The 72,089-nt window shown below is 37.8% G+C and overlaps 1 long non-coding RNA gene across 2 annotated transcripts; it reads left to right on the top strand.

Moving 5' to 3' along the window:
* Positions 1 to 12,919: 12,919 nt before the first annotated feature.
* On the top strand, positions 12,920 to 44,373 carry LOC123387674. 2 transcript variants are annotated; one of them, XR_006602186.1, is made up of 3 exons: positions 12,920 to 13,604; positions 25,500 to 25,598; positions 44,177 to 44,373. It is a non-coding gene; the product is annotated as an uncharacterized LOC123387674 (long non-coding RNA). The 2 variants fall into 2 exon arrangements; XR_006602187.1 differs by having other exon boundaries at positions 44,173 to 44,373.
* Positions 44,374 to 72,089: the final 27,716 nt, after the last annotated feature.

Below are 72,089 nucleotides of genomic sequence, written 5' to 3'. Positions count from 1 at the left end.
ATAAATAAAACAAAAAAAAAACAAAACACAATACCATTTACATTAGCATCCTCAAACCAGAATACTTAGGTATAAATCTAACAAAATATATATAAGATCATACAAGGAAAACTATAAAACTCTGATGAACAAAAACCAAAGACCTAATGTATGGAAAAATATCCCATATTCCTGGATAAGAAGTCTCAATATTGTCAAGATGTTACTTCTTCCTGACTTAAACTAACATGTGATTTTATGGAATTAACAAACTGATTCTAAAGCTTACATGAAGAAGCAAAAGACCCAGAACAGTGAACACAATATTGAAGGAGAAGAAAAAGGTTAGAGGACTGGCACTACTTGAATCCAGAATTACTATAAAAGTACAATAATCAAGACAGTTGGATAGTGATGAAAGAATAGATAAACAGATCAATGGAAGAGAATATAAAGCCCAGAAATGGAGCCAGATACATAACATTCCTTTGATCTTTGAAAAAGGAGCAAAGGCAATACACTGGAGCAAAATTATCTTTTAAACAAATGGTGCTATGTGGAATACGCAATAAAGTTTACACCTTTCACAAAAACTAATCCAAAATGGATTACAAACTTAAAAGTAAAATGCAAAACCACAGAACTCCAAGAAGATAACATGGGAGGAAACCCAAATATTCTGGGTATAGCAATGCCTTTTGAGAGAAACACCAAAGGCATACCCCATGAAAGAAATAATTGATAAGCTTGACTTTACTAAATTAATTGACTTTATCAATTCAATTAGTTGACTTTATTAAAATGAAACATTTCTGTCTTATAAAAGATACTGTCAAGAAAATGAAAATACAACCACAGACTTGGAGAAAATACTTATAATCTCATAGAAGACTGTTATCAGAACTCTTAAATAATATAAGAACTCCTAATACATAAGTTCTTATGTATTACATAATACATAAGTTCTAATACATAAGTTCTTATAAGAACTCTTAAAACTCAAAAATAAGAAAATGAACAACTTGATTAAGAAAAAGGGCCCAAAGCTTTAATAGACACCTCACCAAAGAAGATAAACAGATGGCAAATAAGCATATGAAGAAATGGTTCATAACCTGTCATCAATGAATTGCAAATTAATATAACAATGAATTATCACATCACATCGATTAGAATGGCCCAAATCCAGAACACTAACAACAGATGACATCAAATGCTGGAAAGGATGACATTTATTGTCAGTGGTAATGCAAGATGGTACAGAGACTCTGGAAGATAATTTAGCAGCACCTTAAAAAACTAAATATATACTGACTATATGATCTAGCAGTCAAGCTCCTTGGTGAGAGGAGTTGAACACTTGTGACTACATAAAAACCTAAACATATAAACTAATGTTTATAACAGCTTTATTTAGAATTTCCAGAACTTGAAGAAACCAAGATGACTTCCCATAGGTAACTGGACAAATAAACGGCAGTACATCCAGACAATGGAATGTTATGTACTAAAATGAGATATCAGGGCACCTGGGTGGCTCAGTGGGTTAAGCCTCTGCCTTCAGCTTAGGTCATGACCTCAGGGTCCTAGGATGGAGGCCAACATTGGGCTTTCTGCTCAGCAGGGAGCCTGCTTCTCCCTCTCTCTGCCTACCTCTCTGCCTACCTGTGATCTCTGTCAAATAAATAAATAAAAATCTTTTAAAAAATATAAATTTGTAGGTCTAGTGTGCTGAAGCTGAGTTAAATAAATCTAATAATGATGATAAAATTCAAATGATGAAAACTGATTATGACATGTAACTTTTAGTAAACAATCTGCAGATGATATAGGAGTGTCTTAGATCAAAATCTATATATTAAGGACAAAAGAATAAAATCAAAGAAAGAATCCTAATAAATCCACGGGAAACTGTTCATAAATTAGCCTCAGGGTTTAGGACAGCCATGAGCAAGAGTCCTGGTGGCAGGATTCACACCTGTATTTAGATGCTAGTGCCCTATGTCCTCAGGGAACATTATTGCAGTTGTGAGCAAGTGTAAAAATAATGTCCATAAACACAAATTGTGGGCTGAGGGCAGGCTTTGGGATAGAGGGGACCTTGCATGGCTCCTGGGAGGCAGTCAAACTTGAGTAGTAAGTATGACTTTCTCTATTCACTGTTTTGGGCCAAGAGACAAACCATGTTAGTTTAACTGAGTGGCCTTACTTTATTTTGGGAACATAAATGAGCAATTAATTAGTTCCATGCGGGGATACTGTGCAATTATTGTCCTTGTAGACTTGCTCTCTCTAAAGTCTTGTGTTACTCATCTATTTTTGTTGCTTGCTTTTCAATATTTGTTGCCTTGAAATATTATACACTTAGGGTGTACAAAATACAAACGTAAAGATAAGCAGTTTACAGCACAACAAACATCCAGTTAACCATCATCAAAGTCAAAAACAGACTTGAAATGGTCCTCATACACTCAAAACCCTCCTAGTGCTCCATTCGAGACACTTACCGTTCTCTTTCCGGAGAATGCACACTCTATCCTGATCTTTATGGTTTTTTTCCATTTCCAGGATTGTTAAATTAAAATATAATGTAATATTTGCTTCAGGGGTACAGGTGTGTGAATCATCAGTCTTACACAATTCATAGCACTCACCATAGCAAACTCTCACTTTCTTTCTTCCAATGTCCATCTCCCAGCTACCCTATCTCCCCCTCAACCCCCAGCAACCTTCAGTTTGTTTCCTGAGATTAAGAGTCTCTTATTTTTTAGAGTATTTTTAGGTTCACAAGAAAATTGAGCCAAGGCATAGAGAATTCCCATATATCCTCTGATTCCACTCATGCATAGTCACTCTCATTACCAAGAACCTCTGCCAATGTGATACATTTGTTACAATTGACGAACCGCATTGCCACATCATTATTACCTAAAGTCCATGGCTTATATTGGGGTTTGCTCTTTATGTTTTATACCCTGTGTGATTGGAAAATGTATGATGACAGGTATCATTTGCCATTATAGTTTTATGTATAATAGTTTCCTTGTCCTAAAAATCCTTTGTGATCTACCTATTCATCTCTCCCAACCTCCTAAACTCCAGCAACTACTGATCTTTTTTTTTTAAGACTTTATTTATTTATTTATTTATTTATATTTTATTTATTTACTTATTTATTTGACACAGCAAGAGAGGGAACACAAGCAGGGTGATCGGAAGAGGGAGAAGCAGGCTTCTTACTGAGCAGGGAGCGTGATGCAGGGCTTGATCCCAGGACTCTGGGATCATGACCTGAGCCAAGATAGAGGCTTACCGACTGAGCCATCCAGGAGCCTCACTACTGATCTTTTTACTATATCCACACTTTAACCTTTTCCAGAAAGTCATATTGTTGGAATCATATAATATGTAAACTTTTCAGATTGTTTCTTTCACTTAGTGGTATGTACTGAAGTTCCTTCCTGTCCTTTCATGGCTTGATATCTCATTTTAAAGGTTTTATTTATTTATTTGACTTGGGGACTTGATCCCAGGACCCTGGGATCATGACCTGAGCCGAAGGCAGAGGCTTTAACCCACTGAGCCACCCAGGTGCCCCTACAAATTTATATTTTAAACTTGTTTTTGGACAGAATTGGTCCTGTCTGAAATGATAGCAAACATAAATTGAGTCAGGTGGTTACACATAGGAAGGTTAAAGCACTAGGTGAAATACCAGACTTCCTGCACCAAACAAAACAAAACAAAACACTAAACCATAAAGCAAACGTTAAAAAAAAAAAAGGCACAGTGCTTCAAATTATCTGTTTATTTAGTGTTGATTCATCCAGAAGTCTTAAAATAATATTCAGAAAGTTGAAACCTCTGTTTACTACAAGTAATGATTACTTTAGACCAAAGGTTGACTTTTTTTAATGATGTACCATTATGATGTGAATGATGTAAGAAAGTTTTAAGTCACTTGAAACATTATTAAAAGCTAGGTAATGATGTAACAAAGTATTGCCATGAAAAGTCTTTCTCATTTCATGTGCAAGAAGGAAAGCGTTTCTTGTGACTCTCCTTTCATTCTTCAGTAGATACTAACTTATAGTCAGTCTTCTGCGTTGGCCCAGGTCTAGAAGGACAGTGATTTTCCACCATTCTTGCCTGGTGGTAGAATAGTAATCCATACAAGAACCAGAAGGCTAGCCTCTACATGGTCCCAAGTTATCTTACATAAGAATGATGTCTTATATATCTTGCTTGATTTAGAAAGCAAATCCCAATATTTTTTTAAAACTCTAAGAAAAGTGTTAATAATACCCAGTAAAGGTAAGTGTGTGGTAAAGCATTTCTGTCCAGCAAAAATAAATAGATATAAGCTATCCAGGAAAAAAGTCCAATATGTGCTTGAAAAAAAACTAGACTAATATTCTTTGACCCATTAATTCTAATTCTAAGAATACTATGTAACATGAATGTGTACACAGAGATGTTCATGTTTATAATAGCAAGCCAGTGGAAATAAATATCCAAACATAATGGAATTATAGTTTTAAAGTATTAGTATTAAAATACAAATGATATATACCAAAAAAGCATTGATTTGGACCAGTATCTGCCAAAATGTTAACAAGCACTGTTTTTGGATTTCAGATGTGTAAAGGTGAGTCTTTAGAGAAAAGAATAATACTGAGAATCTCTTGTCCTTGAAATTCAAGCGTGCCCTTCCTTCACTGTTGTGTCCCTATAGATTTAAGAAGCATAAGTTTTCAACCCCACATGCAGTGCCAGTGTAAACTTATGCTTAATATTTCAACTGCACTAATCCTAACGTGCACTTGGGCCATCCCATGAAGCCAGAACTGTCTGAAATTTGCAACATGTTTATCTGAGAACGCGTTTTTCCTTGCTTTCACACATGTATCCTTAGGTGACTCAATTAGCTTTTTTACTTTAATATGCAGCAACCAGGACACAACATGATTGAATTTTCAGCTCTCCTTGCCCCATTATTGAGGTAAAGGTGTTTAACAACTGAACAACTGAACTCCAGATGACAACAGTGATTGATGGAAAGTTAAACACACAAATTGACAGTTATTTGGGGGTTTAATTGTTCTATAAACATATCTAGTATTTTAAGACAATACGTTGATATGAGACAGGAATTCTCTGAACCAATGATTCATTTAAAAAAAAAATCTGGGTCTTGGGGTGCCTGGGTGGCTCAGTGGGTTAAGCATCTGACTCGATTTCAGCTCAGGTCATGATATAAGGACTGTGAGATCAAGTCCTGTCCAACTCTGCACTCAGTGTGGAGTCAGCTTAAAGCTCTCTCTCCCTCACCTTTTGTCCCTTCCTGTTTCACACATACTCTCTCTAAAATAAATAATCTTTAAAAAAAAAATCCAGGACAATAGTATGCAATTTATATTCAAACAGAAAGGATCTATTATTTACATTTGAACTTTAGTATATTTGGAAAATTCTGCCGTTTTCACACTTCAACATATGTGAAAAATAGAACAAGTGCCAGAGAGTTTATAGAAGGCAAGAACTCTGAGTTAAAAAAAACCAAAAACAGGGGTTCTTTTGTGGCTTAGTGGGTTAAGCCTCTGCCTTCGGCTCAAGTCATTATCTCAGGATTCTGGGACGAAGCCCCACATCGGGCTCTCTGCTCAGCAGGAAGCCTGCTTCCCCCTCTCACTCTGCCTGCTTCTCTGCCTACTTGTGATTTCTTTCTCTCTGTCAAATAAATAAATAAAATCTTTAAAAAAAATAAACATAAAATGAACATTGACAACACTGGTGAGAACCTGCTGAGAGCAGTAATGTAATTCCTGGTGTTGATAGTACCATTACATTAAGCAAAGCAGTTGGACAGAGAAAAAATGCTTTGTTTTCAGTGACCCAGCCTTAGAGACATCATGTATGATGTCACGGGCTACCATGAAGGTAGCCCGACTTTTGCCTTTCACCTAGTGGACAAGCACTAAGAAATAAGGATTTGGTCAGGATATGGGGCTGCCTTGGCACACAGACTCTCTGCTTGGATGGTGCTTTGTGGTTCAACCCAACTCTCCTGAGATAAGCAACTCACTTTGGGAAATAAGCATTTTTTAAGCCATTTTTCCAAGAGGAGTCATGCAATTGTCATCGATCCTCAGCCACCTCCACCCTGAAGGACAGTGCTGGCGCCATGATATTACAATGCCTGCTGTGGGTTCAAGAGTTACAGACACTAGAGAACAGATTTTCTCTATGTCCTCTATTTATTTACATTTATTCACTCCAATAAATAAGATTATTTTTAGGAGACTGGTTCTAAGTGCTTAATTCTCAAGGCCTATGTTGACATAAATTGAATAAGCTATACCCATTATCTATTATTCTTCTATTCTACATTACTCAATAGATAGCCCAAATAGCCTCTATTAATTATCATTTAATGATTAAAATAAGCCTAAATGATGGGAATAAGCATTAAATCCTTACAATGATAGTATTAGGGGAAGAAACTAGAATGCAGGAGAGTCAAATATCAAAGCGAGGGATTGAACACAGGCTCATTAGACGTCAGGGCCTTGTTTTAATTACTATTCATCTGAATTCCCCCTTTCCTATTCTTACATGCAACTTCTCATATATCTAGAATGATAAAATGAATTCTCCATACTTGCTAAAAACAACTAAAACTTACAGCATGAAATAAATATGTAATATATCAATAATTTTTATTTGTTAAAGTTTATATATGGTTCTACATAGAGTTGGTTTATGTTTTGTATGTAATAAGACAGAGATAAAATGAAACAATTATTTTTATTTCATTATATTTATATATTTTATATATAGATTAAAAAATCTGTGGAATAAATAGACAATATTGAATGTATCAAACTCTCCCTAATAACGTGGGGTCAATTGTCATGTAACCTGGCTTATTCCTACAGGAACTGAATTGGATCCTATGCTTTATAAGATTCTTCTACTTCCTTTTTTATTGGTTTATCGTCAGGCTATTAAGCTATTTGTTGCTATTCTCAATAAATAGCACGTAAGTCACCCCTTCTCAATTTTTTCTTTCTAATTGCCTACAGTCTGAGATCTTGTATAATCTAGATTGTTAGACTTCTTTGCAAACTCAGATAAGACAATATATGTAAAGATCTGAGAGGTTAGTGTAATAGAAGCAAGTTCTATTTTTCATGAGAGTTTGTATTATTGACTTGAGGTCTATTTTGGCTTCTTCCAGATATTTAAGTTTGTTAGTGACATAGGGAAGTAACAGAGAGTTGAAAGAAATGAAAGTAAACTGCAAAAGAGAGAATAGAAAACTGTTAGCCTTCAAAAAATCCATTAAGAATACAAACACTCAGATATTTGTGCAATTTAAAAATCTCCAGAAGCTATCTCCCATTAATGAGAGAAGTACCCTATACAAAATGCCAAGACTTGACTATATTTCTTTGGTTCTGTGGGAGGAATACCAGTTTCCCTTTGAATACCAGTTTAATCTGGTAGTCAGTGTTTGTTTCTGCAGGAGCAATGGGGAGGCTCTCTATTCCAGAAAGAGGTCTTGCCTGCCTCTGCAACTCCCCACTCCGCCATTCCCTCGAGATGACTAAAGCATTAATCTATTATTTCAGACTATAGAAGAGTATGTAAGGGCATATACAGCCATATGTAGAAACCATCTGAATTTACTAGCTTCCTTGCAAGATACGACCACCTACTGTTTACCTTTATATAATGAGAAGACCCAAGAAGGACTTAACATAAAAACCATGCTCTCTTTCTTGTCCTCTCCTACAGGAAATAGAGAGATAAAAACGGGCCCCAGCCTACCATCCTCAGATATTTTGGGCTGTATTTTTCCCCGTTTGAACACTTACATATGCTGGCAATTCCTTCAGGTTCCAAGATTATGCAGGTAACCAGAGGATTATATTTTCTCAAAATTGAGATTTAAACCTTAAGGGAGATAATGGCCCCTGCAGGCCTCCAACATAAAGCATGTGCCTCAAGCTGCTCACGAGAATTTGGTATCTACCCAGCCAGCAATAAAATGACATGCTCATTCTCACTTGCTCTTAGCTTTTTTATTCAGTTCCCTTGAGGATTTCATTATAAGAGAGATGATTGGCAGGACAGGACTGGGGAACCCACTCATTTGTTAAACAAATACCATCAGATATAACATATTCAAACCCCAACCTGGCTTCAAAATCCTCTAAACATATATATATATATATATATATCAGATATTTTATTGAGTATCTACCACTGTGCTATTGAAAATGATGAGTGTGGATAGATTCAGAGTAAGAAATGATGAATAAAGGAGATTTTTACATTTGTCATTTGTCATCTCATTTAGAGAAATGGTAACATTTTATGAATCTCCACTTTAAGGATACAGGAAAGGAACCCATAAACTAAACTCTGAATGAGATACACTACACCTTCTAATAGAATTCGCTCAGTCCCTCTGCTTGTTCAATTTTCCTTGATTTGTTATGAAAAATAACATTTTCATCAACCTATTTCACAGTAAGTTGGAATACCTTCTGGCATAATATGTTTTCAGTTAAATAATAGCATTCATTAAAATTCATGTTCCCAGAAGGCAGAAACTTTGTATTCTATTTGGTCTATATTACACTTAATGTGTTTGTCTTTCCAGCACCAATGATTATGATGATAACACACGGTGTCCAACAGTAAAATAGCACATGTCCCAGTGAGGTTGTTTGGAAACTCACAGTTGTAAGATTGTAAGAGTTGCCTGTTGGCAAGGATATACTTCCAACGTGAGATAAAAATGAATCACATATGTCTTCCCCACAGTGATGGGCTTACCACAGGAAAGAGTAAGGAATGTTTTACAGTCCAGTCACAACTTGACAAAAGAGAATCTAAAGATGGGTCCTTACATGTTGTGAAAGCACAAGGATTCCAAAAGGGGACTTCTCTCCAAGAGAAAAATAAGTTATTGTATAGAATCTTGGTGTCCTCTAAAATCAAAAACTGTTGCTCTAACTACAGCCGGAGGTGGTGAGAAGATGCCAGAGCACAGACACCAGACACGGAACCAGGTGTTCTCCCTCCAAGCAGCTGCTGCATAGTGAGTCACAGTTTGCAAAAGTAAATTTCTCAGCAGCAGAGACGCCTGAGTTCACCCACCGCCAAGAAGCAATCTATTTCATTTGAACAATTCTATGAGTGGGGAAACAGAGAAGTGTCTTTTCCAATCCAAAAGGCGACAGGGACAAACCAAATATATATGACATGGCAGAAGAGACCCGACAAGGAAATTAGCTACTCCTGGGACTCCTGCAAACTGGTTAACACACGTCGTTTCAGTTCTCCACAGCTCAGTTCCCCAATACATAACATTAGAGGATTAAATAAATCATCCCAGCTTTTAGACTTTACAATTCTAAGCAACATAGTATAAATAAACACCCAAAAATCTTTAATATTTAATAAAATATATTCTTTCATGCAATGTCCATGTAATAAACAAGGGGACTGATATATTCAAAGTACTTGGACAAATAGATAATGACAAGAAAGGAGACAACCTCTCCAAATCCAAGAGTTACACTTTTGAAGATCATTAACAAAATTTGTTCACTGGGAAAACTAAAATTACTAAAAGGAAAAATGTAAGTAGGGAAACAAAGCGAAAACAAACCGTAGTGCCAAGTCTCCATGGAAACTCCGGAGAGTGAGCATGTATGCCACAATCATGCTGAGAAAAAAAGTGTTACAGGCATACTTTTTGCTAAAATTAAAAAAAAATTAAAGATCCCAGCCACTCTATGCTAAATAGTAGTACTCTCTAAATATTTGATTGTTCCATCAGCATTATTATTTGATGACATTGCCTGTTGTTTCATCGAGATCCTGATGATTCCTGAGCATCCTACAGTCCTAGAAATGGAAAGACATATAATGGCATGTAGTCCACTCCACCTGATACCTAGCATCCCTACCAACGGGACTTTATTGTCTCCTCTGTTCTTAATTGTATAGAATGCATGATACTCATGTATGACCAAAGTATAAGGTAAGGATTTACCTGACTCAGGAAGCAATGGTTAAAATAAAGAAATGGGAGCTTACAAAAAATTCTCATATTTGTAATGACTTTTTATAAGAATGTGATATGGAAATTCCCCAAGTCAAGAAAAGTCATTTAAGCCATGTCTCTCACCAAAAAAGGAAACTCCCAAGAAGATCATTTCACTTCACATGAGACCTCCATGTCCCAGTGAAGAGCCCTTGGGAGAGGGGTCCTCAGTGAAGAGCCCTTGGGAGAGGGGTCCTCAGTGAAGAGCCCTTGGGAGAGGGGTCCTCAGTGAAGAGCCCTTGGGAGAGGGGTCCTCAGCAGGTCAGCAAAGAACCAGTGTGAGAAAGCTATCTCACTGCATGCTAGAGACAATTTTTTTTAAATTATTTTAAAATGAGAAGAAACACTTTAACCCCAAAGTAGATTAAAGTTAACAGAGTAAATGAAAGACCTATGCTAACCAATTTAATGTGCTATCAGACAGGAAAAAGGAGATGGACGTCAATGAAAAACATGTGTTGCACAAACACGAAGCAACTCATTTGTCTTGGTTCACAAGCCATGCTCTCTATCAGTTCAAAATGTGGTCTGTTTTCCGTGCTACCCTACATCAATTTTAAGGGAATTGGAATTATTTATATTTATTTATTTATCAATTATTTTTCAAGCATAATAATTTGCTCTATTTTTCTTTCATGGAGTAGTTTCTCATATCCATTTAGGTTTCATAGTAATGAGTTTCAGGTATTTTTCTTCCTTGTGTTTTATCTTTTCAAATTTCTTTTTTTTTGATATCCTTTCCCTCACATGATGAATAATAATTTAAAATAACAATGTGTCATCACAGTACTAGATACTAGGTAAATAAATATAAATAAGATACTGTCCCTGTCTCAGTTTTATAGTGGCAGAGCAAATGTAAATAAAACATTCTGTGAATTGTTAAAGATACAAAAATAAAAGTATAATACTGTAAACTTAAGAAATGCAAAAGAATGAGCAGGCATTGATAGGTATGGGAGGAGTGGGGGTAAAAAAATCCACTGGAGGTATTTAAGCCCTTAAGCTGTATATTGAGCAAGAAATTAGATGTGGTAGTAAACTACTCTAAGCAGGCAACATTATTAGTTCTAATACCAGTCCAAAGACATACACATTACCTAGCTTGATACTGTCGCACAGCTGAAACTATTGTCTTTTTAGGTTTTCTTTACATGCTTTAATTTGAATAACCTATCTATATTGGCTTTCATTTCTTGGATTCTTTAACCTGTTATATCCAAGTTGCTGTTTAATTTCATCAGATGGATTCTACAGTTCAGTAATGTCCATTTGGTACATTCTTTTAAGACCGTAAAATATCTAAATATAGCAGAACATAGGCAAAGGACTAGAAAACAGAGTTAGAAACTTTCTGAGAAGTCAAGTATTGATGTTTTTGTTATTTTCTTTGAAAGGATACATTGTCTGGTATAATTTCTAATGTCAACTTGGCTTTATCTAATACTTTTCCTCTTTTGAAGGAGAACTATGAACACAAAAATTGGAGATTTACAAGTATCCAACACCAGGTTTCACATTTCTATTTTTTTAAGATTTTTTTTTTTTTAATTTATTTCAGAGAGAAAGCACAACCGGGTAAAGTGGCAGTGGGACAAACAGACTTCTCGCTGAGCAGGGAGCACAACGTGGGGCTCCGTATCAGCCGCCCAGGATCATGACCTGAGTTGAAGGCGGACACAAGCAACTGAGCTACCTAGGCGCCCCCACATTTCGAATTTCTGATGTGACCCGGACACTAGAGGCGCTGCTGCTTTTAGAACGGTATACTAGTAAGACCAGTGAACTATGTGTAGTCCCCAGTATAAGTGTCCATTATCCCTTACACACGTCTTTTTCATGGCTCTTCCTCATCTCCAAAATGAGAGCAAGAAAGGTAGGATATGAAAGGCGGCATTTAGTTTTTCCATGAAGTACTATTTTTAAAAGAGATTAACCCAGGAATTCATGGTTTTCTGTGGTTGCAGATTAGAAAATAAAATAGCCCTCATGACACAAACACCTTCCTTATTAACCAATCTACATCAATCATGAAATTACTCACACTGTAAGCCTCGAGCGAGCTCCATTCCCTGTTGCTCTGATGCAGGCAGGCAACAGAGTGAAGTTCGACGGTGTTAAGAGCCAAACTTCTGCACATCTTAAGAATGAATAATGGAGAACTTCAAACAGCCAGAAGGATTTCCATCACAGCAGAAGCCATTTTATATAGTGTAGCTCCTTTTTCCCATTTTAACTGATGAAAGTCATTCTTAAGAATATGTTGTCCCACAGATAAAACCTCTCAGGATTTGTTACTTGTCTGTGATTCACTCTGACTCCGCCCCAGTTGTCATTCAATACCCTACAATGGCATTTGCTCTGAGGCCTGAGTCCGGGATGCTTGTTCCAGGGTCAAAAACTAATAAAGAAAATAAATCTTGAGTCATTCCAACTCCTGGTCACACGTGACCTCCAGTGCATCTAGGCTACAAAGGCAAAGGGCTTCTATGCCTTTTAGCAAAACCCAGTCCTTCTTGTCCATGAACCAGTTCTGTTACCTTCAGCAGCAGCAAGTCGTGCTTGAGAAGCCCGCTTCTGTCTCTCCTGACATCATGTGCTCCGTCTCTGGAAGGGACAGAAAGGTGAGGAGCTTCGGGGACCCTTCCACCGACTCATCTTGCCGCCCAGGAAAGAATCGACAGAGCTCAAATGGAATGTGTTCGGGTCTACGCAGCCAAACTGGCCGCATACTCCACCAGACTTGCTCCAGTGGTATTCGTGGGACACAGGTTCCTGTCACGCACGTGTGGACGCACTTGCACGACGTCGCCCAGCTCATCAGAGGCACCAGCCGGTCTGCAGGCAGGGCCCGCGCCGCACTATGCCCGCGCCACAGTGGTTGCCCACTGTCGCCGGGAGGCCACCCGCCGGTGGTCCTGGGCCCGGGCCGTGTCGTCCAGCACCACGAGGCAGCCTCAAGTCGGCCCCTCCGGGAAGAGCCGCTGGTCATTAGCCGCCCCCGGGTTTTCAGCCCCCGACGACAGCAGGCGCGCGGCTCCCATCTCGGCTCCTTGGTTTGCAGCTCAGGTCCCAGGAGCAAGGGGGCGCCTCCCCACCAGGGCGCTCGCTTCGTGGCAGGCTCGGGGGTAGTGAACCAGGCCGAGCGGCGCCGCCAGAGGCCGCAGCTGAAGCCCGGCCGACGTTCTGAAGCCTCTGCGGACCGTCTGAGGAGACGCCAGGCCCGCCACCGTCGGGGAGCTCCGGGAGCGCCATCTTCATTCCCGTCTCGGCCTAGGACTCCTTGAACTCTTGAGTCTTCCGCGCCCCCAGCAACCGTGAGCGCCCGAGTGGCACCACGCAGCCCCAAGGGCAAGACCTCTGCGGGCCCTGGGGTGCCAGAGCTCCGGCCTGCCCGGAAGAGCAGTGACGGGGGCGCCGCCATCTTGGTGGCAGCACAGAAGGAACGCCGGGACCGTCGTCGCCCCCCAGACCGCTCAGAGCCTGCCTCCTACGCGACCTGGTACGTGCACAACACGGTTATAGTCAAGTATGTGTGCAGTATTAAAGTTTTCGGAACGTATATACATCCTGTATAAAACTGTCCCCACATCCAAGACACGAAACATTTCTGTCACCTTCAAAATGTGTCTCCCTTCATATCCCTTCCACTGATAGATGCCCGGATAGGCTTTCTGTCACCACAGATTAGTCTTCATTTCCAGGAATTATCTGCAGATGGAATCCGTTACTGTAGGCTCCCCCACCCCGTCTTTCAATCAGAATAACCATTTTGAGATGCGTCTGTGGTTACCCCGAGTTTGCCACTCGCACCCTCCCCCCTTGCCTTTTGGCGTTTACGGTTAAGTGCACCGCAGTGCACGGATTCGTCTGAGGGCCAACGCTTTCCAGTTTGGGGCTTCTGGAAATGAAGGTGGTATGACTTCGCTGTAAACATCTTTATACACTTTTTTTTTAAATTTCTCTTGAGTAAGTACCAAAGAGTCACTAGTATGTGTATGCTTCCCTTTGTAAAAAGATAGGAGGCATTTTCCAACGTGGTTGTCCCACTTGAACATTTCCACCCACAGTCTGTGAGAGTTCAAGTGGCTCCACATCCTTGAGGACAAAGATCATGGTAAGAGTTTTTCAAGTTAATTTTTAGTAACTATAATTGGTTGGTGGTTCTGTGTCATTAAGATTTTAATTTGGCCGTTTCCTTCATATGTAATAATATCGTGCTTTTTTTTTTCATGTGTTTATTGAACACTTGCATATTTTATGAAGTGCCTGAGGTTTTATCACTGTTTTTCTTAAAGATTTATCTATTTATTTTAGAGAAAAAGAGAGTGCAGGTGCACACTAGTGGGGGAAGGACAGAGGGAAAGATTCCCAAGCAAACTCACTCTCTGAGAGCAGGGGGGTGGTGTATGAGGGTGTGGCTGGGTCTCTGGACCCATGTGATCATGACCTGAGCCCAAAGTGCCAGTCAGACTCTTAACCAACTAAGCCACCCAACCAACTACCAACTGCGCCACGCAGGTGCGTAGGTTTTATCAATGTATTAATATTGAATTGTAAGAGATCTCTATATATTCTGCATGTAGCCTGTCTGATAAATGTCATATCAGTACTTTTCTCCCAGCCTAATTATGGCCTTTTTATTTTCATAAGTGTCTTTCAGAAAGAAAACGTTTCATTTTCATGAAGTCAAGTTTATAGATACAGATGTAGATATGTGATTCTGACCTAGTTCTAAAGATATATATTAGCATTTCCATTATTTGTGTTCTGAGAAAACATTACCTACCCCAAATTTTTAATGAATTTATTCTAAGAAATTTAGGATTTCTGATTAAACCTTTAGATCTGTAATCCATTTTAATATTTGAGTCCATTAAGATTTTAATTTGGCCGTTTAAATATTTTAATATTTGAGTATGGTATGAATTAATAGTCAACTTTAAAAAGTATATGACAACCAGTTGACCTCATAGAATTTTTTTAAAAGTATTTCCCACTGGGGCTTCTGGGTGGCTTGGTGGGTTAAAGCCTCTGCCTTCGGCTCAGGTCATGATCCCAGGGTGCTGGGATTGAGCCCCACATTGGGCTCTCTGCTCACAGGGAGCCTGCTTCCTCCTCTCTCTCTGCTTGCATCTTTGCCTACTTGTGATCTCTGTCAAATAAATAAATAAAATCTTTAAAAAAAAAAAGTTTTCCCATTGAATTCCTTAAAGCCTCTATCAACAATTCCAGACTAATGATGTGCTGAATTACAAGAAGCATTGTCCCTGCTTTGAGTAGAAGAAACTGCAGATTAACAATTTTTTCTAAACCATCAGAGGGATTGGTACAGAAGAAATTGATTAATGAAAAAGAAGCTACACAGGGGAATTTCTAAGGTTATGGAATTGTTCTGTACAAAACTTAGTGTGGCATATAGTGTTGGTATTTGTCAAAACCCATAGAGAGTTAACTTCATGGAATACAAAATTTAAAATAACAACCATAATGTCAAGGGATCCTAACCTGGAGTACAGAAGGTGACATACAAATCTAAATGTATTACAAATATACAATCTGACTTCAATGAAGAAAGTGAAGGTAAAAAGGAACTGACCTGAGTAGCTGGGAAACAATGTTTCTACTGAATATTTCTAAGGCTGCAGACAAAAAGAACCATATATAAAGATTGTAGTCTATTTATTAAATTGATTTCCCATGAGTATGGGTTACCAAATCTGAAACTACTTTACATGTATGCCACAGTGAAAGCAGCAAGTAAATAAATTATAGTTAATGATAACCAGTTTCTTCACTGTCAAATAAAAAAGTTAAAAATAAACAAGAGAGGGAGTCTAGAAAGGAAGTCTAGAATGTCCTGTCGTACTGGATTAGCACTGGAAACACTTCACATGTGCGCATATGCATAGCTTTGTGTACACACACATATTTCTTAGCACTGTCCACTGACAGGACCTACAAACAATGACATATCTGTAGAAGTGAGCTCACCAAGAACTCAGCTCTTGCTTCCCAAAGACAATTCCCCAGTAAGTTTAACCAAGGTCTTTGGAAAAATGACTGATTCTTGGGGCTTAGAAAATATGACAAGAGTATTTGGGAGACCCTAAAGTGCCAGAAAGGAAGTTTAATGAAAGCAAAGCAAAGCTGGGGGTGTGTAAAAAGGGCACAGGAGCCCATTAAAAGAATTCCCAATGGCCACACCTAGAAAAATTTGAGCAGCAAAATAAATGATAATACGGTATTACAACCCAGAATACAAAATAAGTCTATATTCATCAATATTGATATAAAGAAAAGGTTAAATGAATAAATGGGGAAGAATGTGTCAGTCAGTATTCTCCAGAAAATAGTAACATTAATAGATAGATAGATGGGTTGGAAAGTAGATACATGGACAGTAGACAGTAGATAGATATGGTGCTACAAAGATACAGATATTTTTTAAAGGAATTGGCTCAGATGATGGAACTGGCAGTCTAAAACTTGTAGGGCAATGGAAACTCAGGCAGGGTTTGATTCTGTACCTTTAAGGCAGAATTCCTTCTTTTCCAAGAAATCTGTTGTTGCTCTTAAAGTTTTAAAATGTTGGATGACATCCACCCATATTTTTAGAATAATCTCCTTAATGTCAGTTGATTATAAATATTAATCACATGTACAAAATGGCTTCACAACACCACCTAAATTAGTATTTGATTAAAAAAAAAAACTGGGAGGGGCACCTGGGTGGCTCAGTGGGTTAAAGCCTCTGCCTTGGGTTCAGGTTATGATCTCAGAGTCCTGGGATCGAGCCCCGCATCAGGCTTTCTGCTCAGCGGGGAGCCTGCTTTCTCCTCTCCCTCTCTCTCTCTCTCTCTCTCTCTCTGCCTGCCTCTGCCTACTTGTGATCTCTCTCTGTCAAATAAATAAATAAAATCATTAAAAAAAAAAAAAAAACTGGGAGGGACACCTGGGTGGCTCAGTTGATTAAGCAACTGCCTTAGGCTCAGATCATGATCCTGGAGTCCCGAAATCGAGTCCCACCTCAGGCTCCTGGCTCTGCGGGGAGTCTGCTTCACCCGCTGACCTTCTCCTCGCTTATGCTCTCTCTCACTGTCTCTCTCTCAAATAAATAAATAAAATCTTATAGAAACAAACAAACAGGGGCACCTGGGTGGCTCAGTGGGTTAAGCCTCTGCCTTTGGCTCAGGTCATGGTCCCAGGGTCCAAGGATCGAGCCCCACATTGGGCTCTCTGCTGAGCAGGAAGCCTGCTTCCCCCTCTCTCTCTCTGCTGCCTCTCCGCCTACTTGTGATCTCTGTCTGTTAAATAAATAAAAAATAATAAAAAACAAACAAACTGGGAATTATAGCCCAGCCAAGTTGACTTATAAGACTAACCATAGTAGAAGTATACCTCACTTTTGTGGTCTTTTTCCCCCACACCCATGATAATCTTAGTGTAATCATGAGAAAACATCCAGCAAACACAAACTGAAGACCTTTCTACAACACATCTGACTGGTAGTCTCTGAAAGTTTCCGTCATGAAAAGCACAACAGAGAAATTATCATAGGCTGAAGTGGACTAAAAAGTCAGAATAACAAATGGAATGGTGTATCCCGGATTAGATTCTGGAACAGAAAAAGGACATTATTGGGAAAACCAGTGAAGTCTAAATGAAGTCGATAATTTAGGTAATATATTGTACTGGAGGGAAATTCTTGTTTTTTTCAGATGTACCATAGTTATTTAAGATGTTAACATTGGCGGGGGGGTGCCTGGGTGGCTCAGTGGGTTAAAGCCTCTGCCTTCTGCTCAGGTCATGATCCCAGGGTCCTGGGATCAAGCCCCACATCAGGCTCTCTGATCAGCAGGGAGCCTGCTTCCTCCTCTCTCTCTCTGCCTGCTGCTCTGCCTACTTGTGATCTCTATCTGTCAAATAAATAAATAACATCTTTAAAAAAAAAAAGGATGTTAACATTAGGGAAAATTAGAGGGTATACAAGAGCGCTGTTTACTATGCATGTAATGTTACAAGAAATTAAAGTTATTCTAAAAAGTTACTTAAAAATAAAGCAAGAGATAATTGGAAATATTTTAATATGGTATAGGCAAAATCAATATTAATATTATATATAAAAACAGATAAATGTAATTTGAAAAATAGGTAAATGAAAAATAATCAATTACCTAAAGACAAACATTTAAATCCACTTGTAATAAAAGTGACTTTAAAAACCTGAGATAATGTTAAATGTTTATCAAATTTCCAAATATTTTCCTATTTATTGCTCCCCAGATAAAGGTGAAGAGATCTGTTGTAGATACTGTTCAGCCATATGTATTGGTACAATATTTCTAGAGGAATATTTGATATTCCACATAAAAACTTAAAAGGTAGCTATCATGTGATCTAGCAAGTAAAGAGTTAGACTTTTAATTTAAAGGAAATGATTAAAATAGTTTATGTACACCTATATAAAGATGTGAGAAACAAGGCATATCCAAAAACAAGGAATTTGTTAAATACATGACAATAAACTCATACAGTGAAAAATTATATGGGCATTGCATTTGAATTATTTGGTTGAGATACTGCTATGGAAAAATGTTTGAAATATGTTGACATTTGAGGGGTGTGTGGTTGGCTCAGTGGGTAGAATATGCTACTCTTGATCTTGGGGTCCTGAGTTCTAGCCCCACATTGGGGTAGAGATTATTAAATAATAATGATAATGATAATAATAATAACAAATAAATTTTAAAATAAAATATATTAGCATTTCAGAAACAGTGTTACTTTTATGAAGATATACACAACAGGTTAAAATATGCATATTGGATATGCAGTGAGGTCTCTTTAGCCAGTACACCCAAGTCAGGTCAGGACCCCTCTGTTAACTGTTACCAAAAAAGTTAAGCTTTCTAATTCTTGGAAACAGAGCCCTGCCCCGCCCATGCAATCTCAGTCTCTTTGTGATTATTGTCATTTTAAGTTTCTTCACCTCCTTTTCTCCCTAGGATTAATCTGAATTTCCACAAGAGCTTAAGTGTCTGGGTCCCTTTAGGGAGGGTCATCTGGTCTGATTGCTGTCCTCCATTCTAGTAGGTAGCTCATTGCTTCTGCTTTTTTGTTTTTCACTTAGTTCTACTGATGGCTCCCAACAGGGTTTCTAATCCTACAGAACACACTTCTGTTCCTAATCCCGGGTTTATCTAGATATGCAAATTTAACCTCAAGCACTTCTAGAGATATTCATGGTAAACTTTTTACCCATTACAGAGTATGTGTAGAACTGAGAAACAAGGGGTTTTACCTGTCTTTCAGTTATTGCTACTCTACTTTTTTAAATACCATACTCGCAAAAGAGTTTCTCTATGAGGATAACATTCACCTAGCTCTGTGGTAGGGAAGGAAAGAAAAACACTCAAACCTCCTCAAAATAGTATCCCTTTAGAGTTAGTGACAACCCTTTCAGATGAGAAAAAAATATATATATATACGAATAAAAAGAACAAATGGTTATATACCCAAATGCCCACAAAAATGACTCATAGATACCAAATATTAAAGACGCTATCTACTTTTATGTGTATCAGTGTTTTCTAGTTTGACTAAAAAATATTTATTTTTTTAAATATTTTTCCCTCAGTGAAACAATTCCTTGGTCCTTTCCTTCAAAATTATAGTCTATTATTTTCAGAGAATTTTTTCAGCCAGGACAACTCAAAAGATCTTTCCCAGAGCTGTGGTGCAAGCTATGTAATTGTTTTAGAATTGATTGCTATACAAAATAGGTTTATGTGTTCTGACAGTGTGTTAATACAATAAAAGGAATTTTTAGTAGCAAAGGAGTTACAATTTTCCATTTGTTGTAATAAGTTTTTCTTTTTTTTTTTTCTTTTCATTGCTGTCTCTTTGTAGATAAAATGGGATTTCATAAGTTCTTGTTTTTCAACATCAGTTTCTAGGAAATTTTTTCATCAGGATGCCTTGTTCAAGGCTAAATAAGGCTCAGAGAAAAATACATCCAAAAAAGCCTTAAAAAGATTTATTGTGTTGTGCTTAATGGGAAATATTGTTACCTTAAAAGTACATTGTAAGTTGTAACCTTGAATGTTTGTTTACCAGTATACTTGAAAGTAAATTTAACAGTCTTATTTTCCAAAATAGATAAGCTGCTTTTCCTCTGGTATCTATACAATAGTTTCAAAACAGTTTCCTAGTAATTAAGTACCTGTTTTAGCATTAGTCAAGTATTTTAAATTTATATTTATCATTCAAGTGTAAGCTATGTAGTTTGGAATATTCACCCTCTAGTACTAGAAATGTTTTTATTCGTTTTATGTGAACCATGCAGTTCCCACCCTTCCTGACTGGCTGCCAAGTGTTTCTTTCCCACTTTTAATTTTATTTTAAGTACGAAATTTTCTATTTGCGAAATTTCATAGATATACAAACATGTACACCAGAGGGAACTAGTAACAACCAACCTCTGGCAAAAGCAAATAACTGGCTTATCTAGTGCCCCCTTGTGCTCATGAACTTGGATGTAGGAACAAACTTATAAGACATATATTAGACAATATTTGAAATGAAAACTTTCTATATACAACACTTTACAAATGGAAACTGACATAGAAACAGGAAGCTTTGGGTGGCATTGAAAACCTTGTAAATATTTAATAGTTGGTGAGATAAAACCTGACATAGGCAGACCAAGAGAAGATAAATTTCTCCAGCTTACTACCCCACTTCACACCTGCTCATTAGGTGACCTGAGCAAGATAGAGCCCTCTGTAAGCCTCTGCTTCCTGGTCTAGCCCCAGATACTGGTTAGCTCAAGGTTCACCCAGGGCAGTGGAGAGAAGGCTATCAGGACTGTCTCATTCATCAGTAATTGTCGTGCCAGTCAGAATCATAGGCACTGGGTATATATTTAGAACAAAATCACGTATGGCCCTTTTCTAATTGATTATACAGTCTAGTGAGGGCAATCATTAATAAACAATAGCTAATATGTGTTAATTAGCAAGTAGTAATACAATCACTATTAATAATCCTATAATTAATATTTAAATTAATCATCTTTACTTTACATATTCAGTCTGTAGTATTTTCCAGAGAAGTTTCAAGGCTTTATTCAATTCTCACATAAACCAGTGTGGAAAATACCATCACTACCTTCTCCTCACAGAGAATGTGGGGCACAATGCAATTCCAGTAACACTGCCAATTTCCAATAGCTGATGATTGATTCTAAAAAGGAATCTGATACACTGAAAAGGAACTACAGGGTTAGGATGTTTGGTATATATGTAGTTAGTTAACCCAAAGAATCCCCTGTGAACTCTGAAGACTGAGAAGGAAGAGCGAAATGAAGAACAGAGAGATGGTTGCTTAAGGCAGAAGTAATAGCAGAAGAAAAGATTCAGAGGCGGGTGGGGAAAATGCCTGTGAAAGTAATTGAAATGAGGCATTTGGCTTTGAGAAAATATTCATGAGAAAGAACAATTAGATTGAGTCCAAATTGGGCAGGCATTCAGGTCCTGGGACCAATTTCCTTTACGCTCACCAAAACCCCTCCAAACTACACTGAAAATTCATTAGGTGTGCTGTATTGATGGAAGTGCATTTGAATCATGTGGAAGAAAAATAAAATTTGAGTCCACTTCACTGCTGCAATAATTCCTAAGGCTATTTCAAACCCTAGAATGTTTTCAAGATAATTTACTGACTCTATGCATCTTCTAGGAAAGTATAATCATATCTCACATCAAATTGTTACCCATACTCATAGCCTGTTTTGCCTTTAGGCAATTCTGGTTCCCCTAAATACACCTAGCTTATTCCCAAATCCATACTTTTGAGTATGCTTTCATTCATCCAGATATACTTATTAGTGCCTGCCTTGGGCCAAACACTGTACAAGTCCTGGGGATACAAAGATTATCAAGATAGGTGTGGTTGCTACTCTATTGCAGTTTGTAAGTTAATGGGTTAACAGTCAATTAAATACATAACTGAAATAAAATGTAATAGGAAAAATAAAGTTTTGGAAACACATGCAAAGAAACAAAGGCAAGTAATATCTAAGTTGAGATCTAAAGAAAAAGAAGTTAGGGAAATCTTCTGGGAAGAATAATGATTCAGGCTATAAAGGAAATCTGGCCCTTTACTCTGTTTTACTTCTTTAAACAAGCTTGTATTGAGATACATGCATGACCATTCATTTTCATTTTGCCCGTGAGTGCTTTCATGCTACCATGGCAGAACTGAGAATTTGCAACAGTGACCGTGTGAGTCAAACAAAACCTAAAATAGTTACTGTCTGGTCCTTTACAAAGAAAGTTTTCTGGACCCAGCTCTAAATCAATGAGAAGGTGTAGAGATAAATGAAAATGAAGAGAATATGGAAAGGTAAATGCTGATAGCCTGAACTAGAGCTAATAAGGATGAAGATCTTCAACAACCACCCCCCAACCAAAAAAAGAAAAGGAAAGATGTTAGAATACAAAAGCGTTTTTGAAGTAGATGCAACAAGACTTAGTGATTCAGTGAATCAAGGCGGCATAAATAAGAGCTGTAGACCATGGTGGGCATTCCAGTTATAAAGCCAATAAGGAGTTCCATTTGTAGATGTTGATTACAGGAGAAAAATATTGGCTTGAAGATATCGTTTTGTGATGTATATAGATGATAATTGAAACCATGGAAATGAATGTGATTTGTTCATTCATGTCTGGGGAGATCGTGTGTACATGAGGATCTAGGATGAATCCTAATATAGAAAACAATTAAAAGTTAGGTGAAGGAAGGGACACCTGGGTGATGCAGTTGGTTAAGCTTCCAATTCTTGATTTTGGCTAATATCATAATCTCAGGGTGGTGAGATCCAGCCCCACATTGGGCTCTGTGCTGGATGTGAAGCCTGTTAAGAGTCTCTCTCTCTCCGTTTGCCCTCCCGAATCGCTTTTTCCCCTCCCTCTTTTTCAAAGAAAGAAAGAAAGAAGAGACAAGAAAAGAAGAGAAGAGAAGAAAAAAGCAAAAAGAAAAGAAAGAAAAGAAAAAGCTAGGTGAAAGAGAAGAGACTGTGAAGACAATCAGGGGATGTATTGGCTTCAAAGACAAGGGGACAGACTGTTTCAAAAGTTATGGCTGACAATGTTAAATGTTTTATGCAGGGTGCTCATTAAGGGAAACTAATGGAATCTAACTTTGGAAAAGAGGGGAAGGGACCATTATTAGAAAGAAAAAGAAGGAAAACTAAGTAGCAGGTTTAATGACAGCCTTGAGTCATCCCATAGGGAGCCCTGGAGCTAGAATGCCCCATCAGATTGTCCAGGGTCTGTATAGTCCTACTATGATCAGTCCCTGAGCTTGGTGTCTTGGTAAAGGTGGGAACTTGGCAGAGAGGGTCTCTGCAGCTGCGACCGACCCTGATGAGATTTCAGCTGCAGAATGTCTGGGAACAGCACACCCAGCAGCTTAAGCATCAGTTCCTTCCTCAAAGGGGAATATGGGAATCATTGTGCATACATTTAAGTTTATAGGGATGTGGAGAGAAAATTCAGGGATCTTTTTATTTATCAGCTTTGATCTTATTTTTCCTGCAAAGGAGTGGGTAAAGGCAGCTTTCTTATATGGACATCAAAAGAAGTGGTAGATTTGTGGAGAATGGAATTTAAATGATCTTTCTTTAAACTTCTGATGATAACATCAACTGTTTCAAAGCATGGCTTGGAAGAAACTTTTCCACAAACCTCTCCTCTTTACTCCCTCTGTGCAGTTCAAACCACGTCTTTAATTTATATCTTCCCCATACTCAGAATGCCTACTTTTTCTACAATCATATGTCCATACATTATATGTTCCTTTAAATGTTTTTCAAGCCATCCACAAGTATAAATTTTTTCCTCCCAGATAAGTTTAATTCCATAAGGATAACAATAATCTTTCCCTTTGCTTACTTACAAATTGAAAACTGAATATTATAATCCCCCCATAAAACCATCTACTGAATATCCCACATTCCACACAGATAATGTTGAATTTCCCAGTAAATAATGAAAGTAACCATGTTAGTATGAGCTCTATGTTCATGGATATAGCTACAAACACTCTCAGTAGTGTGGATCTGGGTGGAGTAGAGTTATCTAATTTCTTTAAGATAATCAACAGCTTAACCTAACTTCTAATATTTTTAAGGAGACAATTAATTAGTTATATTCTTTTCTTTCTTTTAAGGTTAAAAATGATATTTAAATACAAAAATGCATTTCTTATTATGTTCTTCCTTATTTCCTTGACCATCTATGAAATAGAGCTTTTTATCAGATCAAGACATATAAAGGAAAAATACTAATTGTAAAATCCTGTTTTTATTTTCTCCTTAATTTTTTAAAATTTAGAGCTGGGGCGCCTGGGTGGCTTAGTGGGTTAAAGCCTCTGCTTTCTGCTGAGGTCATGATCCCAGTATTCTGGGACCGAGCCCCACATTGGGCTCTCTGCTCAGCAGGGAGCCTGCTTCCCCCTCTCTCTCTGCCTGCCTCTCTGTCTACTTGTGATCTCTGTCAAATAAATAAATAAAATCTTTAAAAATAAAATAAAAAAATTTAGAGCTAATCTGACACTATGTTAAACAGTGTGAGGAATAATTAACCAAATGCATGATACTGTAAGTAGAAATTCAGTGTTTTTGTTTGTATCAATATCCAGATAACAAACATAAAGGACAAGAAAAGGGAAAAACTGGAAATTTGATGGAAGGAAGTTTTACTGCATTACTAAAGGGATGTAGGTTACTGACATGGTCTTACAGAGTCAATTAATACATTTAATTTACTCAAGTAGATTTATGTGTTTCATTATGACATAGCTTAATCTAACAGCAAGATGAAAATTTAGCAACTAGCAGAAGCAAATAAAAGATCAGTAACTTTATTTCTTCTGAGAATTATGAACTTATTACAATTAGCATAATTCTTTTTTTAAAGATTGTATTTATTTATTAGACAGAGAGAGACATCACAAGAGAGAGAAAGTGGGGAAAGCAGGCTCCCTTCTGAGCAGAAAACCCACTGCGGGGCTTGATCCCAGGACCCTGAGATCATCACCTGAGCCAAAGGCAGAGAGAGACTTAACCCACTGAGCCACCCAGGAGCCCCTACATTTAGCATAATTCTTAAAGCTAGAATCATTCTAACTCACTCGCCTTTAACACAAGGACAACAGTTGGAAGTACTCACACAAAGATAGCAGTCAGTCTTTCTTTCTCTGTAATCAGGATCACCAGCAGGTGAGTCCTGAATTTGAAGCCTGGATTTGAAGTCCTGAATTTGAAGTCCTGAATTTGAAGCCTCTATTTAACCACATAATCTTAGCCCTAGTTCTCTCATCTATCCAATAGGGACACAGCAGTGCCCATCTTGAAATGCTGTAATGAAGACAGAATGAGTTAATGTATGTGAAGAACCGAAAACAGTTCCTGGCATGCAATAAATACTCAGTAAGTGTTATTATGCCTATTCTTATTCTTACTCATTGTCATTATTCATCACTCCATATGATGTTGTAATTAATGGAATCCCAGTATTAATAGTGCCCTCTTTATTGTCAGAGACTGTGGCACTTGACATATGACTCAGGCTGCATCTCATTTAATCCGCACAATACTCGCTATGGGAAAACCACATTTATATTCATTTTAAAGAGGAGAAAACTGAGCCTCCAAGGAATTGAGCTGGCTCAGAAAGTGTAGCTGGATGCAGGATCTCAGAGTCTTACTAGATCAAAAGTATCTAAATATCTAAATCCACTAACATCAACAAAATTACAAAATGCCTCCTCCTTTCTCTTCCTAAGACAATTTGTTTCACAAAAAAAACAAATCGCCTTTTATTTTCCTGTGAAAAAGTAAAGCAATGAACTGAAACCAACTTTCTAAATGAATGATAGGACAGCTCTTGTGTTGATGAACCAAAGTATCATGGCTTTGCATGACATTGAAGTTGTACTACCTTCCCTTCCACAGAAATAAATTAAACAATGAGTATATGTAATATATAGTTATTAGGAACCCTTCTGGAAGATCCCTGCTCACAGGCACTGTTCTCAGTGTTTGGGAAACTATGATAGAGGAGACATAGCCCCCCACCTCCGCAACAATGCAATAGTTTAGGTGAAAGAAGAAAAGAATTGTCTTAGAAAAAGAGGAGGAAATACTGTTGTAAGTACAACATGAAAACCACATAGAAAATATAGAGGAACAAGGTTGCAGAAATTAACTTACTTTAGATGATGATCTGGGTCAAATTCCCTGGGTAAATTAGAACCAAAGTAAGCAGTACTCACTGTTACCTGCATTCTGGTGAATGATGGCTTTAGAACTAGCTTGCTTGATCTCATGTGGGTTTGCAGTACTCAGACTCTATTTGCGGGAAATGTGTTGTGTTCTCTTGAGAATTTTCCTCCAGAGGAGTTTGTGTTTCCTGCCAGTCACATTGCTCAAACCCCAGGAATCAGTGGAGGGAAAATTGTAGTAACCAAATCATGAGTACATGCATTTCAGTATTGTACCTGATAGTGAAAAATTCTGATATTCTCACACTAAGGGTTACAAAGGAGATGTTAAAAAAAAAGAAGTTAAAAATACTGAGACTCTATGTACTAACATGGAAATACTTTTAAATATTTACGTTTTAAGGGTATATTTTTAGTAGGAAAAAAAAAACAACTCCTGGGAAAACTAAACCAAATAAAACATAATTTATTTAATGATTTTGTTTATATATGCAGATGTATATAAAATCTGGTATAAATGTGAATGAATACAAATGCTGTTTATGCGATAGTAAAATCACAGAATATATACCAAATATTTATGACTGGTTCCTTTGGAGCGCGACTTCAAAAGACACAGGAAGAGAAAGGATACTAAAATATTTTATATCCTTTTAATTTTTTGAAAATAATATGTAGTTAAAATATGATTTACATATTAATAGTAAATCATTTTTAAAATATGTATTATATTTTATAAATTCCTGGTACATAGGTATTCAGCAAATATTTAGTAGATGATCTTAAAAAAGTTTTATTTTATATAAATATATATACACATACACACACACACCTTGCTTGCTTGCTTCTTAGAGTTATCAGGTCAAATTGAATCTGGTAGAATTTTATTGAACACTATTAGGGTAAGGGAAAGTTTAAGAAACAATTTAATACCTCTAAACAGCTATTCTGCTTTTTTCTTTGTTTTTAAAGCATGATGCTAGTAAACTTCATAATATGAGAAAAATAATTTCACAAAATGTAGAATAGTGTTTAATAGATACTGTTTGATCCATATAATGAAATTTGGTAGAACTTTGATTCTATTCCATCACAGAGGAAAGCAAATTATTGTTCCTATAAGCAGGCTTTATTTGTTAATGTCATCTATAATGTTAATGGAATGGTTGTTGAAAGCACTACCTTAAAAGAAGACAAATTTTCAAATGTTTCATCTCAATTGTATTTCATCTCTTCAATTATAAATATTTAATAAATTCAATGGAAATATGTATAATTATGAATGATAGGAGTTAAAATTAAACTCATAAATTTAGAAAATTCAAAAGCTAAAATCTAAGAAACAAGGCCAATTCTGAACATGCAATAAAATAGTACATATAAGTTTTAAAGGTTGATATACCCTAAAATATGTTTAAGCCTATGAAATAATACAGTAGATCCCCACAGTAAAGAATATGTCTGAGCTAATTCAAAGACTTTTCTTAATTATTAAATATCAGTTCAAAGAAATCCAGACTTGAAATATTTTCTCTACTCCTCATTACCAGAAATAAATACAGATTTTTATAGCAGGACATGTCAAATGATTAACTCATTTTGTTTCCAAACAAAGGGAAAACCTGCTACTGGGGAAAACATTAAAGCATATAGGTCAAATACAGAAGACACAGAAACCCAAAATGGTTTTATAAATTCAAGTACAAAAAAAAACAATGTTACTTGGTCAAGGGTAGGGAGGCAGGTAGTGTCATGGGATTTATATTCCTACTCTGCTGGTTTGAAGGCTATGAAGTGATGTCTATGTATCATTGTTCACTATGTATCCATAATTTCCTAGAAACATTTTTGAAAAATTTCTGGTCATTATCCTCTAACATTTTTGGCAAATATTTAAGTTTCTATCTCCTTCAAGCATTTAATACTGCAAATGCAGGTCTTACTTATGAATCAAAAGTAAGGCAGCAAAAGACATTTCTAGACCAATATCCAATTGTAAAGTGGTGGTAGCTTAGTTTATGATTCCTTGTAAATAATATTTGGTCCTGAGACTTTAGTTTCTATAAGAAGTGAAGGAATAATATGCCTAGATGCAATTTATTTTTTATTAAAACAAAAATATTAATTTCATATTTGTTAGGCATAAAGTAAATAGCTTTATGTGTAGCGCCATCTGTAATACTTAAAATGGGCAAACTAGGAATATTAAGAGTTTATATTCCCACATATTGTATATCTGCATACAAAATGTTTGTTACAGATGTTTATACTCAAAAATTATACAAAGGGAATTATTAATGCAGAAAACATTCTCCAATAGTAAAAAATGCAAAAATAAGCTGTAAGCATGTAGAAAGTTTTATTACCATTCTTTCTTCAGGTTTCTAAAAATGTAAATTAAATATTTTAATATACCAATGCTGACCTTTCCTCCACTAATTCTTCTAGTGGATAACTTGTATTTCTGTAACCTACTTTTGACTATTACAGATATTTTGCAATACTGATAAATTTTAGAATCAGCTTGTCATTTTCTACCCCTTCCTAAATAAATAAAAATTTTTAAAGATTTTATTTGTTTATTTGACAGAGAGATCACAAGTAGACAGAGAGACAGGCAGAGAGAGAGAGGGAGAAGCGGGCTCCCTGCTGAGCAGAGAGCCCGATGTGGGGCTCAATTCCAAGACCCTGAGGTCATGACCTGAGCTGAAAGCAGAGGCTTAACCCACTGAGCCACCCAGGCACCCCCTAAGTAAATAAATTTAACTTTGAAAGCCTGCTAGCATTTTGAATGGAATCCCCTTGGGTCAGCTGATCTGTTTGGAGAAAACAGTCATCTTAAAAACACTGACACTTTCAATCCAAGAATAGGGTATATCTCTTCATTTACGTAGGTCCTCTTTTATTTATCTCAACAATATTGTGTAGTTTTCATTGTACAGGTTTTCCACATGTAGTTTTGACTTACCTCTAATCATTTCATGTTATTTTTAAGCTATTATAAGTGCTACTTTTTGATCATCTATTTTCCAAATCCTCAATGCTGGTATAAAGAGAAGTACAGTTGATTTTTGTACATTGACCTTGTGCTTATAAATGGTATTTTCCAAGAATGGTCATACAAATAGAGGTCCCATCCTGCGTGCTCTTCTTATAATGTAACATTGACGTTATGCATGGGATTTATTAAATATCTTAGATCTAATAGTTAAAAATTTTCACCAGATTTTGAAAAATATGACCCTTATTTATTTCATTTTATTTCTGGGCACCCTACTTTCTGGGACTCACATTCCATCTCCCTTGATATATCATCAGATCTGTCTCAAAATTTCTGTTTATACATTTTAGCCTTTTTTTTCTCTCAATTTGGATAGTTTCTTTGTCAATATATTCATTTTCAGTGATCTTTTACACTGTTTTAAAGTTTTGTCTTTGGGGCGCCTGGGTGGCTCAGTGGGTTAAGCCTCTGCCTTCGACTCAGGTCATGATCTCAGGATCCTGGGATCCAACCCCCTCATGGGGCTCTCTGCTCAGCAGGGAGCCTGCTTCCCCCTCTCTCTCTGCCTGCCTCTCTGCCTACATATGATGTCTCTCTCTGTATCAAATAAATAAATAAAATCTTTTAAAAAAATAAAATAAAAATAAAGTTTTGTCTTCACCAATTCCACTACACTGTCAATTCTGAATCTCTCTCTTTTTCTTTCTCTTTTTTCTTTCCGTTTTGGTGGGTTTCCTTTTCATTTATATTCAATTTATTAACATATAGTGTATTGTTAGTTTCAGAGGTAGCGTTCAGTGATTCATCAGTTGCATATAATACCCAGTGCTCATTCCATCAAGTGCCCCCCCCAATGTACACCCCCCAGGTGAACCATCCTCCTACCCACCTCCCCTCCAGCAACCCCCCCCCGTTTGTTTTCTATGATTAAGAGTCTCTGATGGTTTGTCTCCCTCTCTGATTGCATCCTGTTTTATATTTCCTGGGTTTGTTTCTTTTAGTAATTAGCCTCATGCTGTGTGTATTGTCCTTTGATGTGCGTGTTGGAGATGTGAGCAGCCTAGCACACTCCTTAATCTATGATATATTCCACAGAATTCGTGTCACTGTCTGGGAGGCTTCTTTCTGCTGTTATAATTATGCCCACTTTTCTGCACAAACTTGAGCACAGGGGCTAAAATTTGAGGGGAAGAGTGTCAGTTTGAGTCCTCATCAATCTGTGGTGAAGGCATGTTGACTTGGCACCGAGTAGGTGGCAGGCTGTGGCAGGTTCACTCGGGCAGGAGGGCAGCTGGTTTGTGAATTTGGGACCCAAAGGCCGATGGGTGATAGGGACGTGGCTGGTTTTGCTTTTAACTTTTGTTTTTCTGAGAAACTCTACCTCTCTTTTCTATTCTAAATGAAAGCCTTGCTGGATAGAGTATTCTTGGCTCTAGATGTTTTTCCTTTTAGTTGTTGGAATTTATCATGCCGCTTTCTCTTGGTCTGCAGAGTTTCTGCTGAAAAAGCCACTGACAACCATATGGGGTTTCTCATGTATGTCACTGCTTTCCTTTCTCTTGAGGCTTTTACAATTCTCCATTTATCACTACTTTTGGCCATCTTACTGACTTTGTGTCTTGGTGCAGACCTCTTTGGATTGGTTTTGTTGGGGGCTCTCTGTGCCTCCTGGATCTGGATTTCTCATTCTTTCCCCAGATTCAAGAAGTTCTTAGCTATTTTTCCTTCAAACAAATCTGCCCCATTTTCTTGCTCTTTCCTTCTGGGATCCCTGTCATGCAACTGTTATGCTTGACAGTGTTCCTGAGTTCCCTAGATCTATTCTCATTTTGTGTATTTTTTTCCCTCTCTCATCTGCTCAGCTTGATTACTTTCCAAGACCCTGTCCTCCAGGTGGCTGATCTGTTCTTCCACTTCCTCTTGTTTGCTATTTATTCCAGGTGGTCTATTTTTATTTCCATTTGGTAGGTCCATTAGCTCTAATTCATTCTTTAAGGCTGCTCTCTCTTGGTGGAGGGTCTCATGGAAGTTTTGCATTCCTTTCTCAATTCCAGTGAGGATCTTTATGAATGTCATTTTAAATTCAGTATCAGACATATTTCTTATCTCCATTTCACTTAGGTATGTTGCTGTGATTTGTTTCTGTTCTTTCATCTGGGACATATTCCTCTGTATCCTCATTCTGTCTATTGCTGTGTCTGTTTTTCTGTGTTAGGAAAATCAGCGACGTCTCCCACACTTGGAAGTGTGAGACTTCCCACACTGCAATGTCCCGTTCCCTAAAACCTGCCATTTCAGGGGTGTCTCCTACATGTTGTTACCCCAGGGGTGTCCCTACCATTGTGGTAGAGCTGTATTTGCCTTCACTCCTGCCTGCAATGACTCTCTACCTGCTGTGGGCAGAGTCTGGTCACCGTGGTGTTAGTGGGCCAGTCGGGGGCTGCCCTGGGCTTGAGTTGAGTCAGACCAGGCATCTACCAGAGACGAAGTAGTCCCAAACTGCAGGAACTTTTCCTGTGTTGTCCCCTAAGAAGCTTTTGGTGGTGGGCAGGGCCTGCAGGCAGGCTGGTGTGTGGCTGTCTTCCACTCTCCCAGGGTAGGACTCTCTGGAGGGGTGCTGGCCCTCGTCTGGGCTGCTCACAAACTGTCAGGCTTGGGGCAGTGCTTTGAAGGATCTTGCTGAGAGCAATTGGAGAGGGTGGATCTGCTTCGCAGTGGCCTCTTGTCTATGTCAGGCTGCCAGAAGTCCATTCTCCCAGCTATCTGGTTGCTCTCCAAGTTATTTATGCCAGTGGGGCATAAATAAACCCCAGATTTGTTTGAAGCGACCCCAGTGGTCGCTTTCTAGGTGACCACGTGGCAAGAGCTGAGCCCGGGGTCCTCCTACTCTGCCATCTCCCTAGGAGCCTTTGCTCCCCTGATCTGCATTTCTTTATAATTTTTCTCTAAATTACACTGAGATTTCACTGTTTCCTCACATATCTTGATTTTTTTATAGGATGTTGAACATTGTGATAATTACATTATCAAGAGTCTAAGTTTTGCATTCTTACTTTAAAAAGGTAAAATAGAGCTGTCTTTTATTAGGCAGTGGAGTTTATTTGTTGGTAGGCTTATTAATTTTAGACTTTGTCAGAATTTATCTACATAGTCTTTATTCCAGGGCTATTTTACCCTTTACAGTAAAGTATGTCCGCTCTGGTCTCTCTAATTATTGCCAGTGTTTAACAAAGTGTCTCCATTATTGCTTTGTTGGCACTTGAATGTCTCTAAGCACTTTTGAGAGCTGGGAACAGTTTATCTTACAGCTTCCTGATTATTGCTCTATGCTAGTTTTCCTAGAACTAGCTTGCTTCTAGAATAGAGCCAGGTTGAATAGAATCTTCTAGGACCAGTGTTTGCACAGCTTAGTATTCAGCAGGACTCCAGGTGATCCCAGTAAATATTCATTGATCTCTTTCTCTACATGTAGAGCTCCATTCTCTGTGCCACTGTGCCTCACAGTTACTTGCCACTTTGGTCTCCCCAGTGTCTGATCTCTAGCTTTTCAAGGCAACAAATTTCTGTGATCTCCTTGAGTTCTCCCTTCCTATACTAAAGCCCAGAAAGCAAATTCACAGTGAAAGCCAAGGCCAATCAGAAGACTCACTTTGTTTCCCTCCACTCAGAGTCAGAGCCTGGTTCTGTTATTCAGTATCTGAAAGCAATTATTTCTATATTTCATTCTGTTTTCTAGTTGTTACTGTGGGATAGAAATTCCAGCATCCATTACTCCTCATTAGGTTTTGAAAGTGATGAGACTCAAAAAAGTTGGAAGATAATTTCAGAAGAAATCCATTTCCAAAATGAAAAAAAAAAGAAAGAAAGAAAAGAAAAGTCAATATTGGAGGTGATAAGGATGAGGTATATAGGAATAATATTATTGAGGCTGAATTTCACTTTTTTAAATTTCCTGTATATAGTCACATTTCCGTCTTAAGAAAACCTTTCTTAATGAGGCTGTAAGATGGTAAGTTCTCATGTGCCACTGAAGAATAACAAAGTAAATGGAATCAGCAAATATTGAGAACCATAAAGGAAATGCTCAAAGGAAAAGGAAATGTAATAACATAATGCCACAATTATTTTTGGCTTTTTAATATAGAAAAAGCAGGTAAAATTATAGTGAATAAGGTCTATATAATGGTTGGAAGTATAAGAAGAAAAGAAATTTGAAAGTATCTTTGATTTAGGAGACACAAATCAAATGTAATTGAAAATCAAAATTTCTGAGTGTAATCTTTATAGAGCTATAAGATTCAGTTTAATTAGATTGTTTTCTGTGTAGGGGAAGAGGCATGCAATAACTTGTTGGAGAATCCAGGTAACTTCTGCCACATCCTTCCACATAACTCCCTGTAACTGTTGTTTTATTTAATGTGTTGTAGTAGTGCCCTTTGCTTTAAAAATTCTTAAGCACAAGAAAACTAAAAGGTACGAGCAATTAAAATATTTAAATACACAATATGAAACACAATATGAAAATTATAAAAGATATGAAACTCAGCAGATGGCGCTCCTTTTGTGGAGAACATTTTCTCCAGCACTTAGGGAGGTGTTGATCCATGACAACGGTCTTTGTTGCAACAGCAAGATGCAAAGCCAAAGCAAAGTCCTTGAAATGTGGCTCCTACAGCTCAAGATTCTTAGCTCCTCCAACCCCTTCCGTGTCTTAGGAGTTCACTACTATCTCTGAAAATAAGCACTGCCAAAAGCTGAACATGAAGAAATAATTTCATAAAACATGTTTTTGATTCTCACTCATTATCACCTTGAAAAGACATCATTCGTGAAACACTCACTTTAAAATCATGCACATCATCTTTTCCTTTCTCTCCAATAGTTTAATGTCTAGTATGGCACTTATAAGATATATGAACAAACAAAAATCTGTTAAGAACCAAAGAACAGAATCTGAAAAAGGAAATTTCCAGTGGGGAAGACTGACAGAGGAAAGCACGCAGACTGAACTAGTGAGTAGAGTTTTTAAAAATTGAAAGTGAAAAAAAAAAAAAAAAGAGGGCAGAGAAAATAAAAGCCTGCTAACAAATAAGGAGGGACATAAAAATCAATGAGCCATTGATAATGGGTTTTATATGGCTCTATTTTTTAAAGAGAAAAATGAAGAAAAGAAATTTGGGAAATTGGTAAATAATGACAGCCTGGTTAAAGTTGTTATTGATGAATTGTAGGTAAGTGGATGCTGGTCACGGGGACTGAATAAATAGCTCACCATACAGTTGGAGAGGAGTGTCTAATGAGGTACTATTAGGATAGATCATCATCCTTTTCCAATTCAGCATTATTCTTAATGACATAGAAGGAGGAACTAATACATGACGGAGGACTGCATAAGAGTTGAGTCAGTTGCTGCTGGAAATATTGCAAACAGAAAAGAACCATAAGCCCAATGGATTTAATAAAAGCAAGTGTAAGTATATAAGCCAAAATTATCTCTACCAAACAAATAAAAAAGACAGCCAAGAAAATTAACAGAAGAAGAAGGAAAACAAATATAACCCCACTGATATTCACATATAATGTGTTAACTAGTTGTGTACACATCTCCTTTGTCCTTAGACTCCACAGAATAGACCCTGTACAAACACTGAATGTGTATCCACTGATATGAGAATAGTGATATCCCTGCAGATAGGGCATCTGCTCCAGACAAATGCAGGTCCAGCCCTCAGCTCTAGATAGTTCTGGATCATACACTTAGCTGTTATTAAATAAAGTATCTAATTAATCGAGGGAACCCTAGAGCTCTGTAAGATTCTTTAAGTAGTACAAATTGGAAGAGAAATTACCTAAGGAAAACCACCCAGAGATGAAGAAAGTTAAGAGAAAGTGGTGGCAAGAAAGTAAGTAGATGACAGTTTCAAGAAGGAGGTGGTAACTTGTGCCAGGTGATACAGAAAGGTCAAATAAGATAGGAAAGAAATGTTGGTATTGAATTTGGCAATTAGGACGTCATCTATGAGAATTGACAGATAGCTTTTGTTCATGGCTGGAGCAGAGTCTGGATAGCTGTGATGGATGAGTGCTTGGTTGTTAGGAAAATAGAGCAGACTATTTTTTCAAGAAGGTGAGCCCTGATGAGAAAAAAAGTGGAATAGGATGGCAACAGAAGAAAGACATAAAGGATAAAAAATGATGTTTTAAAATCAAAGCTTTTGTCAAAAGTTAAGAGTTAGTAGACAGGGAAGAAAGAGTTTATTAAACTCCTGTTAATTTTTCCTGACTCAGATCAAAAGCCAGCCCCTTTGTCAATTTTTCTGATGGCTCCCAACTCCACCCCCAGCTAATGGAGGGTCTTCTCCTTTTGCTGTGCCTTCTCTGCGGTGGCATATCACTTTGTCCAAACCTCAGTCCTAACACTCTCCGTAGTGTATCCTAGTTCTTTTATCTACTCCACCAGATTGAATGTCTTCAGGGCAGGCAAGACTGCAATCTCCTTTTCTATCAAAGTGGATGTACATTATGTTTGAGTAATAAAGTTGTCATAATAAATGAAAAAAATTTAAAAAGAGTCAGTACTATTTTCTAGACCATACAGAACTTTTGGTTAAAAAGTCAACTCAAAACAAGGATGTGGAGTCTGGCAAAGCAATAACAAGAAACAAGCTGAAGAATCAGTAGGGCTTAAGATTGGAAACATAAAACTGAAAATGTGAATCCAAGATTAAGAAGGGAGCCACAGTGATGAGTAGACTAAAGCAAACCACCAAAAACATTATCGTATAAAACACTGAATCAAGGATCTGGAGGATAGACGCTAAATCATAAAGAGAACTTTTAAAATTCTGGACCTTCATTTCCTTCTCACATCAAAACTCCCTAAATATATAAGGGAATGGTTCACAGGTCAACAATTGATATAATTCCATTTCCAGTCGAAAGAGCTAAAAGAAATTTGCTTCTTTAAATATTGATATAACTTGAAAGAGAAGTGGTGATTTACTGAGAACCTCTTTCCAGTGGTTTAAAAGGGGAGAGTTAAAGTCATATGGAGCACATAAATGGAGAAGATTTTATTTGAAAAGACAAAGTTGGTAATGCTAGGAACAAAAAAAGACATCTGCAAAGTGGTTAAGATCAAGATGTTTAAGAGTGGGCTTAATGTAAGACCTTGGGATCTTTTCCATCCTGTATCATGTGAAGTAGTGGGCAATGAAGGATTTAAGATCTCTGCTAGCATGAGAATGCTTGACAGACTGTAGTGTCGTCAACATGAGATGTTTATGACCCTGAAGTCATATGCGGTCTGACTTCAAGTTCCTTAGGCTTTTATCATCCTTATGGTGCAATAGACATGATTTGAAAATTAATGGTGCCAAAGTACAGATCAGCCATACCACCAACTGAGCTGATGATCAAAATCAACCACAGTTAGGGGTTGTATACAGTCCACTTACGAATGAGTTCCCCTAACATGCTACTTGAACTATTACCAAAAAAAGTGAGATCGTAAATCTTGTTGGCCACTCTGGCTAACGTGAAAAATAATCTGACAAAAAATTGTAGATGTGTGGTATAAAGGAACAAAGACCTTGAAACTTCAACTTTTAACTCTATTTTACAATGTGTAACAAGCTAAGTGTCTTAGTGCAGGCTGCTATAACAAATTACTGGGTGGCTCAAAAGCAACAGAAATTGATTTCTCGGGGCGCCTGGGTGGCTCAGTGGGTTAAGCCTCTGCCTTCGGCTCAGGTCATGATCCCAGGGTCCTGGGATCGAGCCCCGTATCGGGCTTTCTGCTCAGCAGGGAGCCTGCTTCCCCCTCTCTCTCTGCCTGCCTCTCTGCCTACTTGTGATCTCTGTCTGTCAAATAAATAAATAAAAATTAAAAAAAAAAAAAAAAAAAAAAAAAAGAAATTTCTGGAGGGTAGAAACCTGAGGACAAGGTTTTGGTGAGGGCTTCCTCCAGTCTGCAGACTGCTGACTTCTTAGAGCCTTTCATGGAGGAAAGGAGAGCTCTCTGGGGTCTCTTTTATAAGGGCACTAATCTCATTCATGAGGGCTCTACCCTTAGGACCTGATGTCCCCCAAATGGCCCTACTCCCTCCTACTGTATGTTGTTTTGTTTTTTTATGGATAAAGACACAGGACAGTATTCTGAAGGGTCCCATGGTCTAGTCTCCTATCATCAGGGAATGTTTGCCTCCTACAGGTGTTACATGATGTGAATTTAAGGAAAGAAGATTCTGTTAGCGATAAGGCTTACAAAGGATCCTGCCACATTCTCAAAAATCTCATGCCACATGGAAACTTATTACATTTTTTTCATCATGTAGGTTCAGTAATTTCAGGATGATATTTAAAAATGTGGGCAAACATAGTAAGCAGCATGTCACGGTTGAAAGTTAATTGTTAATGAAACATAAGGATTAACTTTGTTTTTGTTAAATTATAGGGAAAGAAAAAAAAAGAATCTTATTCATTGTCAGAACAGCAAAGTTGTAATCATTTTAACAAGTGAAATTTTCTCTTGGATTTTTTATTACTTACTAGTCAAACAAATTTTCATCTGAGTATTCCTTGATGTAGAGGTTGCTTAGTGTTACAGATGGAATGTTTGCATTCCCCTGAAATGCATATGTTGAATCTTAACCCACAATGTGATGGTAGGAGCTAGATTTTCCTGGAGTTTGCTGTACTGATTGTGGGAAAACTGGCAAATAGCATTGCATTAGGATTGGTTTCCTGGTATCAGTAATTGTACCGTGGTAACATAAGATGCTCAGATTAGGAGAAGCTGGATGAATGATCTATAAAAATGGCAACTCTCTAGTAAGCCCAAAATATTTAAAAATAAACTGTTAAAATGAGTGTTACACACACAAAATTACTCATGCAGTTACTCATATGTTAGAAGCATGACAACAGCATAGCCCGTGTGCCTGTCTAGAGGGAAACAGGTGAGAGGGACATCTCCAGTGACGTAACAGGTGCTGTTCCCTGAGCCAGCACCCAAAGCCACCAGGTTAGAATTCGGGGAGGCATGGCTTTGGCAGGCAAGCTAATTTATATATTTTTTTATTATTGATTGATTTTGTTTGTTTGTTTTGTCAGAGAAACAACCTTTTCTCATCTGTTCTTTATGCTCTGCTTTCTATATTGGTAAGACTGGCCAGATCTGGTTCCCTTGTTCTCTTCTCCTGTTCCTCTTTACTCAGAAAACATGACTTTTTTTTTTTTTTTTTCTGACTGACCCTCCTAAATCTCACATGTTCAAGTCTCTTCCTTTCACCATTATTATCCCCTTTACTCTGGTTTCTGCCATTCCAAAGTGACTCTCAGACTATCTCAGACAGGCTGTGAATATCATCACTGGGCAGACTGCCGCTGTCACTAGTACGTCTATAATGGCTCTGTGAGCCAACTGAGAGACACAAGCATTCTTTCTTTAGTCTCAGCAACATGAATACAGTTTAGCTCGGAATCTGCAGGTTGATTAATACTTAAAGGGTCAGAACAGAAATAGCAAATGTTTTAACTTTTGTCAGTCTAAGAGCTTCACACTTGCTACCTGTGAGGTAGGTAATATCCCCGCCCTCATCCTAGAGACAGGGATGCTGGGGCGCAGACATGTCGGCGATTTGTCCCAAGTCACAGAGCTATCCAGTCCTAGATTCTTAGGATTTGAGCTCAGTCCTGAGTCTGACTTCGTGTCCATGAGCTACTCAGTTTCTATTGTCCAATGTTGTATACTGTTTCTGAAGTAGAATGGAAGCATAAGCTCCTGTACTCTAAACATGACATTTTCCTATTGAATTGTTTAAAAAGTCTACAACAGTATAAAGAAAAACATGTTGAATGTCTGTAGGTTTAACGGAGCACCTGAGGAAGGCCCTCTTTTTCACAATATTGTGGATTTTGTTTCTTGTTGAAAAATAGAGATTTGGGTCAAGCCTAAGAAAGGAGTGGATGTGGTAGGAAGAGAGGAGGGCACATTCTCTGAGGCAGAAGCTGTGCTCTCTGACCACTGGAAAATGGAAAAGAATACAAATAATACAGTTAAGCCTTAGAACAAGCAAATTTCAAATTCCGGCAAGAGACAGCTTCACCCTGAAGAACCTCTGAAGGAGGAGCTGTGGGAGCTCCACGCCCCCAAGAGGCAGGCCTGGTTGGGGGAGTCCAGGGGACATCACCACTCTGAAGGAAGGAGCTTCCAGCAAAGGACTGCAGCCTCCGCCATGACGGGCTCTCTTCCCATCTTGCCATTGTTTGTGGACACCAAGGGAAGACAGACGTGCATCGTAAAGCCTGGATCACCACTCTCAGGCTTGGATTTCCATCCTGAAGTAAAAGACAAAACAGTCAGACTCCTGTCAGAGCAGAATATACGCAGAAGTCTGGACCCTGCACTTTGCTCTCATCTCTCCTGTCAGTGTGTCACAACATTTGAATTTGTTTGTTTTCCTTTGATCCACTTTTTGCATAAATCCTTCACAGGGGGCTCTTATGAGAAACTGTGACAGAGGAAGTTGTTATCTCTAATGGCTCTGAAAGTTGTTAACTTTAATGGATTAGAACTGGAGGCGTTTTCAACTCGGTGATTTCCAGGTAGCGGGGGAACTGGGAACCAAGCAAAAGACTTTTTAGGTTCTGGCTGGAACTTCAGAGTTCAAATCACTTTAATGCCATTTGGTCAGATCTACTAAAAGAATAATCCAAGCACAAATCCTGCCATTGCCAGGCGCTCCCAGACTCACTGGCAGATTGACTCATCTATTTTTAAGTAGGTTCAGGTTTAGGTACTCTGATGGCAAATCAGAATGATTTTGTCCCATTGCATGAACACTGTTTGTATCATTTTATTTTATTCTCAAAAATTAACAAGATGGATTTTTCTGAATACACAGTTTTTCACCCCAATTCTGTGGTGCCTGAGGCAAACTCCCCACAGACAGGCATGGTTCTACAGTTGTCCCCTTCCCTCTTGATTTTGTCCAGGAGTGCTCTGGTCACACGCTCTGCCAGCTGTGCTTGACTTTGATTCCCAGTAAAGGATTCTCGAAGGATTGTGTCAACATTTTTTAAGAGAAATGGATTTTCCTGGGTGCAGGACAATAACAGAGTATAACAAATTCTTTCCTGAAAAAAAGGAACTTCCGTTTATCCTGAGGTAGGAAAATGGGTGACTTCTGAGGACAGGAGAAGGTAGTTCCTCTGGTCCTGAGATTGCTGGGGTGCAAAGATGAGGAAGAGGAGCCATTTTTCGATCCAGTCTTTGGCCAACACCACAAACCCACCAAATGCAACCCTGCTGTGTTTTAGCGACCCTGCAGCCTCCTTAACCATCCTTGCCTTGACTCCCTTCCTCTGGGAAGGCAAGGGTACTAGTCGAAAGGGTGGGTTTATGAGCCTTGGGGTGGATGGCTGTGGGTAGACATGAGGCTGAGCTCTCTGAAGTCCAACATTCCCCTGATCCTTGCTGCCAGCCTGGCCAGTCCGTGTACCCCTGTCTGAAGAAACAAACTGTGGTTTAAACCACCCCATCCGTGGTACTTTTTTACAGCAGTCCCAACAACTAGTACAACAGCACTGAGTACAACCATAAATTCTAGCAATGTGAAAGCAAAATGTTTTCACACAAGAATATCTCTGAATCTGCTCTGCAAGCACAAAAGTTGGATTGATTCCTTCCTTTATTGCTTCAAGTGCGCTGAGAAGTCTCACAGGGGCTGGAAAGAGCAAAGAGCAACATCCAAAGCAGTCCCCTGACTTACTCTCAGGGACCATCTCACCCCAGCGGTACTAACACAAATGGCTTCCCTTCCTCCAGAGATTTCAGGAAGTGCAAAGTTCCACTAGGGCCACAAAACAGGCATCTTAGGGGCTCCTCCACTGGCCTCTGTTGTTTTCCCTTTGTAAGTTGTTGCCTTGGGAATTGAGAAAGTATTTACTCTGAATTTTTAACTCTACATTTACTGCTTTTTTAAAGAAGCTATTGGGCAGCTCCGACAGTTTGTGACAAAAACATCACATGAAGCCCTCATTCATGTCAAGAAAAGAGTGATGTATTAAAAAAATAATCACCCTTTAAACAATACATCCTTATCAAGATTCTTGATAATTTCGTGGCATAGTAATAACATACTAAAAATTTAATCACTATTTGGGAAACATAAAAATGAAGCTATATTCAATTACTTCATTCCTAATGTCATAAAGTAAATGTACTTATAATGAAAGGAACATTGGATAATAAGTTAGAAAACCATGACTTTTGTCTCAGTTCTACTGCAGTTTTCCTTGAAACTTAGGCAAGTAGCTTGACCTTTTTTTATTCTCAGGAGACTCATTTGTGTAAAGAATAAATTGTAAATAATCATGAGGTTCCCTTACTGCTTTAAAAGGTTTTATATTGCCACGCTTATGCATGTAGTGACATTATTGAATACCAGATAGTTCATTTATAGTAGGAGTCTCCCCTCCTGTTTATCACACAGAGAGGGCAGGATTTACTCTGGCAGATCATTCCTCAAATAACACACCCTTCTGATCAGAAGGAAAACCCCATAGTGGAAAAAAAGTTTATACCTGAGGGGTGGCATATATGCTGAGTGTCCTTCACAGGACAGTGGCAATCAATGTGTGTATCTACCGAGTCTTTATCATTCATTCACTGATTCATGCACACACTCATTTACTCATCCAACAGGCATTTATTGAACAGCTACTGTCTATGAACTTGAACAATCAGTGACCTGGATCTCACTAATTTGAGACCAAAGGACTTGAAGATGTTATTCCTTACCATAAATATTAACAGAACAGTCAAGGGTAAAGGAATAGGGGAAGGATCGGCTGAGTAGCTGAGTCTGAGTAACTGGTAGACAGTTCCGCGTCTTAGAACAAAACTGAATGTATCCATAGGTATATGCCTTAAATACATGATACCTGAAAGTTGGTTTGTTCAAAACTAGTGCTGGGCACTGGGGTTAGATTGCATATCTAGCAGAGGTCCACCACCTGAGATATGTGGGAGGGAGGGATGCAGAAATCGGCAACTGAACAAAGAAGATGTCTTAGGGAACATGACGATGGTCAGGGCCTGAACCCTCAATAACTTAACATCTTGTGTTGGAGGTTTCTGTGGCAGATAGATAATTCAAGAGAGAAGGTAACAAGACTAGTCTTGGATTAAAGAGTTATACACCTGTGGGATCAAGAGAGAAGACCTCTTAATGGTTAATTAGAACTTCGAGTAAAGAGTAGCATTTTTCCTGGAGCTTGACTCGAATAGGTTTTGACAAGTGCGAGAGGGGAGGTGATTGTCCCTGTGAAGGTAAGTGTGCTGTGTAGGGGCAATCATGGTGGCCCACAGTGAGGTTATTGGAAAGTTAACACATTTACTTACTGGAAGGGCAAGAGAAATGTTAGCTAAAGCTAGAAGCACAGGCTTGAAGAAGGCACTGGAGAAATGATTAGATAGTGTAGTTTTATGTAGGCCAATCAGAAAGATTTTCAATGATGATAATATTTCATAGTATAAAATACTGAAAAATAACCAAATAGGTTAAGGACTGAGAATAAGCCACACAATGTCATTTAAAGAAGCATGTCTCTTGAGATAAATTGTGCATTTTTATTCATTGGAAAATGATGATAACTTAACCATATTATATAAGATAATACTTCCACTGCAGTTTCCATGATATTTACAGAGAATAGTATTGGTGAATTCTAAGTTTTACTTCAGTTGTGCATAATAATATTTCCAATTCCTATACTCCTTGATTGATTTTGATCTCGACCTATACCTAATCAATTATTGCTTTAGGACTGTGACCCTGCCTACCTCCAGCATAGCCTTAGCTTTGCCTCTATCCCTACTTCACACACATCCTATGTTCCATTAATTAAAAAGTAGCTATTATTCCCCAAACCTACTTCTCTCTTTCATATCTCCATGCTCCTCTACCTGACATACATGTCCCAAATTCTAAGTCTTATATCAAGTTGAGCATCACCTACCTTGAATGCTTTTCTAAACTCATATGCCTCAAATACCAGATAAATAAATGTATTTCCTTAACACTTTTAATACAAATTCTGTCAAATGGTTCTTCTGCCTCTATTGATATGGTTGTTATTCTTTCTCTTTTGATATATGTCCTTTTCATTCATTTGCAAATATTAAACCACTCTTGCATCCCAGGAATAAATCCCAATGAGCATGGTGAATGATTTTTTCAATGTATTTGTGGTTTCAACTTGCTAGTATAAGGTATTATCATTAGTTTCATGATACAGGTTTATCTAGGTGTATCTAGGTGTATGTAAAACCTAAGTTTACACTAGGCCTTAAAGCTACTTAACTAATAATATATACCAATTATCTAAGGGGATTAGAGTTAACTGTATCTGCCAAAATTTATTACTGACTCAGTAAATTACCTTACTCATACTATTACTATAAAAGAGTACCTCCCTCCTTACAAAGAGTCCAAGTATGCTTAACTGCTCCTTGTGGCAGGTGACTTTGTAGAATTAGTCACAGTCTTTTGGCATGTGCTTGTGCATTATCTTCCTCACGTGATGAGAAGGCAATTTTATTTATCTTTTGAAAGCTAACTAAAAATCCACTGTGGGCGTCAGCTCAGTGAGTTGTGTTACCTGTCCTATGTTCCCAAGACACCTGTTGCCAAAGAGCTAATAATGTGTGCAAATTTGTGCATGGTGCTGCTCCTTAAACCACCTTCAAAGTAGACTTTTCTTTTCACGGGAGACAGGTAATCAGCATATCAGCGGCCCAACTCTGGAATTCTAGAATAACTTTGAGCCAACATGGGAAATTTGGAGAAAATGTTTGCAGCAATGCCACAAACACACATACAACTCAATATGCAAATGTAAGTTGTTTTCCTTTTTTAATAATACGCTTATTAGATTTCCTCTTGGACTAATATTTGAAAGTAATAAAAGACAATAATAAATTCCTTTGAAATCTCTAACCAGCCTTACAACTTTCCTCTTCTATAAGATGTATATGCAAAAAGGGAGAGAGAGGATTTTTATTAATAAAAAATGTAGAATGAATTCATGAGCAAAAGAAAAGCAAATCTTCATTTCTTATCATTGCTTACTTTGCCTACTGTTTATTATTCACAAAGAGCCCACCAAGTACCTCAAGCACTTGATTCCTAAACTCCAGGAAAGAATCAAAAGGCATTGCCATACTCCCCATTATTAGATAACAAGAAGCAACATTAAAATAAACAAATAAAAAATCTAAAAAAATCTACTCTCTCCATCAGGAGGCTCTTGCTCCAATCCAGATTCTTCCACAAAGTATCTGTGTGCCCTCAAACACATTATTTCTCTCTCAGACCCCTTGTCTAGATATTAAACTATAATAGTTCTATATTTTCTTTGGATTCCCAAACCCTACCTACTCTCAAATTTATGGGCATCCTTAAATCTAATAAAATTTACCCCTTTTCTTATCAGACAATTTCTTGAATATGAAATCATCTGGAACAAATGTTCCTGAAAGATTCTTCTCCAAGAACCATCTCTAATCTTGAATTCCCATCCTCCCAAATCTCCCATGATTTTATACCTATCATTTATACTCTGGTTGCAAGAAATTTAAAGATTCTTGATCCCTTTCTTCCTTTTCTATCAACTCCTGCTGGCCTTTCTTCCCTCCCTTCCCATCTAGAAAGCAGGATCAATCATCAATTCTACTTCTTTCCCCTCTGGTCTCTCAGTTACCTTGTTTTACAGCACTTTCCTAGTAAAACTCTAAATCAGGATCAGTCAACGCCTGCCTTAACATTCGTGGTTGGGGATGGCTAAGGATTATTGGAGGATGTTACCCAACCATACAGGTTGTTTCCCCAAGACGTTTGTGTCTTCATTCCAATGACTTGTAAACACTATCTTTCTCTCTTCCATTCCCTTCTATGAATATTCCAAGCTCTCACAGATGTCTTACTTAATGCTGGAACCCCTTGCCTATGATTATCAGCAAGAAACTTACTTCTTTTTTTTTTTTTAGGGTTTCTTTTTTTTTTAATTTATTTTTAATTTATTTTCAGCATAACAGTATTCATTATTTTTGCTCCACACCCAGTGCTTCATGCAATCCATGCCCTCTATAATACCCACCACCTTGTACCCCACCTCCCACCCCCCGCCCCTTCAAAACCCTCAGATTGTTTTTCAGAGTCCATAGTCTCTCATGGTTCACCTCCCCTTCCAATTTCCCCCAACTCCCTTCTCCTCTCTATCTCCCCATGTCCTCCATGCTATTTGTTATGCTCCACAAATAAGTGAAACCATATGATAATTGATTCTCTCTGCTTGACTTATTTCACTCAGCATAATCTCTTCCAGTCCTGTCCATATTGCTACAAAAGTTGGGTATTCTCTTATTAAATTAAAAAAAAAAAGAGAGAGAGAGACTAGTAGTGCCAATTTACATTGGGTAGGCTGTGCCCTTCCTACTAGCCAATCTACATCCACACCTAAGACCATCATAGTCCTCTGGCCTCTCTTGGCCCCTCCAGTTCAGCTCTTTATTCCACCCCTGAACGATGTTGTCCAGAATGTTTTTCCTACCGTCGTTGCTCTCTCTACTACACCTTCACCATTCTCCTTTCTGCTTCTTCCTCTTAACCTCTAAATGTACCTAAGCCTCCCCTGGCATCTCCCAGCCAGCTGCTGCCCCATGTATGACTCGCTGTCCTCTGCAGTTAATGAAAGTGTTGTTGCCACACTTGACCACAATTTCAAACCCATTCAGCGCTCCAGGACCCTGCATCCTGCTTGCTTCTCTCTCCAGTGTCCTGGAACTGGTTTGGTAGTCATTGGTGGTCTCCTAATTTTGATTCCAATGAAAATGGTCATTTCTGAGTTTGCTGAGCTTCTCTGCTGCTTTTGGGAATTCTGCTTACTTTCTCATTCTTCACACTCTCTAATCTCTTGGTTTGTGTCATACCATACTATGCTTTTTTGGAGAGTGATCTCTCTGACATTTTATTCTCTCTATAAAATCATCCCACTTTCTATAAGTGTTCCAAGTTCTTGTTGTCAGTGTTAGTCTTTGTGGTTGGTTGTTTTGGCTTTATATGTTATCCTGGGCTATCTCATTTATTTCTAAGGCTTAAATTTATTTCTAAGGCTCAGACACACTGAGAACTCCCAGATGTATTTTTCCTTCATATACTTCTCCAGCAAGCTTTATACTGAGACCAATATCCAGGATATATTCTTCTAGGTATCTCACATAGACACCAACATTTATCAGATGAAATGTTAATTTCTGATATTTCTCCACTGCTTTCCTCTAATGTCTCTTTATCACACAGTCTTTTGTATTTTCTCACTTTTTAAATAATCAAAATTATTTTTTTCCTGAATTTTTCCTATTAAATATGTTTCTAAATAAGAAGTTTAACATAGGATACCAATTTCCCCCAACTCCCTTCTCCTCTCTATCTCCCCATGTCCTCCATGCTATTTGTTATGCTCCACAAATAAGTGAAACCATATGATAATTGATTCTCTCTGCTTGACTTATTTCACTCGGCATAATCTCTTCCAGTCCTGTCCATGTTGCTACAAAAGTTGGGTATTCTCTTATTAAATTAAAAAAATAAAAAGAGTCTACTAGTGCCAATTTACATCGGGTAGACTGTGCCCTTCCTACAAGCCAATCTACATCCACACCTAAGACCATCATAGTCCTCTGGCTATAGTGTGCATTTCAAATTAGTTTCCTGGTCTCTGCTTTTGTCCCCCTCAAATCTATCCTATATACAGTTGCCAGAGAAAAGTAAAACCTATATGCATAGATATTTATCCCTATTATTATGATAATCTGTATATATTTCTGTCTTATAGCTAGAAAACATACATGTCAAGGTAAGAAATCGGGCTTTATTCATGTTTGCATTATTAGCAGAATATCAGACACATAACAGAAAGAAAAAGCAACAGGAATATGTTGAAGTACAGATAGCAATGTGATTTTTCTTAAAAGAGTATTTAATTTATCCTTCGGAGGGGAGAAAGATATAATCTCCATATATTCAATTTACTGTATTCATCTAGTAAATGTCGGTTGAGTACCTATCCTATAGTAGACTCTAGTTATTCATCGGGGAAGGGCATAATCTATGTTTTTGAAGTTTAAGGTCTTGATAGAGGATACAAATAAAAACAGGTGTCATGGAGAAAATATAAGCAATGGATTATAAGAAAAGTTGTAGAAAGCAGTTGCCATGTTAAACATTCCAGAGAGAATACCTTTCTTTGACTTTGACCAAAAAAATTCTAAATAAGATGATGAAGAGACAAGCCAACTTAAACAAATATTTGAGAACATGTTATAGGAAAGGGAGTAAGAAGTACTATGATCCCAACAATGGCATTTTCCAGTGAAATTGAGGAAAATCCCGGAGACCATTGTGGTTAGAGCAGATTTAGTGAGGGACTGGAGATACGTGACCAAGGCAAATGGCCTTATAATCAGTGTTTCAGAGTTTTAGGACAATAGAGGGCTTGCAGCCTCTAATTGGCAGTGAGGACAAAGAGAACACTTAGCCAGATTCAAGCCCACTGGGATGAGGGCTGATGGAGACAAAACAGCTTCCGCGTGAGTACCAGTGAAGGAAGCCACATCCTTACAGGAGATTTAAGTTTCATTGAGAGTGGATGGAAGGTAATTTTTAAGAAGAGAGTAGGGAGTTTTATTTATGATGGACCATAAATTCCAGAGGGCTCACTAGAGAGGTTTTAGGAGTTATGGAAGATTGAAGAAAGAGACATAATAAAGGGTATGCAAAGACATACAGTGATTAAAATGTGTGCAGTGAGGGAAACCTGGAAGCCTGGGACTCCCCGTGGTGATTGACACAAACAGGTAATGGGCTTAATGACATTAGTTCTAGCTGGTCTCAGACTAGGCAGGGTTAGTGGGGCTGTGGGACTCGGGCTAGGTTTGAGGATAATGTTCTGAAGGCTCAAATGGGAAGGTTTTATCTTGAATGTGTGGTCTTAATCCCTGCAGACCCTATGGACTTGTTGTTGATAATTTGGGGAGGAAAAAAGTGTATATTTTGTTTAAGTATAAAGAGGAATAAAATATTCTTGTGTTCAGGATAAAAATTTCATATAAAATAAATTTATACTTTAAAATGTCTAATGATTTATTTAGAAGTCTCAGAAACACTTTAATTAAATTCATGTACTTGTTATAAGTGCTGAATTATTTCAAGGGTATTTCGGCTGCCTAAAACATATATATTTCCCCTTGCCTGCTAGAATTTCCACTCTTGAATCCATTCTCTCAATTTAAGTCACGTTCTCAGAAAAGAGAAGACCTCTATCATTTACTCAGTGGAGGCAAATTGTCCAGGTCCTCCAATAAGATGTCAAGATGATTAGATGTGCAAGAGATTATTGGGAGAAATGCCTGTGAGGGAAAATGAGAAGGCGGCCAGAGGAGGATGGGAAGCTATCAGCCTAGTGCAGCTCTCCCCTGCCGTGATGGAGAGGGATAGAAGGAAAGTCGGAGCCTGCAGAACAGTTTTAAGACATTCTCCCGAGACTTATGAGAATCCTCAAACCAAAGTCTCTAGCCAGAGGAGCTATGTGTCTCATAGGAGAGAATCGGCCTTAGTGTCATTGCTACATTGTGTCATTGGTTGGAAGCAATCAACAGGAATGTCCACCTTGGTGTGGTGCAAAGGATTCAGCAGGTCCTGCTGAATCCTGCAGCAAAGGATTCAGAGGACCCCAATGAGGACTTCAGTCACTCGTGGCGACTGCAGTAGAAAACAGAAGAGGCACACTCTCTCCTCTGCTACAGTAAGTGAGTAGACATTTTCCAAATAAGTTCAGTGAAGAATTGTGCATGAGGGGCATGAGATAATGCTGCGAAGACAAGTATTGACATAAAAGAGGGCATCCTGAAATCGGAAAGAATCCATTGAGCAAAGGATGGTGTTGAGGTGAATTTGTGCCCCGTCCACATTCATTGGGTGAAGGCTTAACCCACATTACTGTACGAGGTGATTGTATTTGGAGATAGGGCCTTTAAAGAGGTGAGTAAGTTAAAATGAGGCCTCCAGGGCAGGCTGTGATCCAATCTGACTGGTGTCCTTGTAAGGAGAGGAGTTGTGGACACAGAGAGAGACACCGGGGATGTTTCCACACAGAGGAAGAACTGTGAGGACACAGCCAGAAGGCGGCCATCTGTAAGTCAGGCAGAGATGCCTCAGGAGAACCCAGACCTGCCAACACCTTGGTCTCAGAGTTTCAGACTCTAAAACTGTGAGAAAATCAATGTCTTTTGTTTAAGCTACCCAGTCTGTGGCATTTTGCTACAGCAGCCCTCGCAAATTAATACAGATGTTTCAACAGTTAGAGCTCCGAACGATGGAATGCCTAACCCATGGCGTAAGAAGCCATTGTCACTGGAGCTGCTGGAATTTTTCTTTTCTTTCTTTCATTTACCAGGGTAAGTGTCTGAGGAAGTATTATCTGAGTCAGCTTAAAGTTGAGGCCCTACCCCTGCGAAGGTCTAAGTAGATCTTCTGCTTTTATTCTAAGCAGAGAGAAACACAAGAGCAGAGGCTCTGAGTCAGGAAGACTGGATGAGCACCCGTCAGGCTGTTGCAGGAAGAATTCCTATGCTGCACTGGGTACTCCCAGGGCCTCTGTGTTCCGGCTACAGGAGTCACCATTAAGAGTAAGGTCCAGGGCTCCTGTGTGGCTCAGTGGGTTAAGCCTCTGCCTTCAGCTCAGGTCATGATCTCAGGGTCCTGGGATCAAGTCCCACATTGGGATCTCCGCTCAGTGGGGAGCCTGCTTCCTCCTCTCTATCTGCCTGCCTCTCTGCCTACTTGTGATCTTGGTCTGTCAAATAAATTTTTAAAAATCTTAAAAAAAAATAAAATAAATAAAAGAGTAAGGTCCATTAGTGTCAAAGAAGGCACCATCTGCTTCTTCCCTGGTGGGTACAAGCAGGAACTGGAAACCATGGCTGGTCATTGTGTGTGCGCCTACATCATCTTTAGAGGCCCTTCTTAATTATATTCTGTAGAGTTTGGTTAAAATGCAATTTAGTGAGATTACAGCAGATTGGCAATGTATGTAATCCTTTTATTTAAAAACAAACAGTGTGGAAAAATGTAATTTATGACATACCTGGCAGCTATGAAGATACTGTTTGTAACTCGTTCTAAAAAAAAAAAAAAAGCATTCGATTCTCTCCAACTTTGTTCAAGAAGTAATGCCCTTAATCTTCCAAACTTATTAAAACTGGTATAAATATAAGATAATATGCTTGAAAGGGTTCATACACCTAATTTAGTAAAAGTGAAAAAATATTTAGTTTTTCTTTTTTATGATGCATACTCTGTACAAGTCCAATTAGAGACAAAGCTTATTCTTCATACGACAAGCTGAGAATTACCAAAATTAACACCTAAGGCCCTCGTTAAGTAGAAATAGGTGTAGGTCAGAAGTAGCTATGTAACAGCTACAGATTTAGAGACTAACAAATTGATGATATGTATATAATATGAATTATGTGATTCCCCATTTTGAGAAGAATAAACACAGACTTACATTTGGATACATATTTCGTAATCCATTGGTCTAGAATACATGTGTTACAAAAAAGAAAGGTGATTGTCAGTGTCAGTTACATTGGTTTATTCCCCATTTAAGCCGCACCCCTGTAGCAGTATAACTGATTTGCTTTGACATACAGATTCTGTCTCGATAAGTAGTGGACTAATTACATGTGTTATGGTGTGGTTTGACTTTGAGGAGGAAGAGGCAAATCATCTGACAGAGAATTGGAAAAGGGACACATTCAGGGGTTCAGGGATTCTGGAGGTGGAAAGAACAAAACAGGCTGCTTAACATGAAGAATTACACTAGTGTTTACCAATAATGCTCTGCCTTTACATGGGACTTTGACAATCCGTTTCTCTTATCCTATTGGCATCAGTGGAACTCAAGGAAAAATGTCCTTTAGAAACAGTAAAAAAATAGACCATGGTTTATCTTGGCTGCTAGATTAGACTGTTTATGCTTACTTCCCCTGAGCTGTCTGCAGCAGAGATTTAATTCATCTAAGCACAATTCCAAACTTGAGTATTTATGCAATTTCCCTGAAAGTAGCATCAATGAGAAGGCTGAGATCAAGTCTTTGGTTTAACTCTTAGGCTTGGATTTCAACATCACCCTTTATTATCTCTGTAACTGTGAACCACTTAACCACTCTGAGTCTCTGTTATCGTATCTGTAAAATGTGAGTAATAATAGTAACTTATCAAGCAACTCTTATGAGGATTAAAGGTATTAATTCACATAAAGCACTTAAAGCAGGCATTGCCACTGATAAGTGTTTGATACATATTAACTTTCCTATTGCCTGAGCTACACAAAACATCCAAAGCGGAAGGATACAATGGCTGGTATGCTTGGATATTTGATATATAGCATAGCCCAGCCCAGGGACACATTCTCTAGTTTCTGAAGCTAGCTCAGAGACTAATTCTGACCAGAGAGTGCCCCAAAACTTGCGGAGGCTCAGAGCTTACTGAGATCTGCAGGCAGAGGGGCAGCTGAGTTCTGTTGAGCCTTCTGTCTCTCTTGACATAAACCTCTACCAATGGGTCTTTCTGCTATACCTGCTATTTAACATCTTTAAAAAAAATTTTTTTTATTTAATTTTTTGGAAGAGTGAGAGCAAGAGAGAGAAACGTGGTAAAGGCCGAGAAAGAAGAAGGAGAGACTCCAAAGCAGACTCCACACTGAGCATGGAGCCCAGCATGGGGCTCAATCTCCTGAATTCTGGGATCAAGACCTGAACTGAAATCAAGAGTTGGATTCTTAACTGGCTGAGCCACCCAGCCACCCTAATTAACACCTTTTGATCTCACACTATAAAGCAATGAAGCTACTAACATTCCATTTCTCCAAACAGTTTTTACTAAGTGCTTCCCATGCCCTCCCTGCTTCAAAGCCTGCAAGTGTTCTCCACTGGAAGAAAGTGACCAAACTCCTTCGTGAGATCTGTCATACTTATCCAACCTGGTCTGCCTTGCATTCACCTTTCTTCAGAATCATTACCTGTCATGGCGTCCTCTTCCCATAACTCTCTGCTTACAATGTGACTGACAAAAAAAATCACATGACTGTGCTTAAAGGTGGACTTTTCTCCAATGAAGCCTCAGACGGCTCCAGCCTTGACTCGCATTGCAACCACAACCCTGTGAAAGAGACAGAACCAACCAATTTGACTGCCCCCAAATTCCTGCATTGTTTTTGGGCAACCTGGCACTGTGTTACCTGACACCTTTTTTGGTCACTTTGTTACATGGCAACAGGTAACTAGAATGCTAATAAAGAAAGAGTGAAGAAGTCATAGGTGAAGATTGTGAAAGTTGTCTCTCCATCCTAACAACAAGTGAAACAGGAACAGATTGAAAAATCAACAATTCTTCTTTGTGCGTAAGAGAGAGGTGAACACAGGGCGAACGGCTGCCCCAGGACTGGGTAGGCTGAAGCTTGAGTTAGAGAAGTGGAAGGAAGAAAGGTGGTATCCACAGTTCTACTGGCTTCAGGGATGACAGGCAAGGTGGCAGAGCAGGAGAAGCAGTTGGAGACCCTAGCATGCACTTCAGTAAAGCTAAGAGGGTGCAGGCTGAGGGGATTAAGGTCCAGGTGCTGTGACAAAGCCTGATTGGGACACCAAGGTTTGGAATCGTCACGAAAGTGAGGATAATGGAGAAAAGATGTTGCGGGAATCGACCATGGAACAGAACAAATGTTCCTGGCATTCAAGAAGTTAATGCCCTAGCTCATGTAGGAACCCTAGCAACTGACCCTTCAGGAGAAGAATCAGATTAGCTGTGTAGGAAAAGTAACCACTCTTGTGCCCACTTAGGACAGTGTGTTGCCCAGGACCCTAGATTACCCTTGAAATACAGGGTTTGGGTAGTGCAGTAACAGAATGTCCTCTGCATTCTAAACAACATCCAAGGCAAATGCCAAAGGAGTCTTAGGCTATCCATGGGAGTTTTCAATTGGTGACAGATTGGTGAATTGATTATAGTGTCCCCTGCCTTCAAATGACAGTTCTAAGCATACCTTGGTTTATGTAGACATTGTTTCTGGTCTCACCCAAGCTTTCCCCCTGTCACAGTGAAAATCAGGCTCTCACCACAAAGGGATTAGAGAAACCGAGTACTGTGAATGGATACCCTCATCAAATAGTCATTGGAGGTCCCATTTCACAGGTCATGATGTCCATGACTGGGAAAAAAAACATGCCATTGAATGGAGATTCCATGTCTCCTATAACCTACAAGCATCAGAGTTGGTAGAAAGGAAAAATGAAGTATTAAAGCAGCAGGTTAAATTTCTAACAGTTAAAACCAACTTGGCTAAGTGGACTCAACTACTGTCCAGGCTCCACTACATTTGAATGATTACCCGGTACAGTCTGTTGCCCCTTATGCCAAACTGGGAACACTGCCAACTCACCCAACACCTTAAAGGTATGGCAGTCACAGAAGACAGAAATTGGCCAGACTCTCACTACTGATCAGATCAACATGCTATGCTGCTGAGAATACCAGGTCCATCACTCCTGGGAAAGGAGATTCTACTGAAATTTGCAACGGGATGCCCCACTGGGATGGATGAGTTATTTCTAAACTCCTGGGTAAGGGGGCAACTATTCAGTCTCCACTAGGATCCCACTGTCCTGCTGCAAGCTGGACCTCTGGAAACACCCTATACCTAGAATAGAACACACACCATTGCAAGAGGGGAGAATGCAGGAGGGCCAATCAGATATACCCTACCCCACCATCTCTCCTCATGCCTGAGTTCTGCCTTCCCCAGCTAACATGTATGGATGCACAACTAGGTGAAGTTTCTAATGCTATGGACATGTTAATGTCTAAGGATCATGCCACAGATACAATTACTACAGAAGAAGAGGACCTTCCCATACAAGTTCCTACTAAATATCTCTCTTTTCACCTTTGGACTTTTGCTCCTTCTGTAGTGTCTGATCCCAGGGTGGGCACTTGATGAAAATACTTTTCTACAGTGAGCCCAAAGGTTATGGTTTGTTGGCAGCTGCCCCTCTCTAAGTTTGTCAGATTGCCATGGTGGGTATCACCACGTCAGGGAGGAGACTGGAAAGTTTAGAACAGTACATTAAGGGAAACAACCTAGAATCTGTACTCCTAAGTCATCTGATATTACCGGTTCTGATCCAGAAAACTGGCCTGTGGCACACACGATCGGGAATGGTGGACATGGGTAATCCTTTTCTGGCAAACCACACAGGCAGCCCATCCCATTGCTGATTAGGAAGATCCTAAAACTACCACCATCAGAACCATGGGTGGTGCACTCAGCCTTGGGATAAGTTCATGTGGCTCACCAAAAGATTATGGTCATTTGAGTACCAGGGCTTTCCTGTGCTGGGAACAGAAAAATCGCTTTAAACAGAAACAACTCAACTGTATTAGGAATATAGGATTGAGATCACTCGAACCATGTGGTCATCCTGTCAGATTAAACGATAGCAGGTGGTTTGGCAGTGACCCATCACTCCTCAGGTGTTTTTGGTGACCCTGAATGGGACCCAGAGGCTATGTGGCACAATCTTTGTCCTTGGCTTACACTTGAGTGGTTGGGGCACTGCACCCTCAGTTCTCCCTGGGCACAGAGGAGAATCCGCCCCTCAATAATAAATATTGCCAACCTCTCTATCCTTAAGAAAGAGGCGCATTCTGTTTTCTACTGGTATGAGCATTTGGCTGCCATTTTTGCCCCCTCCATTGGCTTGAGGATTGTGACAGGACATATAGAAGCTGTTACAAAATTCACTGATGAGCCTTAAATGGTCGCTGGCAATGCCTGTCCTTACCAGACACTAAAGGTCTCTAATTGGAAAAGCTGTCTTCCAGAACAGAGTGGCCTTGGCCATCATTATTGCCTTCCAAAAAGGTACTTGCATCATTATTGAGACGGAGGGTTATGTGTTCATACCTGATGAGTCTGATAACGTATTCTCTTTAAATCACAAGAGGACACAAATGAAATCTCTGTGTAATCCAACCCCTAGCTTAGAGGACTCAGTAAATCAGTGGGCTCTTGGTGGGAACAACAACAAAAATTCCTTATTCTGGTGATCATTATGTTAATCTGTGTTTTCTCTTGCTCAAACCTGCATTGTTGCTGTTGTATCTCCCTCCAGTGCAGCCAAAGAGCCCCGTCCATGCTAGCAGAGGCCCTCGCTGACCCTGCTGTGCACAGGAAAGGGAGGGGTGTGAGAGTGTATAAGAGGCGGTTTTGAGGTTGGGGAGTCCGGGGAGTTCAAGGACAGAACATGGCCGTAGCTTAACCCTCCAGTTTGCCCGGGGCTATTGGAGGCTCTGGTGCCCTCTCAGTCTTTGAAGTGAGCAAATAGCGTCCCATCCACACAGCTGGCTGTCTTCAACGATGCAGCCTTGAGTGAGCAAACGTTGAGGCCATCTGAGCAGTATACGTGGTGGAACCCCATTATGGAACCTCTCTATAAACGTGTCAGATTCTGGGGAGTGGGTGTCGAGATACATGGGTCTTGCCACCTTACGAGGAACAAGCCTCATTAAGTAAGTTCCCTTGCTTGTGAAACCTGCTACCTAAGGGTCTGGAGAGGCAGCCTCTTTCTTAGGTCTCTCCTGCCCTCCGTGTAGGAAGCCAGTCTTCGGTTTTACCCAAGCAACTCCCGTGAACCAACATTTGTAGCTAGCAGACCTGCTTTGCCTGAAATGTGAAAAGAAGTTCTTTAGAGAGAAGAAAAGTAATATAGATTAGAAATTTGGAGCTACATAAAGAGAGGAAGAACATCAAAGAAGAAATAAGTGAAGGTAAGATAAAAACTTTTATTTTTCTTATTTTTTATAGTCACCGTGCTATACATTAAATTCCCAGAAATTATATCTCTTTATAACTGAAAGTTTGTGCCTTTTTGTAGATTGACTTACATACAAGTAAAACAAATGACAATAATATAGGGACAGGAGGGAGGAATTAGGATTGTTTTGTTATTATAGGGAATGTGTTGACTTATTTATTTGAACAAATACTGATCTCCTCACCCCAGAGAAGGGAGTGGGGAATCCTAAAACTGCGTCAAGATTTTTTTTTTTTTTAAGAGGTGTCAGGGGCCACCTGGGTGGCTCAGTGAGTTAAGCGGTTCTGCCTTCAGGTCAGGTCCATGATCGCAGGGGTCCTTGATCTAGCCCTTGTCCTCAGGCTTCCTTGCTCAGCAGTGAGTCTGCTTCTTCCTCTCCCTCTGCCCCTCCCCACCGTGTGTGTGTGTGTGTGTGTGTGTGTGTGCTTTCTCTCTTGCTTTGTCTCTCAAATAAATAAATAAAATACTTCTTTTAGAAAAAGAGGTGTCAAAACAAAAACTAAGTGAACCAAAAAATACATAGGTTTTTTTTTTTTAAGTTGACAAATCAGGTAAAAGAGAAAATATATTTTAATTTTCTCGAGAATGAAATCTTAGCAATCAATACGTTCCCAGTTCCGCTTATGTCAAAAGCAGGAGAAGGACATAGGGACATGGAAAGCTGAAGGTTGATGCTGACATATCTGGAAACTGAACTAGGAACACGGAGAAGTGGTCTCAGTCTCGTCAATTAGTGTTGTCAGTGGCTCCTCCCATGTGTGTGCTGTGACCTTGTTGCGAATAGTGTGGCATTTTTGCAGATAAAATAAATATGAATAATTGCATAGGTATATAACTCCTATAAGATGTGTTCTAAGAAATAATCCATGTCAGAAATAAAAGAAGTCTTTAAATATGGAAATTTGATATATGTCCTAAACCCTTCGAAAAGGACCAAATATTAAATTATTTGAATATTATCCAGTGATGTTTCCTGAACTCTAAAATCTAGAGTTCTTTGTAAATACTTTAACAGAGGAGTCTCAAATAGGAGATATGACTGTTGTGTAATACTCTGAACACATAAAAGGATATAAAATCTAATTTAGCAAAAGTAATATTGATTTTACTAGTAAAACCAAATTAGAACAAGCACACAAATCTTTTCATTCTTAAAAACGGAAATGAGCTTGTATGACACCAATTAAAAGATGCTTTTGAACTCACCTTAACAATTCCATTAATAAAATCCTAAAATGAAAAACATTTTTCCTCACCTGTAATATTTTTCATGAAACAAAGATCAACTATCAGGGCATAGTATTTTTCTGTTTTAAAACTTCTGTTTTAAAATACTTTAAAAGTTAAGTGCAGTAAATTTTAAATATTAAATGTATTGTACTTCCTTTAAATAAATACATTATTTAGCATTTATTTTGTGTGTATATATCAAGGAAAATTATTATACATTTCATTTTTGATGGTTAGTTTTATGTATTGGCTACAATACCCAATTATTTCATCAAAGCTAATCTAGGTGTTACTGCAAAGGTATTTTGAAGATGTCATTGAAATTTACAATAATTTGACTTCAAGAAAGATTGCCCTCGATTACGTGGGTAGATCCCATCCAATCAGTAGAATGCTTTAAGGGCAAAAACTGAAATTTCCCCAAAAAGAAGAAGTTGTGCCTCAAGATTAGGACCTTAGGCCTTCCTGCCTGCAGTCCTCCTGGACAGATTTCAGATTTGCCAGCCCTATCAATCACAAGTCGATTCCTTGAAATAAATGTCTCAACATACACACACACACACACACACACACACACACACCATTGATTCCCCCCCTCCTCGGGAGAACCCTCACTGATACAGTATTGAAAAATAACCTCTTACTACAGTATTTGTATATAATATTAATACCTGCTATTATGATTCCATTTTTTATCCAAAAAACTTCAAAATTGCTCGTTAACTCTATAATAGAAAAAAAATGACTTATGGCTTATCATTGTGATCATCTGTTATTTTTCCTGAAGATCAACATGTGGCAGGAGTTTAGAAACATGACCAGGCATTTAACCACAGAGAACGGAGTGGAATGGAACCTGAACAAGTCAAATCTGGTTAAGAATAAGGTTGGGGGCATTTTTCTCATGGTTTCCGTGGAGAGTTAGGGATTCCTGAGTGGGGAGAAGAAACCATTTGAAGTGGGCTTTGTTCCCTATTCACAGCTTCCAGTCTTCAACTCTCTGGCTGACCTTGCCCTTGATTTATGTATCTGGTCTCTGACACAATTGTATTCAAACATGGGATCCCACTGCTTGAGGTTTGAGCAGCACTGCCCTTAGGTAAGAGGGATAGGTAGGTGGGGGATGGATAATAGAAGTGAAGACATGGATATTGCATAAGCAACCTCTTCCCTTTTTTGAAGGAAATATCACAGATTTTTTGAAGACTGAGTTTGGAAGTTTTGTTTTTTTTTATAAATATTCTGAAAAATAGGCATTTTGGTTAGATAGAAAAGTTTTCTCAAGTTAGAAACTTTATTCAGAGTTTTCTTTCTTTTTTTTTAACAAATAGCTTCTCAAGCAGAATTATCAAAATTAATTTTACAAAGGGAAAATATAACCACTTTAGTGAGAAATCCATGAGTACACATAAAATTATTAATTAATGTTTTCTTCTCTCTATTGTCCTAATTGTTTAAAAATCTAAGAGAGCCAGTGCTCATCATAGCCTTTGCTATTCTGCTTCCGTGGTTATGATTCTGTCAGGTTTTCCACTCTAATAAAATCTCTGTTTGGGGATTTATAATTTCATTTCAAGTCTTCCCTACGGAATGACAACCTTTGCCTGGGAGACAGCTTCTTTATTTTAAATTCAGAAGATTATGCCAAGTAGGTTTTTCACTAATACATGTATAGTTCAGTTTTCCTTTAATAAGATGTTGTGTTTATTTTTTCATAATTCAACAACTGATTTAATATTAGGCCTCTTTAGGAAATCTGAACTCAAGAGCACAGCAAGTCCTCAATCAACAATCATCAAAATAATGCACCGAGGTTTAGCTTTTTGATACAGTCAAGCCTTACGTCTCTAAATAATTTAATGTGACCTTACATTGTTGGAGAATGGAGAAATTTCCCGAGGCTAAGCCACTTAAACTTGCTTGGCATTTGTGCTATTTTGGGAGGTAATAAGCTATTCCCTCCTTGTTCAGTGTCACAGACCCCAGTGTTTACACCATATTATAAAACCTGATGACAGACAGCATAGCACCAGCTGGCAATGTGACCTTTCTTTCCCTTGGTGCTTCCACACAAACCAGGCACTTTCCTTTCACTCTGTCTTTCTGCATTCTCCCTCCTTACTGTCTTGGCCTTAGCTTTGGTAGAATCTGTGAATTAAATGAGATTATACATATGAGACGTCGTGAAGTGCAGCTGGAAAGTAGCTATATGAATAGAGAGCTGCCTGACTTAACTCCCTCCCCTGATGGCTCATGCCTACATTTTATTTATTTGGTTGACAGGCAACAGAGTAAAGTGAAAAGTGCATATGTTTCACAATAGGCAGATCTGGACTTGAATTCGTGTTGAAACATGAACTAGTGATGTGCAATGGCACAGAGGTTTGACCTCTCTGAGCTTCAGGTCCCCCGTCTGTAAACCGGGTATTAAAAAAAAAAAAAAAAAGTTGCGTTTTTTTAACAATCTTTAACAATATCTTCTGGTTGTATTTTTATGGGTGTTATAAACTGTTGGCAATCCAGCAGGCACTCAGTGCATAATAGTTGTAATAATAATCGCAAGGATTAATTTTTATGAAAAATAGTTTTGATGAAGACTTTAAATTTAATCATTTCAATACTTGTCCAGAGAGTAATGGGGTAAACTCGTTCATTCATCACCTGTTACTGCCAGAGGATGGAAGAAACAATCACCAGAGATAACCTGGAATATGGCCAAATGGAGAGCTGCCTCCTGAGAGCTGACTGGCAGGCACTCAAAGCTGTGTGTTATTTACACTCTTTTCTGACACTTGGTGGATAACTTTATGTTAGTTAATTCCTGTGTTCATCAGAGTCTAGACAGTGGCAGAAAGAAAAGAGAGGGAAAGTATTTTTATCAATTCTAGTTTTAAAAAAAACTAGAATAAAAACTAGTAAAAATAAAAATTCCTGGAGAAAAAAAAAGTTGTTCAGATTAATAAACGGCATACAGTTATAGTTTCTCTGCACAGCATGAGGCACTAGAGAAGTCACAGACTTAGCATCAAACAGGCCTGGATTTAAATTTCATCTCTGGGGACACCTGGCTGGCTTAGTTGGTAGAGTGTGTGACTCTTGATCTCGGGGTCATGAGTTTGAGCCCCATGTTTAATGTAGAGCTTACTTTTAAAAAATTGTTAAAAAAAAAAAAAACAAACCTTCATCTCTGCAATTCCTGCTTCCCTTCATTTACATATGGCAAGGCACTGAACTGAAAAACACAGAAGGGGACAGAGTTTATGAGGATGATGGACAATTAGACAATCCTGGGAAGTGTTGTCCTCAAATGTTAACTGTTAAAACTTGGACCTATTGTATGCACTTGATAGACTGCCTTCACATGTCGTGATATTACTATAAAAATTCCTTTTACCCATAATATTAATGCTCAGACACCTTGTGGAACAGCAGGACAAGCTATTACAGGATCTGTTCAGAGTCCATTACAACCTAAGCTGGAAAAAATTTAAAATGAAACCCTAAATTCTCATTGATTCTTTCCCGTAGCTTATAAATTTTAGCGTAATGCAGCTCAAATACCTGTTTGCATCCTGCTTTTAAAACCCTCAGTGCTCAGTGGGTTGGCTGCTCTCTTGCCTACTCTGGAAGCAACCTTGGCTTTCCATCTCAGAAGGAATCAATGAGGGGTGGAGGGGGCAGGAATCTTCTCAGGATATTTTGTTTTCTGAGACAAATACACCAGTCATTCAAAAAATAAAAAAGTATTATTATATACCACATGTTTTCAAATAACTAAATAACAATGAACTCAACATTAACTCTGTAAGCCTTTCAAACTACAAGGCAATATTCCTTCATATTTTTTTTGTTGATCTATATAAGGGCACCAAAAAATTCTAGGACACCAAAGATAAGCCAAAGAGTGGTTAAAAATCATTTATTGACTCTAGAATACATTAGTATTAAGCAAAAGAAGGAGAAATAATTTAATAACTACACATTGATTTTCTACAAAATGAAAAGCATTATGATAAAAAAAATTATACTCCTTAAGTCTTTACCAGCAAAAAGCTTATAATCTAATAATTACCCTTTTACAAAAAATGCCATATTGGGTGTTATTCCTTTATCTGAAAAGGACATAAGCCATACTTTTAAAAGTGACACTGGTCACATTTCACATTATTAACATAAGGACAACCTCACTATATGCCTGAAGAAATTAGTTTTTCTTAAAATTAGGTCTTCTAAGTGATAATTTTATCTTGAACATTTAAAACTTAGACGACTACCTGCAAAACAAGCAATAACATAAAGAACAGCCTTCAAACTCAAACACCTGGAGATTTCATTATCTGCTTTGTGCGTTCTCCCAATTCGATGTGCCTTTCGTACAGAGGAGTTTATTAAGAGCAGGGTAAACAAAAGACTATTTTGCTAGGCAGGGAAAATTATTCGGCATCTTTGGGAACTATCCAGACACTCTATTGTTTTCTCATGTGCTGCATCAGGAAGAGTTTTGTGGGTTATCAAACATAACCCCATGCTCTCAATCGAATCACTCCCTCATTCATATGTAATATCAATAATGTCAACTGCAGTGTTGTCTTTGAGTAATGTATCGATATACCATGATTCACGTAGAATTGAGGGAAGCAGAAATTGCTGATAATGGAAGTACATTGAAGTGCTTTTGTTTCTAGTTCGTAGCAGTGGTGATTGGATATTTGAGGAAAGGGGGCAGAGGAGCAGAAAGACAAGTGCTCCTTTTTCTATAAATCAAAAAGTGAAACTACAGTAATGCATTCAGTCAGAGTTCAGAAACAAAAAAGAGGGAGAGAAGTCAAGAAAAATTGGTAGGAGGCTAATTAACTACTCTGAATGTATACTAATAATTTTGGCAGAATAAAGAATGCTTATTTCAAAGTGAAAGTTACTGTTAAATTTATAGTAAATAATAAGACGAATACATTAAAATCGGAACAATTAAAGAGATACCTAGTTTTGTCATCATTATTTAATATTACATAAACAATTCAGTGCAATGAGATTAAAAATATAGAGATCAGACTTACATATTGGAAATGAGCAGATAAATTTGCACACTATGATTATACATAAAATTTACAACAAACTCAAGTAAAACACTATTCAAATTCATTAAGTTAGAGAAAATGAGCAACATAAAATTAATACAAATAAATGAATGTAAGAGAATCCTAAACAGAAGGAAAGGGGTACTGTTTATTGATATCAGGTGCTAGTGCCAGAGAAGTCACAATATACCAGTCTTTATGCAACGCTCATGTAGTATCCATGTATATAAGCCCAAATTAGTAGAAGTACAAAATGGGTCTGATAACTCTGTACCATAATTGGAAATTTTAATGTATTTTTTTCTGGCTTTTACTGCTTAAAACAGATATCATATAAATAATTAAATTACAGAGCAGAGGTTCTTCATAATGGCCAGTGGACATAAAGGAATCTATGATTTTCTTTCAGAAGAGCCAGGAGCTATTTGAATTTGTATGTAATATTTTATGAGTACATTTTATGTATCTTTTACAAAAGAGTACCCACCACCGACTCTGAGATTCAGAAACTGTTAACTGGTATAAATGATCTAGATAATGTCATCAAGATGATATATGATTATATAATATAATATATATAATCACTTTACCCTAAAAAGAAAATGAAGTACATGAACTGTGTGTGGGTAACCTATAAAAATCTATGATAAAAAAAAAAATCTATGATGATGTACTATGTACTAAGTACATAGAAATACACAGGCAGAGTATGATTTCAACTCATTCTCTAACAGAGAAATTTAAAAAGACATGTTCTCTAACTACCATTCAGCAACCATAGAAATTAAAAGCAAAGGATCATTTCTAAAATCCAAACACTTGAGAAAATTAATATGCTCTTTTAAAGATTATTATGTCAAAATAAGCCATAAACTAAGAACATGTGAAATGTAATATAATAAAATGTCAGAAGTTGTGATATAATCTAGCTGTCCTTAAAGGGAAATTTAAATCTTTAAAAGCTTCTATCATTGAGATGATTTATGAAACTAAATAATGAATTTAAGAATTAAGAACATTTAAAGAAAAAAAAGGAAAACAGAAGATATGGATAATGATGAGCAAAAATTAGAAGGAAAATAAAGAAATAGCATTTATAAATGAAGCAAGCCCTGGTGCCTTCAAATGGACATTAAAATATCTAAAACCCTAAGAGCACAAGGGTGGCTCATTCAGTTCAGTGTCTGAACTGATTTCAGCTCAGATCCTGATCTCAGGATTGTGAGCTCCAGACCCGTGTCAGGCTCCACATTCATTGTAGAGCCTGCTTGGGATTCTCTCTTTCTCTCTACCCCTCCCCATCTCTCTAAAATGATAAATAAATAAAGTCTTAAAAAAAAATCCAAAACCCTAATATATCTAAAAAAGGGAAGTGCATGATAAGAAATTCTTAAGTAAAGTCAAAGAAAATGCATAATATTCAAGGAATAGGAGGAAGATTTTTTAAATGGAGGGAACAGTGTTGTAAAACACATATATTTCAAAATGCAGAAAAAAATTAAAAATTTTCTATGAAAATACAATTTACTATTTTTCAAGGACATTAAGAAATGAAATAGAGCCATAACTATGTCGGACGGTCAAACAATGACTTCCAAAGCACACTAATCAAGAGTTGTCATAGATAAAAATTCTATCATCAAAGAAACATTATTCTGGTGCTATCCATATTATTACCCAGCAAAAGAAAACATTACCATAGATGCAGATGTCCTAAAAAAATACTAGCACATGGAATCCATTAGACTAATATAGCCTTACACAGGAGAGTTTATTAAGAATGCAAGGCTTACTTAACATCCAGAAATACATTACTATTAATTTTTTGTTATTATCATAACAAGGATAAATTTAGAGTCAAGTGATTTATTTCAATAGATACTGAAAGGTCATGATAACATGAATCATCCTTTCATAATGAAATTCTTTAATAAACAAGAGAAATGTATCTTCTTTCTTAACACTATAAAGTATACCTCCAAAACAGTGAACATCCCCTTTTAAGAAAAAAAAAAAAAAAAAGACAAGGCTACCATCTGTAATCATGGCTGTCAGTTAACCATCTCCTCTAAGTCTAATCACTGTATGAAATGTATAATTTTATATATATTTATATAATATTTGTTTATTTAAATATGTTTATATAACATATATATAACATATATATAACATATATATAACATATATATATAACATATATATAACATATTTCCTCCCACTTAAGCTGTAACCCTACTCAGTCTCAAGACACAGCAGAAGAGAGTTGGAGAGGGATAAGATATCCTCTATTATATTTATGATAGACTAGCTGGGCTTCCCTATTTAATTAATTCTGCAACAGATAGTTAATGCCTGCTCTCTGCCTGTCACTTCTGTGATACAGGGATAAATAGCAAAAAGAGGATTTTGGATTTTGATCATCTCTATTATTTCCAATTTAGTGATCTAGATTCCAAAGACTTTTGAACAAAGTTGCTGTCAGCATGCTGCTTTAATGCTTCCCCCCTAAATGATGTCCTACAACACTTAGCCACCAAAGGATGTTTTACTGAAAAGGGGCAGAGTGTTGAAGAGCATATTACCAAGCAACCCGGGAGGAATCACCACTGTGTCACTTACTCCTATGACTCTGGGCAAATTATTTACTCTCCCTGTGCCCCTGTTTTCTCTTCAGTAAATGAGGATCATAATGATACTCCTGCTTTACAGGGTAGTTGTGAGGTTTAGGGGAACTGAAGAGCTAACAAACATTTAGAACAGCAATGGGGTCTGATAAAAATTGTCTAAATAAATGCTGCTGTTACTTAAAAACTGACAATGACTTATTATCCCAAGGATTTTTTTTTTCAACTTATTCTCATCTCTGTAAGGGTGTCAGTGGGAAATAAATTCTTCACAGTGGGTAAGGAGCATGATCTCCTTCAATATTTTCATTATGGTCTTCATCAGAAATTCCTCCAATATTTTCACTGTAGTCTTCATCAGAAATTAGAGAACCCAAAGGGATTAAATAATGGTAATCATAAAGTATCCATTCTTATTATTTCTATGTACCCAAAGTACCTTTCTGGGAATTTAAACACCTTAGTGATAATGTTTGAGTAAGAGAATATGAATGTATTCTAACATACCAGGAAAAGTTACAAATTATGGTATCTATTTTGTTCTTTTGCCCTATTCAAGAGATTAAAACACGCTCTGAGAGTCATATGTCAACATATATTGAAAGGTAATTCACAGGAAGCAAGAAAAACTGGGTGTGACTATAAAGGACCCATCGTATAGACTATAAATACTCCTTTAGCTTCTGAAGGCTCTTTTTGGGTTTAGTCTTTTTGGTTTCACATGATTGCTTCCGTACCATTAGCAGTGAGTCTATTCAAATAAAAATAAAAAGTAGCACTTAGAAATGCTCTTTGGCACTTCAAAAGGCCATATATTAGAGAGCTAATTGGTATAGCTTTTACAACTTTCACATTGATTTTTTTCCCATTGATTTTTTTTCCCCCTTCTTTGAGCTGTCTTTTCATCCTGCCACTACTATGAATTCTGCTTTTCAGTTCTTGGGGAGTAGATAGCATGCAAGAAAAGATAGTCAGTGAAAGTGACAAGCTTCCCAAGAACTTCTGTCCTAATGTTCTCCATATTTTAATCTCGGGCAAGTAGAACCACTTGAGAGTGTACTGATTGGACGATGTTAGAAACCTTTCTTTGGAGACTTAGAAATTTCCACGAAAATGAGATATTCTGCCGATTCAGCCTAGGAGCATTGAATTTCTCTACTGCAGAGAAAGAGTCTCCCACCTTAAAAAAAATTGGGGAATGACCAGATTTACTTTTGAAAGCTAATTTTCTTCTACCTACAGAGTCGGGCATTAAATAAATGTATTACAACATTTCAGAAATTGGTATTTATTCTATTTTCCATCATCACCATCACCAACCAAAATATATATCTGACTATATGACTCCCTTGTTTTCTTACAATATATAACTTCCAGTATATTATAAGCATTTCAATAAAATGAAACAATAGCTGATGAAACACATGCCAGAAGGTCCTGGAAACAATTTGAAGAATATATGTAAGAAATGCTTCCAAAACTCATAGTTCCTTCTGACTTAGTATAAAATGTGGTATCCTCTCGTCGATGGTGAGTCCAAGTATCTTCTAACTTCCAGATGAAGTAATCACCCTCCTTCTCTATTATCCTTGTTCTAGTCAATGTTTTTCCATTAAATAAAAGACTTAGTTTTTGCATTTGGCCATGCTTGAAATAAGGCAGGGCTAGCATACATGGGAATGATAGATATGTTGAGGAGATGATAGATCTGTTGAAAAATCAACTGGTCTTGGTGACAGGTTGTGGGGAGAAACAGAGAAGAGTTGACCAAGAGAGTCCCCCAGTTTCTGGCTGGCTCCGCAGTGTGGTTGGAGAATCCATCCACCAGGAAGAAAAATGTTTGAGGAAGTCGTGGCGGGGGTTAGGGGGGGGAGACAATGAATATCATGAGTTCCGTTTTGGACATGATGATTCTGAGGTGCCTTGGTGACATCCAAGAAAAGATGTCCAGTAGACAGTCAGCTGTAAAAGTGCAGAAGCTGGAAGAAATTTGAATAGGTTATGTCATTTTTTATTAGAGACATTAACGATGAAGCTGGGTGGAGAACATTTCACATCAGAGTGAAATGTTGGCGCAAGTGGAAGGAATGCCCACTGCCCTCCTAACAGAGGAGTACAGGAACTAGAACATAAATTGTTCTGTTACTGTCTTTTCTCAGTAATTGCTCTTCGACCACTACAGGAAATTTCCAGATCCTTAGAATGTTCTTTTCTTTTTTTTTTTCAATGTATGTTCTACAATTTTTGAATCACCAATTTGTCTAATTATATTAATACATTCCAAAAAGAAGTTTGCTCATTTTATTGAAAGTTCACGTTTGTGAAATAATGCAAGTGTATTTTTATTTATTTATATTTTTATAAAGATTTTATTTATTTATTTAACAGACAGAGATCACAAGTAGGCAGAGAGACCGGGGTAAGGGGAAGCAGACTCCCCACTGAGCAGAGAGCCTGATGTGGGGCTCCATCCCAGGACCCTGAGATCATGACCTAAGCCGAAGGCAGAGGCTTTAATCCACTAAGCCACCCAGCTGCACCGCAAGTGTATTGTTAAAACACTAAATGTTTCATATAAAAATATTAATAATGGTTCCCTTCCCCATTCTTCCTAGTCTTGAGGTCTGACACACAGAGACAGCATATTCATGTCTTTTGCTTGTTCTAAGTAATATGCGTAGCCTGACATTTCTTCATTTACAAAATTCAGATAGTTTCTCCTAAATTTCTTTCCTTATAGTTGAGGATTTATCTCTGTTAAATATTACTTCCATACACTTCCCTGAGTTCTATCTTTCCAACGTTTTAAACCTCTTGAATTATTCTTTTAAATTTTGTATCCTTTAAAGTTTTAATAAAGTTTAATATTTCTCTTTTTGTTCTCTAATTATTCCCTTTTACTCTGATTTCAGGAATATAATATCTTTGCTTATCTGAAGTACTAATGAATTATTTTTAAAGATTTTGGTCTGTTTCCTTAACTATTTTTTTCTTTTTTTCTTTTTTTTCCTTCACAAAACTTGTTTGGTTTTTTCATTTGTCTGGTCTCCCTCCTCTCTTTTATTATAGAAGCTTCTTCCAAATCCTGATTATCTGAGGCTATCTATGCCTACATAAGAAAAAGACTTCCGGAAAGCTGGTTGAAACTCCGTATAGGGATCAACCTTGTAGACTGGTCACTTCACCTTAAGGTGATCAGATGTGTGCTGCCCATATAGGAAAGCTTTCTTAGAGAAATCAAAGGGTAATACTTTCACTCCCTGTGGTACAGTTGTACATATGCATGGTATGATCGCTGGATTTCAGCACGTTCCTGGCTTAGAGAAGTTTGGCTCACTACTGTGTGGACTTGACCTGCATCTTCCTGTTTTTATCTTTGGCATTCATCCCTGACTTCCACTACGTTGGGCGTCCTCAATGTGGAACTTTGCCGCTTCTCACCAGTGTGCCCTTTGCACCCTATAGCATGTCTTCTGTGTGCAGTTAGTTACACCTCCCCTATCCACCTTCTTTAAAATATATATATATATATATATATATATATATATATATATATATTTAATTTATTTATTTTAGAGGGAAGAGGGGTAAGGGGGGAGGGAGGGAGGATCTCAAGCAGACTCCCCACTGAGTACAAGCCTGACCTGGGGATGGATCTCATGACCCTGAGACAATGACCTGAGCTGAAACCAAGTGTTAGATGCTCAACTGAGTCACTCAGGTGCTCCTCCTCCATCTGACTTCTTCCTGTAAAATGTATTCAAATTTGTCATCCATTATTACCTTCAATCAGGTAATCATTTTCTTTGTCCATTTTAGAATGCTTTGATGGAGAGAAAATATAAATACGCACAGTCAATGCACCTTGGGTAACTGGATGTGTTCCTCTTTATTTGACTATGAAATCACTATTGTGTTTCCAAAGCCTAGCACGTTGTGTGGCATGTAAAAGGCAGCCATTACATGACCTGAAATGAACAGAACTCATGGTGGTTTTGATAAAATTAATGGATTTTTTTAATGAAAAAATATTGCTCCCTATTGCCATGAATATTATAACTGTGCCCTCTTCTTATTTTAATTGCTCAGTAATTTCCTGGCCTTTTGAAATTGTGGCATCAAAGAATAATTGTTTTTAGTAAATGATATGACACCACATCTATCTTGCAGGAAATTTGTTGGTTCACTGCATGGTCTCCCCCTATCCCACAGCACTACGAATGGAAAATAGTCTTAGCTTACATTTTTATATTGAGCTGAAGAACAGTTTTACTTTATATTGCATGTCACAATGGATCTTTAAGGGAAGAAAAATCTAAAATATATCCCAAATAGAGTTTTTAGTATGGGCAAAAATACTTCCCAGCTGTATGTAGGACACCAAAGGACAATAATTATTTCACATGGTGGCATTATTTTCCAATGGAAAATAGAATTTCTAAATCATATCTCACAGGTAAGAGGTCCAAAGAGAGGGCAGATCTATCTAGCTAATTAATAGCTGAAAGAGTCCATCTTCCAATTTTAGTCCAGTGTTTTTTCCACAATATCACATTATATCTACAATTCATCTGAAGGTCTTTTAGATAAGTTGTTCCATAATTTTATGAAATTTCCTGCACAACTCTGTCCTTCTCCCAACATCATAATTAATGAACTTGGCTTTGTGTAAAATTTTTGTTCTTACCACACCTTCACATGAGCGAGAACCATAGTTGTTTCTTTGGAAGAATTACTGATTTCACTTGCATGTTATTGTTCAGATAGCATTAGTAGAGCCATTTAAAAATTTTATGCTCCCACATTTCTTTGACACCATGTAATTGCATTGAGATATAACTTTACCCTCTCAACCCTCAATCTTTTTTTTTCCTTAGGTGAGAAGATTTGCCACTAGTGGATAGACATTGTAAGTGTAAGTTTATATTTTGCCTCCCTTTGTCTTCCAGAGAAACATTTAACAAATTATTGCAAAAGTATAATATTCCCTATTTTTTTTAAAGATGTTATTTATTTATTTGACAGATAAAGATCACAAGTAGGCTGAGAGGCAGGCAGAGAGAGAGAGGAGGAAGCAGGCTCCCTGCTGATCAGAGAGCCTGATGTGGGGCTTGATCCCAGGACCCTGGGATCATGACCAGAGCTGAAGGCAGAGGCTTTAACCCACTGAGACACCCCGGTGCCCCTAATATTCCCTATTTTAAATAAGGAAATTTTCTGGCCAGCTCAAACTTAGAAAGTATTTTCTAATTATTACATTTTTTATGTGGTCTCTAGTATCATAGTCTCAGAACAGACTGACCAAGTTAATAAAGATACATAGCTTAAGTCTTTAAAAATAGGATTCAGAAAGCTTTGCAATAGAGGCTGTTATATTGATATTGTAGTTTCACTAATCAACTTGAAACATCTCTCAAATGGAAGGCAAGCTAGATATGTTTGCAAGTAAAATTCACTTTATCTAATCTTAGAGGAAATCAGTTAATTCTCTGTCCTTTCATTTGCACTGCTTAATAAACAAGTGAGCAGCATAGCCTACTTCCTATACTTTGAAAGGTTATGTTTATACTTCTTTCAAAATATTTGGACATTCTTATATCTAGTGTTACATAAGATAATTATGTTACCTGATATTAGCTGGGAATTTTTTAATTCAAAAGGGAAGCAGTGATACTGCAACATTGAGGATTGTTCATTGAAATATGATCGTTTAGTTGGGGATTACTGCATATAAAATCCATTTTTGTACTGTATCCAACAAAACTATGTTAATAAACTGTATTACATGTGTAAATATGTACCACAAACACATATTTCACCTGCACTAGATTATTTTAAGGCATTCTTTTGATGATTACAGTAGGAGCTTCTTAAATGTATGAGGTTCGTGCAATATGGAAAGGCACACCGACAAAAAAGGAACTCCCCTGTAATCCCACCAGTTCAACATAGGCTTTTTTTCTTTTTTTAATCTGATCAGCTTTATTTTTTATCCAGCCATTAATGGCTTGGGCAGCATCCCACCCAGCAGATGGAAGGAAGCTCCCAACACCACAGGCTCTTTTAATAGTTTAGTGTACTTCAAATTTCTCCCAAATTTTTTCCAAATTTAGAGATAATTATATACACTGTTATACTTGATGTTACACATTGAAACAAATCTCATTTTTTCATATTAATTTGTGTTTTTCCAGTCTTTAATAAAGGGATAGATGTTTTCCCAAGATATTTAAATATTCTCTTATAAGATGTTCTTCAGTATTTTGTTATTTAAATATGCCACAACTTATTTTACCAATCTTTGGGGATACTTTAGAAGCATTGTTTTACTCACAGGGAAACAACATACTCATTACACATAATTTTAATCTATTCATAAAATGTTTCCCTGAAGCATCTTAAAGTAAGAAGGGATGTTGTTGTTGGTGGTGGTGGTTGTGGTTGTATTTTTATTTTGAAGATCATTCAAGCTATAGTAATTAATTAAATTGAATCAAGCTCTTTTATTTTAAATATTTGCTTGAGTTAGTCATTAAGTCAGTCTGGATATGGCTTAAAATTATTGATTTTTTTTTGCTCTTTTTTTTTTTTAAAGATTTATTTATTTATTTATTTTGACAGAGAGAGGTAACAAGTAGGCAGAGAGGCAGGCAGAGAGAGAAGGGGAGGCAGGCTCCCCGCTGAGCAGAAAGCCTGATGTGGGGCTCGATCCCAGGACCCTGAGACCATGACAGGAGCTGAAGGCAGAGGCTTTAACCCACTGAGC

Source organism: Mustela putorius, unplaced genomic scaffold, assembly GCF_011764305.1.
Source record: "Mustela putorius furo isolate JIRA1106 unplaced genomic scaffold, ASM1176430v1.1 tig00003858_pilon_pilon_pilon, whole genome shotgun sequence".
Classification (NCBI taxonomy): domain Eukaryota; kingdom Metazoa; phylum Chordata; class Mammalia; order Carnivora; family Mustelidae; genus Mustela; species Mustela putorius.
This window is presented reverse-complemented; position numbering and strand designations above follow the sequence as displayed.